The sequence below is a fragment of the Coregonus lavaretus genome (genome assembly GCF_964263955.1).
Source record: "Coregonus lavaretus genome assembly, chromosome: 12".
NCBI classification, from domain to species: domain Eukaryota; kingdom Metazoa; phylum Chordata; class Actinopteri; order Salmoniformes; family Salmonidae; genus Coregonus; species Coregonus lavaretus.
Genome location: NC_139999.1, coordinates 9,759,802 through 9,831,890, shown reverse-complemented (window position 1 = coordinate 9,831,890; position 72,089 = coordinate 9,759,802).

The window sequence follows — 72,089 nt, the reverse complement described above, 5'->3', positions numbered from 1 at the left end:
CAGCTAAGCCCAACACGTCTGCAATGCAGGTTGGCAAGCCCGCTGTTTGTAAGAACTGGATGGCAGTTTGTACTTCGCCGAAGAAAGCATCACCATACGTGGTTCTCGAACCCACGACCCTGAGATTAAATGTCTCATGCTCTACCCACTGAGATAGACAGGCTGCTCAATCACAATTTGGATTTGGACCGAATTTAGTACAACGCTCTTCATGCAAAATATGGTGATCAGAGAAATTACTTCCAATAGCTCCTGTGGCGCAATCGGTTAGCGCGAGATACTTATACAGCAGTATGCAGCAGAGCGATGCCGAGGTTGTGAGTTCAAGCCTCATCAGGAGCATTGAAATTTCTTGAACCCCCGGCCTCTCTATTTCTTGTTCAGAAAATGATTACATTTCACTCCATTTAGGAGGATATTGCCCGAATAATATGTATGTTTTGTGATAACAGTTATGAGTGCAAGCACTGCTACAATTCAAACCAAGGGTCTCCTGTTTCACCAGCTAAGCCCAACACGTCTGCAATGCAGGTAGGCAAGCCCGCTGTTTGGAAGAACTTGATGGCAGTTTGTACTTCGCCGAAGAAAGCATCACCATACGTAGTTCTCGAACCCACGACCCTGAGATTAAATGTCTCATGCTCTACCGACTTAGATAGCCAGGCTGTTCAATCACAATTTGGATTTGGACCGAATATTGTACAACGCTCTTCATGCAAAATATGGTGATCAGAGAAATTACTTCTAATAGCTCCTGTGGCGCAATCGGTTAGCGCGCGCTACTTATACAGCAGTATGCAGCAGAGCGATGCCGAGGTTGTGCGTTCAAGCCTCACCAGGAGCAGTGATTTTTCTTGAACCCTCTGCCTCTCTATTTCTTGTCCAGAAAATGATTACTTTTCACTCCATTTAGGAGGATATTGCCCGAATAATATGTATGTTTTGTGATAACAGTTATGAGTGCAAGCACTGCTAGAATTCAAACCAAAGGTCTCCTGTTTCACCAGCTAAGCCCAACACGTCTGCAATGCAGGTTGGCAAGCCCGCTGTTTGTAAGAACTGGATGGCAGTTTGTACTTCGCCGAAGAAAGCATCACCATACGTGGTTCTCGAACCCACGACCCTGAGATTAAATGTCTCATGCTCTACCCACTGAGATAGACAGGCTGCTCAATCACAATTTGGATTTGGACCGAATTTAGTACAACGCTCTTCATGCAAAATATGGTGATCAGAGAAATTACTTCCAATAGCTCCTGTGGCGCAATCGGTTAGCGCGAGATACTTATACAGCAGTATGCAGCAGAGCGATGCCGAGGTTGTGAGTTCAAGCCTCATCAGGAGCATTGAATTTTCTTGAACCCCCGGCCTCTCTATTTCTTGTTCAGAAAATGATTACATTTCACTCCATTTAGGAGGATATTGCCCGAATAATATGTATGTTTTGTGATAACAGTTATGAGTGCAAGCACTGCTACAATTCAAACCAAGGGTCTCCTGTTTCACCAGCTAAGCCCAACACGTCTGCAATGCAGGTAGGCAAGCCCGCTGTTTGGAAGAACTTGATGGCAGTTTGTACTTCGCCTAAGAAAGCATCACCATACGTAGTTCTCGAACCCACGACCCTGAGATTAAATGTCTCATGCTCTACCGACTTAGATAGCCAGGCTGTTCAATCACAATTTGGATTTGGACCGAATATTGTACAACGCTCTTCATGCAAAATATGGTGATCAGAGAAATTACTTCTAATAGCTCCTGTGGCGCAATCGGTTAGCGCGCGCTACTTATACAGCAGTATGCAGCAGAGCGATGCCGAGGTTGTGCGTTCAAGCCTCACCAGGAGCAGTGATTTTTCTTGAACCCTCTGCCTCTCTATTTCTTGTCCAGAAAATGATTACTTTTCACTCCATTTAGGAGGATATTGCCCGAATAATATGTATGTTTTGTGATAACAGTTATGAGTGCAAGCACTGCTAGAATTCAAACCAAAGTTCTCCTGTTTCACCAGCTAAGCCCAACACGTCTGCAATGCAGGTTGGCAAGCCCGCTGTTTGTAAGAACTGGATGGCAGTTTGTACTTCGCCGAAGAAAGCATCACCATACGTGGTTCTCGAACCCACGACCCTGAGATTAAATGTCTCATGCTCTACCCACTGAGATAGACAGGCTGCTCAATCACAATTTGGATTTGGACCGAATTTAGTACAACGCTCTTCATGCAAAATATGGTGATCAGAGAAATTACTTCCAATAGCTCCTGTGGCGCAATCGGTTAGCGCGAGATACTTATACAGCAGTATGCAGCAGAGCGATGCCGAGGTTGTGAGTTCAAGCCTCATCAGGAGCATTGAATTTTCTTGAACCCCCGGCCTCTCTATTTCTTGTTCAGAAAATGATTACATTTCACTCCATTTAGGAGGATATTGCCCGAATAATATGTATGTTTTGTGATAACAGTTATGAGTGCAAGCACTGCTACAATTCAAACCAAGGGTCTCCTGTTTCACCAGCTAAGCCCAACACGTCTGCAATGCAGGTAGGCAAGCCCGCTGTTTGGAAGAACTTGATGGCAGTTTGTACTTCGCCGAAGAAAGCATCACCATACGTAGTTCTCGAACCCACGACCCTGAGATTAAATGTCTCATGCTCTACCGACTTAGATAGCCAGGCTGTTCAATCACAATTTGGATTTGGACCGAATATTGTACAACGCTCTTCATGCAAAATATGGTGATCAGAGAAATTAATTCTAATAGCTCTTGTGGCGCAATTGGTTAGCGCGCGGTACTTATACAGCAGTATGCAGCAGAGCGATGCCGAGGTTGTGAGTTCAAGCCTCACCAGGAGCAGTGATTTTTCTTGAACCCTCTGCCTCTCTATTTCTTGTCCAGAAAATGATTACTTTTCACTCCATTTAGGAGGATATTGCCCGAATAATATGTATGTTTTGTGATAACAGTTATGAGTGCAAGCACTGCTACAATTCAAACCAATGCTCTCCTGTTTCACCAGCTAAGCCCAACACGTTTGCAATGCAGGTTGGCAAGCCCGCTGTTTGGAAGAACTGTTTGGCAGTTTGTACTTCGCCGAAGAAAGCATCACCATACGTAGTTCTCGAACCCACGACCCTGAGATTAAATGTCTCATGCTCTACCGACTTAGATAGCCAGGCTGTTCAATCACAATTTGGATTTGGACCGAATATTGTACAACGCTCTTCATGCAAAATATGGTGATCAGAGAAATTACTTCCAATAGCTCCTGTGGCGCAATCGGTTAGCGCGCGGTACTTATACAGCAGTATGCACCAGAGCGATGCCGAGGTTGTGAGTTCAAGCCTCACCAGGAGCAGTGATTTTTCTTGAACCCTCTGCCTCTCTATTTCTTGTCCAGAAAATGATTACTTTTCACTCCATTTAGGAGGATATTGCCCGAATAATATGTATGTTTTGTGATAACAGTTATGAGTGCAAGCACTGCTACAATTCAAACCAAGGGTCTCCTGTTTCACCAGCTAAGCCCAACACGTCTGCAATGCAGGTAGGCAAGCCCGCTGTTTGGAAGAACTTGATGGCAGTTTGTACTTTGCCGAAGAAAGCATCACCATACGTAGTTCTCGAACCCACGACCCTGAGATTAAATGTCTCATGCTCTACCGACTTAGATAGCCAGGCTGTTCAATCACAATTTGGATTTGGACCGAATATTGTACAAAGCTCTTCATGCAAAATATGGTGATCAGAGAAATTACTTCCAATAGCTCCTGTGGCGCAATCGGTTTGTGCGCGGTACTTATACAGCAGTATGCAGCAGAGCGATGCCGAGGTTGTGAGTTCAAGCCTCACCAGGAGCAGTGATTTTTCTTGAACCCTCTGCCTCTCTATTTCTTGTCCAGAAAATGATTACTTTTCACTCCATTTAGGAGGATATTGCCCGAATAATATGTATGTTTTGTGATAACAGTTATGAGTGCAAGCACTGCTAGAATTCAAACCAATGCTCTCCTGTTTCACCAGCTAAGCCCAACACGTTTGCAATGCAGGTTGGCAAGCCCGCTGTTTGGAAGAACTGTTTGGCAGTTTGTACTTCGCCGAAGAAAGCATCACCATACGTAGTTCTCGAACCCACGACCCTGAGATTAAATGTCTCATGCTCTACCGATTTAGATAGCCAGGCTGTTCAATCACAATTTGGATTTGGACCGAATATTGTACAACTCTCTTCATGCAAAATATGGTGATCAGAGAAATTACTTCCAATAGCTCCTGTGGCGCAATCGGTTAGCGCGTGCTACTTATACAGCAGTATGCAGCAGAGCGATGCCGAGGTTGTGCGTTCAAGCCTCACCAGGAGCAGTGATTTTTCTTGAACCCTCTGCCTCTCTATTTCTTGTCCAGAAAATGATTACTTTTCACTCCATTTAGGAGGATATTGCCCGAATAATATGTATGTTTTGTGATAACAGTTATGAGTGCAAGCACTGCTAGAATTCAAACCAATGCTCTCCTGTTTCACCAGCTAAGCCCAACACGTTTGCAATGCAGGTTGGCAAGCCCGCTGTTTGGAAGAACTGTTTGGCAGTTTGTACTTCGCCGAAGAAAGCATCACCATACGTAGTTCTCGAACCCACGACCCTGAGATTAAATGTGTCATGCTCTACCGATTTAGATAGCCAGGCTGTTCAATCACAATTTGGATTTGGACCGAATATTGTACAACGCTCTTCATGCAAAATATGGTGATCAGAGAAATTACTTCCAATAGCTCCTGTGGCGCAATCGGTTAGCGCGCGCTACTTATACAGCAGTATGCAGCAGAGCGATGCCGAGGTTGTGCGTTCAAGCCTCACCAGGAGCAGTGATTTTTCTTGAACCCTCTGCCTCTCTATTTCTTGTCCAGAAAATGATTACTTTTCACTCCATTTAGGAGGATATTGCCCGAATAATATGTATGTTTTGTGATAACAGTTATGAGTGCAAGCACTGCTACAATTCAAACCAAGGGTCTCCTGTTTCACCAGCTAAGCCCAACACGTCTGCAATGCAGGTAGGCAAGCCCGCTGTTTGGAAGAACTTGATGGCAGTTTGTACTTAGCCGAAGAAAGCATCACCATACGTAGTTCTCGAACCCACGACCCTGAGATTAAATGTCTCATGCTCTACCGACTTAGATAGCCAGGCTGTTCAATCACAATTTGGATTTGGACCGAATATTGTACAATGCTCTTCATGCAAAATATGGTGATCAGAGAAATTACGTCTAATAGCTCCTGTGGCGCAATCGGTTAGCGCGCGGTACTTATACAGCAGTATGCAGCAGAGCGATGCCGAGGTTGTGAGTTCAAGCCTCACCAGGAGCAGTGATTTTTCTTGAACCCTCTGCCTCTCTATTTCTTGTCCAGAAAATGATTACTTTTCACTCCATTTAGGAGGATATTGCCCGAATAATATGTATGTTTTGTGATAACAGTTATGAGTGCAAGCACTGCTAGAATTCAAACCAATGCTCTCCTGTTTCACCAGCTAAGCCCAACACGTTTGCAATGCAGGTTGGCAAGCCCGCTGTTTGGAAGAACTGTTTGGCAGTTTGTACTTCGCCGAAGAAAGCATCACCATACGTAGTTCTCGAACCCACGACCCTGAGATTAAATGTCTCATGCTCTACCGACTTAGATAGCCAGGCTGTTCAATCACAATTTGGATTTGGACCGAATATTGTACAACGCTCTTCATGCAAAATATGGTGATCAGAGAAATTACTTCCAATAGCTCCTGTGGCGCAATCGGTTAGCACGCGGTACTTATTCAGCAGTATGCAGCAGAGCGATGCCGAGGTTGTGAGTTCAAGCCTCACCAGGAGCAGTGATTTTTCTTGAACCCTCTGCCTCTCTATTTCTTGTCCAGAAAATGATTACTTTTCACTCCATTTAGGAGGATATTGCCCGAATAATATGTATGTTTTGTGATAACAGTTATGAGTGCAAGCACTGCTAGAATTCAAACCAATGCTCTCCTGTTTCACCAGCTAAGCCCAACACGTTTGCAATGCAGGTTGGCAAGCCCGCTGTTTGGAAGAACTGTTTGGCAGTTTGTACTTCGCCGAAGAAAGCATCACCATACGTAGTTCTCGAATCCACGACCCTGAGATTAAATGTCTCATGCTCTACCGATTTAGATAGCCAGGCTGTTCAATCACAATTTGGATTTGGACCGAATATTGTACAACGCTCTTCATGCAAAATATGGTGATCAGAGAAATTACTTCCAATAGCTCCTGTGGCGCAATCGGTTAGCGCGCGCTACTTATACAGCAGTATGCAGCAGAGCGATGCCGAGGTTGTGCGTTCAAGCCTCACCAGGAGCAGTGATTTTTCTTGAACCCTCTGCCTCTCTATTTCTTGTCCAGAAAATGATTACTTTTCACTCCATTTAGGAGGATATTGCCCGAATAATATGTATGTTTTGTGATAACAGTTATGAGTGCAAGCACTGCTAGAATTCAAACCAAAGGTCTCCTGTTTCACCAGCTAAGCCCAACACGTCTGGAATGCAGGTTGGCAAGCCCGCTGTTTGTAAGAACTGGATGGCAGTTTGTACTTCGCCGAAGAAAGCATCACCATACGTGGTTCTCGAACCCACGACCCTGAGATTAAATGTCTCATGCTCTACCCACTGAGATAGACAGGCTGCTCAATCACAATTTGGATTTGGACCGAATTTAGTACAACGCTCTTCATGCAAAATATGGTGATCAGAGAAATTACTTCCAATAGCTCCTGTGGCGCAATCGGTTAGCGCGAGATACTTATACAGCAGTATGCAGCAGAGCGATGCCGAGGTTGTGAGTTCAAGCCTCACCAGGAGCATTTATTTTCTTGAACCCTCGGCCTCTCTATTTCTTGTTCAGAAAATGATTACATTTCACTCCATTTAGGAGGATATTGCCCGAATAATATGTATGTTTTGTGATAACAGTTATGAGTGCAAGCACTGCTACAATTCAAACCAAGGGTCTCCTGTTTCACCAGCTAAGCCCAACACGTCTGCAATGCAGGTAGGCAAGTCCGCTGTTTGGAAGAACTTGATGGCAGTTTGTACTTCGCCGAAGAAAGCATCACCATACGTAGTTCTCGAACCCACGACCCTGAGATTAAATGTCTCATGCTCTACCGACTTAGATAGCCAGGCTGTTCAATCACAATTTGGATTTGGACCGAATATTGTACAACGCTCTTCATGCAAAATATGGTGATCAGAGAAATTACTTCCAATAGCTCCTGTGGCGCAATCGGTTAGCGCGCGGTACTTATACAGCAGTATGCAGCAGAGCGATGCTGAGGTTGTGAGTTCAAGCCTCCCCAGGAGCAGTGATTTTTCTTGAACCCTCTGCCTCTCTATTTCTTGTCCAGAAAATGATTACTTTTCACTCCATTTAGGAGGATATTGCCCGAATAATATGTATGTTTTGTGATAACAGTTATGAGTGCAAGCACTGCTACAATTCAAACCAAGGGTCTCCTGTTTCACCAGCTAAGCCCAACACGTCTGCAATGCAGGTAGGCAAGCCCGCTGTTTGGAAGAACTGTTTGGCAGTTTGTACTTCGCCGAAGAAAGCATCACCATACGTAGTTCTCGAACCCACGACCCTGAGATTAAATGTCTCATGCTCTACCGACTTAGATAGCCAGGCTGTTCAATCACAATTTGGATTTGGACCGAATATTGTACAACGCTCTTCATGCAAAATATGGTGATCAGAGAAATTACTTCCAATAGCTCCTGTGGCGCAATAGGTTAGCGCGCGGTACTTATACAGCAGTATGCAGCAGAGCGATGCCGAGGTTGTGAGTTCAAGCCTCACCAGGAGCAGTGATTTTTCTTGAACCCTCTGCCTCTCTATTTCTTGTCCAGAAAATGATTACTTTTCACTCCATTTAGGAGGATATTGCCCGAATAATATGTATGTTTTGTGATAACAGTTATGAGTGCAAGCACTGCTACAATTCAAACCAAGAGTCTCCTGTTTCACCAGCTAAGCCCAACACGTCTGCAATGCAGGTTGGCAAGCCCGCTGTTTGGAAGAACTTGATGGCAGTTTGTACTTCGCCGAAGAAAGCATCACCATACGTGGTTCTCGAACCCACGACCCTGAGATTAAATGTCTCATGCTCTACCGACTGAGATAGCCAGGCTGTTCAATTACAATTTGGATTTGGACCGAATATAGTACAACGCTCTTCATGCAAAATATGGTGATCAGAGAAATTACTTCCAATAGCTCCTGTGGCGTAATTGGTTAGCGCGCGGTACTTATACAGCAGTATGCAGCAGAGCGATGCCGAGGTTGTGAGTTCAAGCCTCACCAGGACCAGTGATTTTTCTTGAACCCTCTGCCTCTCTATTTCTTGTCCAGAAAATGATTACTTTTCACTCCATTTAGGAGGATATTGCCCGAATAATATGTATGTTTTGTGATAACAGTTATGAGTGCAAGCACTGCTACAATTCAAACCAAGAGTCTCCTGTTTCACCAGCTAAGCCCAACACGTCTGCAATGCAGGTTGGCAAGCCCGCTGTTTGGAAGAACTTGATGGCAGTTTGTACTTCGCCGAAGAAAGCATCACCATACGTAGTTCTCGAACCCACGACCCTGAGATTAAATGTCTCATGCTCTACCGACTGAGATAGCCAGGCTGTTCAATTACAATTTGGATTTGGACCGTATATAGTACAACGCTCTTCATGCAAAATATGGTGATCAGAGAAATTACTTCCAATATCTCCTGTGGCGCAATCGGTTAGCGCGTGGTACTTATATAGCACTATGCAGCAGAGCGATGCCGAGGTTGTGAGTTCAAGCCTCACCAGGAGCAGTGATTTCTCTTGAACCCTCTGCCTCTCTATTTCTTGTCCAGAAAATGATTACTTTTCACTCCATTTAGGAGGATATTGCCCGAATAATATGTATGTTTTGTGATAACAGTTATGAGTGCAAGCACTGCTACAATTCAAACCAAGGGTCTCCTGTTTCACCAGCTAAGCCCAACACGTCTGCAATGCAGGTAGGCAAGCCCGCTGTTTGGAAGAACTTGATGGCAGTTTGTACTTCGCCGAAGAAAGCATCACCATACGTAGTTCTCGAACCCACGACCCTGAGATTAAATGTCTCATGCTCTACCGACTTAGATAGCCAGGCTGTTCAATCACAATTTGGATTTGGACCGAATATCATACAACTCTGTACGTGCAAAATATGGTGATCAGAGAAATTACTTCCAATAGCTCCTTCTGCGCAATCGGTTAGCACGCGGTACTTATGCAGCAGAGCGATGCCGAGGTTGTGAGTTCAAGCCTCACCAGGAGCAGTGATTTTTCTTGAACCCTCTGCCTCTCTATTTCTTGTCCAGAAAATGATTACTTTTCACTCCATTTAGGAGGATATTGCCCGAATAATATGTATGTTTTGTGATAACAGTTATGAGTGCAAGCACTGCTACAATTCAAACCAAGGGTCTCCTGTTTCACCAGCTAAGCCCAACACGTTTGCAATGCAGGTTGGCAAGCCCGCTGTTTGGAAGAACTGTTTGGCAGTTTGTACTTCGCCGAAGAAAGCATCACCATACGTAGTTCTCGAACCCACGACCCTGAGATTAAATGTCTCATGCTCTACCGATTTAGATAGCCAGGCTGTTCAATCACAATTTGGATTTGGACCGAATATTGTACAACGCTCTTCATGCAAAATATGGTGATCAGAGAAATTACTTCCAATAGCTCCTGTGGCGCAATCGGTTAGCGCGCGCTACTTATACAGCAGTATGCAGCAGAGCGATGCCGAGGTTGTGCGTTCAAGCCTCACCAGGAGCAGTGATTTTTCTTGAACCCTCTGCCTCTCTATTTCTTGTCCAGAAAATGATTACTTTTCACTCCATTTAGGAGGATATTGCCCGAATAATATGTATGTTTTGTGATAACAGTTATGAGTGCAAGCACTGCTAGAATTCAAACCAAAGGTCTCCTGTTTCACCAGCTAAGCCCAACACGTCTGCAATGCAGGTTGGCAAGCCCGCTGTTTGTAAGAACTGGATGGCAGTTTGTACTTCGCCGAAGAAAGCATCACCATACGTGGTTCTCGAACCCACGACCCTGAGATTAAATGTCTCATGCTCTACCCACTGAGATAGACAGGCTGCTCAATCACAATTTGGATTTGGACCGAATTTAGTACAACGCTCTTCATGCAAAATATGGTGATCAGAGAAATTACTTCCAATAGCTCCTGTGGCGCAATCGGTTAGCGCGAGATACTTATACAGCAGTATGCAGCAGAGCGATGCCGAGGTTGTGAGTTCAAGCCTCATCAGGAGCATTGAAATTTCTTGAACCCCCGGCCTCTCTATTTCTTGTTCAGAAAATGATTACATTTCACTCCATTTAGGAGGATATTGCCCGAATAATATGTATGTTTTGTGATAACAGTTATGAGTGCAAGCACTGCTACAATTCAAACCAAGGGTCTCCTGTTTCACCAGCTAAGCCCAACACGTCTGCAATGCAGGTAGGCAAGCCCGCTGTTTGGAAGAACTTGATGGCAGTTTGTACTTCGCCGAAGAAAGCATCACCATACGTAGTTCTCGAACCCACGACCCTGAGATTAAATGTCTCATGCTCTACCGACTTAGATAGCCAGGCTGTTCAATCACAATTTGGATTTGGACCGAATATTGTACAACGCTCTTCATGCAAAATATGGTGATCAGAGAAATTACTTCTAATAGCTCCTGTGGCGCAATCGGTTAGCGCGCGCTACTTATACAGCAGTATGCAGCAGAGCGATGCCGAGGTTGTGCGTTCAAGCCTCACCAGGAGCAGTGATTTTTCTTGAACCCTCTGCCTCTCTATTTCTTGTCCAGAAAATGATTACTTTTCACTCCATTTAGGAGGATATTGCCCGAATAATATGTATGTTTTGTGATAACAGTTATGAGTGCAAGCACTGCTAGAATTCAAACCAAAGGTCTCCTGTTTCACCAGCTAAGCCCAACACGTCTGCAATGCAGGTTGGCAAGCCCGCTGTTTGTAAGAACTGGATGGCAGTTTGTACTTCGCCGAAGAAAGCATCACCATACGTGGTTCTCGAACCCACGACCCTGAGATTAAATGTCTCATGCTCTACCCACTGAGATAGACAGGCTGCTCAATCACAATTTGGATTTGGACCGAATTTAGTACAACGCTCTTCATGCAAAATATGGTGATCAGAGAAATTACTTCCAATAGCTCCTGTGGCGCAATCGGTTAGCGCGAGATACTTATACAGCAGTATGCAGCAGAGCGATGCCGAGGTTGTGAGTTCAAGCCTCATCAGGAGCATTGAATTTTCTTGAACCCCCGGCCTCTCTATTTCTTGTTCAGAAAATGATTACATTTCACTCCATTTAGGAGGATATTGCCCGAATAATATGTATGTTTTGTGATAACAGTTATGAGTGCAAGCACTGCTACAATTCAAACCAAGGGTCTCCTGTTTCACCAGCTAAGCCCAACACGTCTGCAATGCAGGTAGGCAAGCCCGCTGTTTGGAAGAACTTGATGGCAGTTTGTACTTCGCCTAAGAAAGCATCACCATACGTAGTTCTCGAACCCACGACCCTGAGATTAAATGTCTCATGCTCTACCGACTTAGATAGCCAGGCTGTTCAATCACAATTTGGATTTGGACCGAATATTGTACAACGCTCTTCATGCAAAATATGGTGATCAGAGAAATTACTTCTAATAGCTCCTGTGGCGCAATCGGTTAGCGCGCGCTACTTATACAGCAGTATGCAGCAGAGCGATGCCGAGGTTGTGCGTTCAAGCCTCACCAGGAGCAGTGATTTTTCTTGAACCCTCTGCCTCTCTATTTCTTGTCCAGAAAATGATTACTTTTCACTCCATTTAGGAGGATATTGCCCGAATAATATGTATGTTTTGTGATAACAGTTATGAGTGCAAGCACTGCTAGAATTCAAACCAAAGTTCTCCTGTTTCACCAGCTAAGCCCAACACGTCTGCAATGCAGGTTGGCAAGCCCGCTGTTTGTAAGAACTGGATGGCAGTTTGTACTTCGCCGAAGAAAGCATCACCATACGTGGTTCTCGAACCCACGACCCTGAGATTAAATGTCTCATGCTCTACCCACTGAGATAGACAGGCTGCTCAATCACAATTTGGATTTGGACCGAATTTAGTACAACGCTCTTCATGCAAAATATGGTGATCAGAGAAATTACTTCCAATAGCTCCTGTGGCGCAATCGGTTAGCGCGAGATACTTATACAGCAGTATGCAGCAGAGCGATGCCGAGGTTGTGAGTTCAAGCCTCATCAGGAGCATTGAATTTTCTTGAACCCCCGGCCTCTCTATTTCTTGTTCAGAAAATGATTACATTTCACTCCATTTAGGAGGATATTGCCCGAATAATATGTATGTTTTGTGATATCAGTTATGAGTGCAAGCACTGCTACAATTCAAACCAAGGGTCTCCTGTTTCACCAGCTAAGCCCAACACGTCTGCAATGCAGGTAGGCAAGCCCGCTGTTTGGAAGAACTTGATGGCAGTTTGTACTTCGCCGAAGAAAGCATCACCATACGTAGTTCTCGAACCCACGACCCTGAGATTAAATGTCTCATGCTCTACCGACTTAGATAGCCAGGCTGTTCAATCACAATTTGGATTTGGACCGAATATTGTACAACGCTCTTCATGCAAAATATGGTGATCAGAGAAATTAATTCTAATAGCTCTTGTGGCGCAATTGGTTAGCGCGCGGTACTTATACAGCAGTATGCAGCAGAGCGATGCCGAGGTTGTGAGTTCAAGCCTCACCAGGAGCAGTGATTTTTCTTGAACCCTCTGCCTCTCTATTTCTTGTCCAGAAAATGATTACTTTTCACTCCATTTAGGAGGATATTGCCCGAATAATATGTATGTTTTGTGATAACAGTTATGAGTGCAAGCACTGCTACAATTCAAACCAATGCTCTCCTGTTTCACCAGCTAAGCCCAACACGTTTGCAATGCAGGTTGGCAAGCCCGCTGTTTGGAAGAACTGTTTGGCAGTTTGTACTTCGCCGAAGAAAGCATCACCATACGTAGTTCTCGAACCCACGACCCTGAGATTAAATGTCTCATGCTCTACCGACTTAGATAGCCAGGCTGTTCAATCACAATTTGGATTTGGACCGAATATTGTACAACGCTCTTCATGCAAAATATGGTGATCAGAGAAATTACTTCCAATAGCTCCTGTGGCGCAATCGGTTAGCGCGCGGTACTTATACAGCAGTATGCACCAGAGCGATGCCGAGGTTGTGAGTTCAAGCCTCACCAGGAGCAGTGATTTTTCTTGAACCCTCTGCCTCTCTATTTCTTGTCCAGAAAATGATTACTTTTCACTCCATTTAGGAGGATATTGCCCGAATAATATGTATGTTTTGTGATAACAGTTATGAGTGCAAGCACTGCTACAATTCAAACCAAGGGTCTCCTGTTTCACCAGCTAAGCCCAACACGTCTGCAATGCAGGTAGGCAAGCCCGCTGTTTGGAAGAACTTGATGGCAGTTTGTACTTTGCCGAAGAAAGCATCACCATACGTAGTTCTCGAACCCACGACCCTGAGATTAAATGTCTCATGCTCTACCGACTTAGATAGCCAGGCTGTTCAATCACAATTTGGATTTGGACCGAATATTGTACAAAGCTCTTCATGCAAAATATGGTGATCAGAGAAATTACTTCCAATAGCTCCTGTGGCGCAATCGGTTTGTGCGCGGTACTTATACAGCAGTATGCAGCAGAGCGATGCCGAGGTTGTGAGTTCAAGCCTCACCAGGAGCAGTGATTTTTCTTGAACCCTCTGCCTCTCTATTTCTTGTCCAGAAAATGATTACTTTTCACTCCATTTAGGAGGATATTGCCCGAATAATATGTATGTTTTGTGATAACAGTTATGAGTGCAAGCACTGCTAGAATTCAAACCAATGCTCTCCTGTTTCACCAGCTAAGCCCAACACGTTTGCAATGCAGGTTGGCAAGCCCGCTGTTTGGAAGAACTGTTTGGCAGTTTGTACTTCGCCGAAGAAAGCATCACCATACGTAGTTCTCGAACCCACGACCCTGAGATTAAATGTCTCATGCTCTACCGATTTAGATAGCCAGGCTGTTCAATCACAATTTGGATTTGGACCGAATATTGTACAACGCTCTTCATGCAAAATATGGTGATCAGAGAAATTACTTCCAATAGCTCCTGTGGCGCAATCGGTTAGCGCGCGCTACTTATACAGCAGTATGCAGCAGAGCGATGCCGAGGTTGTGCGTTCAAGCCTCACCAGGAGCAGTGATTTTTCTTGAACCCTCTGCCTCTCTATTTCTTGTCCAGAAAATGATTACTTTTCACTCCATTTAGGAGGATATTGCCCGAATAATATGTATGTTTTGTGATAACAGTTATGAGTGCAAGCACTGCTAGAATTCAAACCAATGCTCTCCTGTTTCACCAGCTAAGCCCAACACGTTTGCAATGCAGGTTGGCAAGCCCGCTGTTTGGAAGAACTGTTTGGCAGTTTGTACTTCGCCGAAGAAAGCATCACCATACGTAGTTCTCGAACCCACGACCCTGAGATTAAATGTGTCATGCTCTACCGATTTAGATAGCCAGGCTGTTCAATCACAATTTGGATTTGGACCGAATATTGTACAACGCTCTTCATGCAAAATATGGTGATCAGAGAAATTACTTCCAATAGCTCCTGTGGCGCAATCGGTTAGCGCGCGCTACTTATACAGCAGTATGCAGCAGAGCGATGCCGAGGTTGTGCGTTCAAGCCTCACCAGGAGCAGTGATTTTTCTTGAACCCTCTGCCTCTCTATTTCTTGTCCAGAAAATGATTACTTTTCACTCCATTTAGGAGGATATTGCCCGAATAATATGTATGTTTTGTGATAACAGTTATGAGTGCAAGCACTGCTACAATTCAAACCAAGGGTCTCCTGTTTCACCAGCTAAGCCCAACACGTCTGCAATGCAGGTAGGCAAGCCCGCTGTTTGGAAGAACTTGATGGCAGTTTGTACTTAGCCGAAGAAAGCATCACCATACGTAGTTCTCGAACCCACGACCCTGAGATTAAATGTCTCATGCTCTACCGACTTAGATAGCCAGGCTGTTCAATCACAATTTGGATTTGGACCGAATATTGTACAATGCTCTTCATGCAAAATATGGTGATCAGAGAAATTACGTCTAATAGCTCCTGTGGCGCAATCGGTTAGCGCGCGGTACTTATACAGCAGTATGCAGCAGAGCGATGCCGAGGTTGTGAGTTCAAGCCTCACCAGGAGCAGTGATTTTTCTTGAACCCTCTGCCTCTCTATTTCTTGTCCAGAAAATGATTACTTTTCACTCCATTTAGGAGGATATTGCCCGAATAATATGTATGTTTTGTGATAACAGTTATGAGTGCAAGCACTGCTAGAATTCAAACCAATGCTCTCCTGTTTCACCAGCTAAGCCCAACACGTTTGCAATGCAGGTTGGCAAGCCCGCTGTTTGGAAGAACTGTTTGGCAGTTTGTACTTCGCCGAAGAAAGCATCACCATACGTAGTTCTCGAACCCACGACCCTGAGATTAAATGTCTCATGCTCTACCGACTTAGATAGCCAGGCTGTTCAATCACAATTTGGATTTGGACCGAATATTGTACAACGCTCTTCATGCAAAATATGGTGATCAGAGAAATTACTTCCAATAGCTCCTGTGGCGCAATCGGTTAGCACGCGGTACTTATTCAGCAGTATGCAGCAGAGCGATGCCGAGGTTGTGAGTTCAAGCCTCACCAGGAGCAGTGATTTTTCTTGAACCCTCTGCCTCTCTATTTCTTGTCCAGAAAATGATTACTTTTCACTCCATTTAGGAGGATATTGCCCGAATAATATGTATGTTTTGTGATAACAGTTATGAGTGCAAGCACTGCTAGAATTCAAACCAATGCTCTCCTGTTTCACCAGCTAAGCCCAACACGTTTGCAATGCAGGTTGGCAAGCCCGCTGTTTGGAAGAACTGTTTGGCAGTTTGTACTTCGCCGAAGAAAGCATCACCATACGTAGTTCTCGAATCCACGACCCTGAGATTAAATGTCTCATGCTCTACCGATTTAGATAGCCAGGCTGTTCAATCACAATTTGGATTTGGACCGAATATTGTACAACGCTCTTCATGCAAAATATGGTGATCAGAGAAATTACTTCCAATAGCTCCTGTGGCGCAATAGGTTAGCGCGCGCTACTTATACAGCAGTATGCAGCAGAGCGATGCCGAGGTTGTGCGTTCAAGCCTCACCAGGAGCAGTGATTTTTCTTGAACCCTCTGCCTCTCTATTTCTTGTCCAGAAAATGATTACTTTTCACTCCATTTAGGAGGATATTGCCCGAATAATATGTATGTTTTGTGATAACAGTTATGAGTGCAAGCACTGCTAGAATTCAAACCAAAGGTCTCCTGTTTCACCAGCTAAGCCCAACACGTCTGGAATGCAGGTTGGCAAGCCCGCTGTTTGTAAGAACTGGATGGCAGTTTGTACTTCGCCGAAGAAAGCATCACCATACGTGGTTCTCGAACCCACGACCCTGAGATTAAATGTCTCATGCTCTACCCACTGAGATAGACAGGCTGCTCAATCACAATTTGGATTTGGACCGAATTTAGTACAACGCTCTTCATGCAAAATATGGTGATCAGAGAAATTACTTCCAATAGCTCCTGTGGCGCAATCAGTTAGCGCGAGATACTTATACAGCAGTATGCAGCAGAGCGATGCCGAGGTTGTGAGTTCAAGCCTCACCAGGAGCATTTATTTTCTTGAACCCTCGGCCTCTCTATTTCTTGTTCAGAAAATGATTACATTTCACTCCATTTAGGAGGATATTGCCCGAATAATATGTATGTTTTGTGATAACAGTTATGAGTGCAAGCACTGCTACAATTCAAACCAAGGGTCTCCTGTTTCACCAGCTAAGCCCAACACGTCTGCAATGCAGGTAGGCAAGTCCGCTGTTTGGAAGAACTTGATGGCAGTTTGTACTTCGCCGAAGAAAGCATCACCATACGTAGTTCTCGAACCCACGACCCTGAGATTAAATGTCTCATGCTCTACCGACTTAGATAGCCAGGCTGTTCAATCACAATTTGGATTTGGACCGAATATTGTACAACGCTCTTCATGCAAAATATGGTGATCAGAGAAATTACTTCCAATAGCTCCTGTGGCGCAATAGGTTAGCGCGCGCTACTTATACAGCAGTATGCAGCAGAGCGATGCCGAGGTTGTGCGTTCAAGCCTCACCAGGAGCAGTGATTTTTCTTGAACCCTCTGCCTCTCTATTTCTTGTCCAGAAAATGATTACTTTTCACTCCATTTAGGAGGATATTGCCCGAATAATATGTATGTTTTGTGATAACAGTTATGAGTGCAAGCACTGCTAGAATTCAAACCAAAGGTCTCCTGTTTCACCAGCTAAGCCCAACACGTCTGGAATGCAGGTTGGCAAGCCCGCTGTTTGTAAGAACTGGATGGCAGTTTGTACTTCGCCGAAGAAAGCATCACCATACGTGGTTCTCGAACCCACGACCCTGAGATTAAATGTCTCATGCTCTACCCACTGAGATAGACAGGCTGCTCAATCACAATTTGGATTTGGACCGAATTTAGTACAACGCTCTTCATGCAAAATATGGTGATCAGAGAAATTACTTCCAATAGCTCCTGTGGCGCAATCAGTTAGCGCGAGATACTTATACAGCAGTATGCAGCAGAGCGATGCCGAGGTTGTGAGTTCAAGCCTCACCAGGAGCATTTATTTTCTTGAACCCTCGGCCTCTCTATTTCTTGTTCAGAAAATGATTACATTTCACTCCATTTAGGAGGATATTGCCCGAATAATATGTATGTTTTGTGATAACAGTTATGAGTGCAAGCACTGCTACAATTCAAACCAAGGGTCTCCTGTTTCACCAGCTAAGCCCAACACGTCTGCAATGCAGGTAGGCAAGTCCGCTGTTTGGAAGAACTTGATGGCAGTTTGTACTTCGCCGAAGAAAGCATCACCATACGTAGTTCTCGAACCCACGACCCTGAGATTAAATGTCTCATGCTCTACCGACTTAGATAGCCAGGCTGTTCAATCACAATTTGGATTTGGACCGAATATTGTACAACGCTCTTCATGCAAAATATGGTGATCAGAGAAATTACTTCCAATAGCTCCTGTGGCGCAATCGGTTAGCGCGCGGTACTTATACAGCAGTATGCAGCAGAGCGATGCTGAGGTTGTGAGTTCAAGCCTCCCCAGGAGCAGTGATTTTTCTTGAACCCTCTGCCTCTCTATTTCTTGTCCAGAAAATGATTACTTTTCACTCCATTTAGGAGGATATTGCCCGAATAATATGTATGTTTTGTGATAACAGTTATGAGTGCAAGCACTGCTAGAATTCAAACCAATGCTCTCCTGTTTCACCAGCTAAGCCCAACACGTTTGCAATGCAGGTTGGCAAGCCCGCTGTTTGGAAGAACTGTTTGGCAGTTTGTACTTCGCCGAAGAAAGCATCACCATACGTAGTTCTCGAACCCACGACCCTGAGATTAAATGTCTCATGCTCTACCGACTTAGATAGCCAGGCTGTTCAATCACAATTTGGATTTGGACCGAATATTGTACAACGCTCTTCATGCAAAATATGGTGATCAGAGAAATTACTTCCAATAGCTCCTGTGGCGCAATCGGTTAGCGCGCGGTACTTATACAGCAGTATGCAGCAGAGCGATGCTGAGGTTGTGAGTTCAAGCCTCACCAGGAGCAGTGATTTTTCTTGAACCCTCTGCCTCTCTATTTCTTGTCCAGAAAATGATTACTTTTCACTCCATTTAGGAGGATATTGCCCGAATAATATGTATGTTTTGTGATAACAGTTATGAGTGCAAGCACTGCTAGAATTCAAACCAATGCTCTCCTGTTTCACCAGCTAAGCCCAACACGTTTGCAATGCAGGTTGGCAAGCCCGCTGTTTGGAAGAACTGTTTGGCAGTTTGTACTTCGCCGAAGAAAGCATCACCATACGTAGTTCTCGATCCCACGACCCTGAGATTAAATGTCTCATGCTCTACCGATTTAGATAGCCAGGCTGTTCAATCACAATTTGGATTTGGACCGAATATTGTACAACGCTCTTCATGCAAAATATGGTGATCAGAGAAATTACTTCCAATAGCTCCTGTGGCGCAATCGGTTAGCGCGCGCTACTTATACAGCAGTATGCAGCAGAGCGATGCCGAGGTTGTGCGTTCAAGCCTCACCAGGAGCAGTGATTTTTCTTGAACCCTCTGCCTCTCTATTTCTTGTCCAGAAAATGATTACTTTTCACTCCATTTAGGAGGATATTGCCCGAATAATATGTATGTTTTGTGATAACAGTTATGAGTGCAAGCACTGCTAGAATTCAAACCAAAGGTCTCCTGTTTCACCAGCTAAGCCCAACACGTCTGCAATGCAGGTTGGCAAGCCCGCTATTTGTAAGAACTGGATGGCAGTTTGTACTTCGCCGAAGAAAGCATCACCATACGTGGTTCTCGAACCCACGACCCTGAGATTAAATGTCTCATGCTCTACCGACTTAGATAGCCAGGCTGTTCAATCACAATTTGGATTTGGACCGAATATTGTACAACGCTCTTCATGCAAAATATGGTGATCAGAGAAATTACTTCCAATAGCTCCTGTGGCGCAATCGGTTAGCGCGCGGTACTTATACAGCAGTATGCAGCAGAGCGATGCCGAGGTTGTGAGTTCAAGCCTCACCAGGAGCAGTGAATTTTCTTGAACCCTCTGCCTCTCTATTTCTTGTCCAGAAAATGATTACTTTTCACTCCATTTAGGAGGATATTGCCCGAATAATATGTATGTTTTGTGATAACAGTTATGAGTGCAAGCACTGCTAGAATTCAAACCAATGCTCTCCTGTTTCACCAGCTAAGCCCAACACGTTTGCAATGCAGGTTGGCAAGCCCGCTGTTTGGAAGAACTGTTTGGCAGTTTGTACTTCGCCGAAGAAAGCATCATCATACGTAGTTCTCGATCCCACGACCCTGAGATTAAATGTCTCATGCTCTACCGATTTAGATAGCCAGGCTGTTCAATCACAATTTGGATTTGGACCGAATATTGTACAACGCTCTTCATGCAAAATATGGTGATCAGAGAAATTACTTCCAATAGCTCCTGTGGCGCAATCGGTTAGCGCGCGCTACTTATACAGCAGTATGCAGCAGAGCGATGCCGAGGTTGTGCGTTCAAGCCTCACCAGGAGCAGTGATTTTTCTTGAACCCTCTGCCTCTCTATTTCTTGTCCAGAAAATGATTACTTTTCACTCCATTTAGGAGGATATTGCCCGAATAATATGTATGTTTTGTGATAACAGTTATGAGTGCAAGCACTGCTAGAATTCAAACCAAAGGTCTCCTGTTTCACCAGCTAAGCCCAACACGTCTGCAATGCAGGTTGGCAAGCCCGCTGTTTGTAAGAACTGGATGGCAGTTTGTACTTCGCCGAAGAAAGCATCACCATACGTGGTTCTCGAACCCACGACCCTGAGATTAAATGTCTCATGCTCTACCCACTGAGATAGACAGGCTGCTCAATCACAATTTGGATTTGGACCGAATTTAGTACAACGCTCTTCATGCAAAATATGGTGATCAGAGAAATTACTTCCAATAGCTCCTGTGGCGCAATCGGTTAGCGCGAGATACTTATACAGCAGTATGCAGCAGAGCGATGCCGAGGTTGTGAGTTCAAGCCTCATCAGGAGCATTGAATTTTCTTGAACCCCCGGCCTCTCTATTTCTTGTTCAGAAAATGATTACATTTCACTCCATTTAGGAGGATATTGCCCGAATAATATGTATGTTTTGTGATAACAGTTATGAGTGCAAGCACTGCTACAATTCAAACCAAGGGTCTCCTGTTTCACCAGCTAAGCCCAACACGTCTGCAATGCAGGTAGGCAAGCCCGCTGTTTGGAAGAACTTGATGGCAGTTTGTACTTCGCCGAAGAAAGCATCACCATACGTAGTTCTCGAACCCACGACCCTGAGATTAAATGTCTCATGCTCTACCGATTTAGATAGCCAGGCTGTTCAATCACAATTTGGATTTGGACCGAATATTGTACAACGCTCTTCATGCAAAATATGGTGATCAGAGAAATTAATTCTAATAGCTCCTGTGGCGCAATCGGTTAGCGCGCGGTACTTATACAGCAGTATGCAGCAGAGCGATGCCGAGGTTGTGAGTTCAGGCCTCACCAGGAGCAGTGATTTTTCTTGAACCCTCTGCCTCTCTATTTGTTGTCCAGAAAATGATTACTTTTCACTCCATTTAGGAGGATTTTGCCCGAATAATATGTATGTTTTGTGATAACAGTTATGAGTGCAAGCACTGCTAGAATTCAAACCAATGCTCTCCTGTTTCACCAGCTAAGCCCAACACGTTTGCAATGCAGGTTGGCAAGCCCGCTGTTTGGAAGAACTGTTTGGCAGTTTGTACTTCGCCGAAGAAAGCATCACCATACGTAGTTCTCGAACCCACGACCCTGAGATTAAATGTCTCATGCTCTACCGACTTAGATAGCCAGGCTGTTCAATCACAATTTGGATTTGGACCGAATATTGTACAACGCTCTTCATGCAAAATATGGTGATCAGAGAAATTACTTCCAATAGCTCCTGTGGCGCAATCGGTTAGCGCGCGGTAATTATACAGCAGTATGCAGCAGAGCGATGCAGAGGTTGTGAGTTCAAGCCTCACCAGGAGCAGTGATTTTTCTTGAACCCTCTGCCTCTCTATTTCTTGTCCAGAAAATGATTACTTTTCACTCCATTTAGGAGGATATTGCCCGAATAATATGTATGTTTTGTGATAACAGTTATGAGTGCAAGCACTGCTACAATTCAAACCAAGGGTCTCCTGTTTCACCAGCTAAGCCCAACACGTCTGCAATGCAGGTAGGCAAGCCCGCTGTTTGGAAGAACTTGATGGCAGTTTGTACTTCGCCGAAGAAAGCATCACCATACGTAGTTCTCGAACCCACGACCCTGAGATTAAATGTCTCATGCTCTACCGACTTAGATAGCCAGGCTGTTCAATCACAATTTGGATTTGGACCGAATATTGTACAATGCTCTTCATGCAAAATATGGTGATTAGAGAAATTACTTCCAATAGCTCCTGTGGCGCAATTGGTTAGCGCACGGTACTTATACAGCAGTATGCAGCAGAGCGATGCCGAGGTTGTGAGTTCAAGCCTCACCAGGAGCAGTGATTTTTCTTGAACCCTCTGCCTCTCTATTTCTTGTCCAGAAAATGATTACTTTTCACTCCATTTAGGAGGATATTGCCCGAATAATATGTATGTTTTGTGATAACAGTTATGAGTGCAAGCACTGCTAGAATTCAAACCAATGCTCTCCTGTTTCACCAGCTAAGCCCAACACGTTTGCAATGCAGGTTGGCAAGCCCGCTGTTTGGAAGAACTGTTTGGCAGTTTGTACTTCGCCGAAGAAAGCATCACCATACGTAGTTCTCGAACCCACGACCCTGAGATTAAATGTCTCATGCTCTACCGATTTAGATAGCCAGGCTGTTCAATCACAATTTGGATTTGGACCGAATATTGTACAACGCTCTTCATGCAAAATATGGTGATCAGAGAAATTACTTCCAATAGCTCCTGTGGCGCAATCGGTTAGCGCGAGATACTTATACAGCAGTATGCAGCAGAGCGATGCCGAGGTTGTGAGTTCAAGCCTCATCAGGAGCATTGAATTTTCTTGAACCCCCGGCCTCTCTATTTCTTGTTCAGAAAATGATTACATTTCACTCCATTTAGGAGGATATTGCCCGAATAATATGTATGTTTTGTGATAACAGTTATGAGTGCAAGCACTGCTACAATTCAAACCAAGGGTCTCCTGTTTCACCAGCTAAGCCCAACACGTCTGCAATGCAGGTAGGCAAGCCCGCTGTTTGGAAGAACTTGATGGCAGTTTGTACTTCGCCGAAGAAAGCATCACCATACGTAGTTCTCGAACCCACGACCCTGAGATTAAATGTCTCATGCTCTACCGACTTAGATAGCCAGGCTGTTCAATCACAATTTGGATTTGGACCGAATATTGTACAACGCTCTTCATGCAAAATATGGTGATCAGAGAAAATAATTCTAATAGCTCCTGTGGCGCAATCGGTTAGCGCGCGGTACTTATACAGCAGTATGCAGCAGAGCGATGCCGAGGTTGTGAGTTCAGGCCTCACCAGGAGCAGTGATTTTTCTTGAACCCTCTGCCTCTCTATTTCTTGTCCAGAAAATGATTACTTTTCACTCCATTTAGGAGGATTTTGCCCGAATAATATGTATGTTTTGTGATAACAGTTATGAGTGCAAGCACTGCTAGAATTCAAACCAATGCTCTCCTGTTTCACCAGCTAAGCCCAACACGTTTGCAATGCAGGTTGGCAAGCCCGCTGTTTGGAAGAACTGTTTGGCAGTTTGTACTTCGCCGAAGAAAGCATCACCATACGTAGTTCTCGAACCCACGACCCTGAGATTAAATGTCTCATGCTCTACCGACTTAGATAGCCAGGCTGTTCAATCACAATTTGGATTTGGACCGAATATTGTACAACGCTCTTCATGCAAAATATGGTGATCAGAGAAATTACTTCCAATAGCTCCTGTGGCGCAATCGGTTAGCGCGCGGTACTTATACAGCAGTATGCAGCAGAGTGATGCAGAGGTTGTGAGTTCAAGCCTCACCAGGAGCAGTGATTTTTCTTGAACCCTCTGCCTCTCTATTTCTTGTCCAGAAAATGATTACTTTTCACTCCATTTAGGAGGATATTGCCCGAATAATATGTATGTTTTGTGATAACAGTTATGAGTGCAAGCACTGCTACAATTCAAACCAAGGGTCTCCTGTTTCACCAGCTAAGCCCAACACGTCTGCAATGCAGGTAGGCAAGCCCGCTGTTTGGAAGAACTTGATGGCAGTTTGTACTTCGCCGAAGAAAGCATCACCATACGTAGTTCTCGAACCCACGACCCTGAGATTAAATGTCTCATGCTCTACCGACTTAGATGCCAGGCTGTTCAATCACAATTTGGATTTGGACCGAATATTGTACAATGCTCTTCATGCAAAATATGGTGATCAGAGAAATTACTTCCAATAGCTCCTGTGGCGCAATTGGTTAGCGCACGGTACTTATACAGCAGTATGCAGCAGAGCGATGCCGAGGTTGTGAGTTCAAGCCTCACCAGGAGCAGTGATTTTTCTTGAACCCTCTGCCTCTCTATTTCTTGTCCAGAAAATGATTACTTTTCACTCCATTTAGGAGGATATTGCCCGAATAATATGTATGTTTTGTGATAACAGTTATGAGTGCAAGCACTGCTAGAATTCAAACCAATGCTCTCCTGTTTCACCAGCTAAGCCCAACACGTTTGCAATGCAGGTTGGCAAGCCCGCTGTTTGGAAGAACTGTTTGGCAGTTTGTACTTCGCCGAAGAAAGCATCACCATACGTAGTTCTCGAACCCACGACCCTGAGATTAAATGTCTCATGCTCTACCGACTTAGATAGCCAGGCTGTTCAATCACAATTTGGATTTGGACCGAATATTGTACAACGCTCTTCATGCAAAATATGGTGATCAGAGAAATTAATTCTAATAGCTCCTGTGGCGCAATCGGTTAGCGCGCGGTACTTATGCAGCAGAGCGATGCCGAGGTTGTGAGTTCAAGCCTCACCAGGAGCAGTGAGTTTTCTTGAACCCTCTGCCTCTCTATTTCTTGTCCAGAAAATGATTACTTTTCACTCCATTTAGGAGGATATTGCCCGAATAATATGTATGTTTTGTGATAACAGTTATGAGTGCAAGCACTGCTACAATTCAAACCAAGGGTCTCCTGTTTCACCAGCTAAGCCCAACACGTCTGCAATGCAGGTAGGCAAGCCCGCTGTTTGGAAGAACTTGATGGCAGTTTGTACTTCGCCGAAGAAAGCATCACCATACGTAGTTCTCGAACCCACGACCCTGAGATTAAATGTCTCATGCTCTACCGACTTAGATAGCCAGGCTGTTCAATCACAATTTGGATTTGGACCGAATATTGTACAATGCTCTTCATGCAAAATATGGTGATCAGAGAAATTACTTCCAATAGCTCCTGTGGCGCAATCGGTTAGCGCGCGGTACTTATACAGCAGTATGCAGCAGAGCGATGCCGAGGTTGTGAGTTCAAGCCTCACCAGGAGCAGTGATTTTTCTTGAACCCTCTGCCTCTCTATTTCTTGTCCAGAAAATGATTACTTTTCACTCCATTTAGGAGGATATTGCCCGAATAATATGTATGTTTTGTGATAACAGTTATGAGTGCAAGCACTGATAGAATTCAAACCAAAGGTCTCCTGTTTCACCAGCTAAGCCCAACACGTCTGCAATGCAGGTTGGCAAGCCCGCTGTTTGTAAGAACTGGATGGCAGTTTGTACTTCGCCGAAGAAAGCATCACCATACGTGGTTCTCGAACCCACGACCCTGAGATTTAATGTCTCATGCTCTACCCACTGAGATAGACAGGCTGCTCAATCACAATTTGGATTTGGACCGAATTTAGTACAACGCTCTTCATGCAAAATATGGTGATCAGAGAAATTATTTTCAATAGCTCCTGTGGCGTAATCGGTTAGCGCGCGATACTTATACAGCAGTATGCAGCAGAGCGATGCCGAGGTTGTGAGTTCAAGCCTCACCAGGAGCATTCCATTTTCTTGAACCCTCGGCCTCTCTATTTCTTGTTCAGAAAATGATTACATTTCACTCCATTTAGGAGGATATTGCCCGAATAATATGTATGTTTTGTGATAACAGTTATGAGTGCAAGCACTGCTACAATTCAAACCAAGGGTCTCCTGTTTCACCAGCTAAGCCCAACACGTCTGCAATGCAGGTAGGCAAGCCCGCTGTTTGGAAGAACTTGATGGCAGTTTGTACTTCGCCGAAGAAAGCATCACCATACGTAGTTCTCGAACCCACGACCCTGAGATTAAATGTCTCATGCTCTACCGATTTAGATAGCCAGGCTGTTCAATCACAATTTGGATTTGGACCGAATATTGTACAACGCTCTTCATGCAAAATATGGTGATCAGAGAAATTACTTCCAATAGCTCCTGTGGCGCAATCGGTTAGCGCGCGCTACTTATACAGCAGTATGCAGCAGAGCGATGCCGAGGTTGTGCGTTCAAGGCTCACCAGGAGCAGTGATTTTTCTTGAACCCTCTGCCTCTCTATTTCTTGTCCAGAAAATGATTACTTTTCACTCCATTTAGGAGGATATTGCCCGAATAATATGTATGTTTTGTGATAACAGTTATGAGTGCAAGCACTGCTAGAATTCAAACCAAAGGTCTCCTGTTTCACCAGCTAAGCCCAACACGTCTGCAATGCAGGTTGGCAAGCCCGCTATTTGTAAGAACTGGATGGCAGTTTGTACTTCGCCGAAGAAAGCATCACCATACGAGGTTCTCGAACCCACGACCCTGAGATTAAATGTCTCATGCTCTACCCACTGAGATAGACAGGCTGCTCAATCACAATTTGGATTTGGACCGAATTTAGTACAACGCTCTTCATGCAAAATATGGTGATCAGAGAAATTACTTCCAATAGCTCCTGTGGCGCAATCGGTTAGCGCGAGATACTTATACAGCAGTATGCAGCAGAGCGATGCCGAGGTTGTGAGTTCAAGCCTCACCAGGAGCATTGAATTTTCTTGAACCCCCGGCCTCTCTATTTCTTGTTCAGAAAATGATTACATTTCACTCCATTTAGGAGGATATTGCCCGAATAATATGTATGTTTTGTGATAACAGTTATGAGTGCAAGCACTGCTACAATTCAAACCAAGGGTCTCCTGTTTCACCAGCTAAGCCCAACACGTCTGCAATGCAGGTAGGCAAGCCCGCTGTTTGGAAGAACTTGATGGCAGTTTGTACTTCGCCGAAGAAAGCATCACCATACGTAGTTCTCGAACCCACGACCCTGAGATTAAATGTCTCATGCTCTACCGACTTAGATAGCCAGGCTGTTCAATCACAATTTGGATTTGGACCGAATATTGTACAACGCTCTTCATGCAAAATATGGTGATCAGAGAAATTAATTCTAATAGCTCCTGTGGCGCAATTGGTTAGCGCGCGGTACTTATACAGCAGTATGCAGCAGAGCGAGGTTGTGAGTTCAAGCCTCACCAGGAGCAGTGATTTTTCTTGAACCCTCTGCCTCTCTATTTCTTGTCCAGAAAATGATTACTTTTCACTCCATTTAGGAGGATATTGCCCGAATAATATGTATGTTTTGTGATAACAGTTATGAGTGCAAGCACTGCTAGAATTCAAACCAATGTTCTCCTGTTTCACCAGCTAAGCCCAACACGTTTGCAATGCAGGTTGGCAAGCCCGCTGTTTGGAAGAACTGTTTGGCAGTTTGTACTTCGCCGAAGAAAGCATCACCATACGTAGTTCTCGAACCCACGACCCTGAGATTAAATGTCTCATGCTCTACCGACTTAGATAGCCAGGCTGTTCAATCACAATTTGGATTTGGACCGAATATTGTACAACGCTCTTCATGCAAAATATGGTGATCAGAGAAATTACTTCCAATAGCTCCTGTGGCGCAATCGGTTAGCGCGCGGTACTTATACAGCAGTATGCAGCAGAGCGATGCCGAGGTTGTGAGTTCAAGCCTCACCAGGAGCAGTGATTTTTCTTGAACCCTCTGCCTCTCTATTTCTTGTCCAGAAAATGATTACTTTTCACTCCATTTAGGAGGATATTGCCCGAATAATATGTATGTTTTGTGATAACAGTTATGAGTGCAAGCACTGCTACAATTCAAACCAATGCTCTCCTGTTTCACCAGCTAAGCCCAACACGTTTGCAATGCAGGTTGGCAAGCCCGCTGTTTGGAAGAACTGTTTGGCAGTTTGTACTTCGCCGAAGAAAGCATCACCATACGTAGTTCTCGAACCCACGACCCTGAGATTAAATGTCTCATGCTCTACCGACTTAGATAGCCAGGCTGTTCAATCACAATTTGGATTTGGACCGAATATTGTACAACGCTCTTCATGCAAAATATGGTGATCAGAGAAATTAATTCTAATAGCTCCTGTGGCGCAATCGGTTAGCGCGCGGTACTTATGCAGCAGAGCGATGCCGAGGTTGTGAGTTCAAGCCTCACCAGGAGCAGTGAGTTTTCTTGAACCCTCTGCCTCTCTATTTCTTGTCCAGAAAATGATTACTTTTCACTCCATTTAGGAGGATATTGCCCGAATAATATGTATGTTTTGTGATAACAGTTATGAGTGCAAGCACTGCTAGAATTCAAACCAATGCTCTCCTGTTTCACCAGCTAAGCCCAACACGTTTGCAATGCAGGTTGGCAAGCCCGCTGTTTGGAAGAACTGTTTGGCAGTTTGTACTTCGCCGAAGAAAGCATCACCATACGTAGTTCTCGAACCCACGACCCTGAGATTAAATGTCTCATGCTCTACCGACTTAGATAGCCAGGCTGTTCAATCACAATTTGGATTTGGACTGAATATTGTACAACGCTCTTCATGCAAAATATGGTGATCAGAGAAATTACTTCCAATAGCTCCTGTGGCGCAATCGGTTAGCGCGCGGTACTTATACAGCAGTATGCAGCAGAGCGATGCCGAGGTTGTGAGTTCAAGCCTCACCAGGAGCAGTGATTTTTCTTGAACCCTCTGCCTCTCTATTTCTTGTCCAGAAAATGATTACTTTTCACTCCATTTAGGAGGATATTGCCCGAATAATATGTATGTTTTGTGATAACAGTTATGAGTGCAAGCACTGCTACAATTCAAACCAAGGGTCTCCTGTTTCACCAGCTAAGCCCAACACGTCTGCAATGCAGGTAGGCAAGCCCGCTGTTTGGAAGAACTTGATGGCAGTTTGTACTTCGCCGAAGAAAGCATCACCATACGTGGTTCTCGAACCCACGACCCTGAGATTAAATGTCTCATGCTCTACCCACTGAGATAGACAGGCTGCTCAATCACAATTTGGATTTGGACCGAATTTAGTACAACGCTCTTCATGCAAAATATGGTGATCAGAGAAATTATTTTCAATAGCTCCTGTGGCGTAATCGGTTAGCGCGCGATACTTATACAGCAGTATGCAGCAGAGCGATGCCGAGGTTGTGAGTTCAAGCCTCACCAGGAGCATTCAATTTTCTTGAACCCTCGGCCTCTCTATTTCTTGTTCAGAAAATGATTACATTTCACTCCATTTAGGAGGATATTGCCCGAATAATATGTATGTTTTGTGATAACAGTTATGAGTGCAAGCACTGCTACAATTCAAACCAAGGGTCTCCTGTTTCACCAGCTAAGCCCAACACGTCTGCAATGCAGGTAGGCAAGCCCGCTGTTTGGAAGAACTTGATGGCAGTTTGTACTTCGCCGAAGAAAGCATCACCATACGTAGTTCTCGAACCCACGACCCTGAGATTAAATGTCTCATGCTCTACCGACTTAGATAGCCAGGCTGTTCAATCACAATTTGGATTTGGACCGAATATTGTACAACGCTCTTCATGCAAAATATGGTGATCAGAGAAATTAATTCTAATAGCTCCTGTGGCGCAATCGGTTAGCGCGCGGTACTTATACAGCAGTATGCAGCAGAGCGATGCCGAGGTTGTGAGTTCAAGCCTCACCAGGAGCAGTGATTTTTCTTGAACCCTCTGCCTCTCTATTTCTTGTCCAGAAAATGATTACTTTTCACTCCATTTAGGAGGATATTGCCCGAATAATATGTATGTTTTGTGATAACAGTTATGAGTGCAAGCACTGCTAGAATTCAAACCAATGTTCTCCTGTTTCACCAGCTAAGCCCAACACGTTTGCAATGCAGGTTGGCAAGCCCGCTGTTTGGAAGAACTGTTTGGCAGTTTGTACTTCGCCGAAGAAAGCATCACCATACGTAGTTCTCGAACCCACGACCCTGAGATTAAATGTCTCATGCTCTACCGACTTAGATAGCCAGGCTGTTCAATCACAATTTGGATTTGGACCGAATATTGTACAACGCTCTTCATGCAAAATATGGTGATCAGAGAAATTACTTCCAATAGCTCCTGTGGCGCAATCGGTTAGCGCGCGGTACTTATACAGCAGTATGCAGCAGAGCGATGCCGAGGTTGTGAGTTCAAGCCTCACCAGGAGCAGTGATTTTTCTTGAACCCTCTGCCTCTCTATTTCTTGTCCAGAAAATGATTACTTTTCACTCCATTTAGGAGGATATTGCCCGAATAATATGTATGTTTTGTGATAACAGTTATGAGTGCAAGCACTGCTACAATTCAAACCAAGGGTCTCCTGTTTCACCAGCTAAGCCCAACACGTCTGCAATGCAGGTAGGCAAGCCCGCTGTTTGGAAGAACTTGATGGCAGTTTGTACTTCGCCGAAGAAAGCATCACCATACGTAGTTCTCGAACCCACGACCCTGAGATTAAATGTCTCATGCTCTACCCACTGAGATAGACAGGCTGCTCAATCACAATTTGGATTTGGACCGAATTTAGTACAACGCTCTTCATGCAAAATATGGTGATCAGAGAAATTACTTCCAATAGCTCCTGTGGCGCAATCGGTTAGTGCGAGATACTTATACAGCAGTATGCAGCAGAGCGATGCCGAGGTTGTGAGTTCAAGCCTCACCAGGAGCATTGAATTTTCTTGAACCCCCGGCCTCTCTATTTCTTGTTCAGAAAATGATTACATTTCACTCCATTTAGGAGGATATTGCCCGAATAATATGTATGTTTTGTGATAACAGTTATGAGTGCAAGCACTGCTACAATTCAAACCAAGGGTCTCCTGTTTCACCAGCTAAGCCCAACACGTCTGCAATGCAGGTAGGCAAGCCCGCTGTTTGGAAGAACTTGATGGCAGTTTGTACTTCGCCGAAGAAAGCATCACCATACGTAGTTCTCGAACCCACGACCCTGAGATTAAATGTCTCATGCTCTACCGACTTAGATAGCCAGGCTGTTCAATCACAATTTGGATTTGGACCGAATATTGTACAACGCTCTTCATGCAAAATATGGTGATCAGAGAAATTAATTCTAATAGCTCCTGTGGCGCAATCGGTTAGCGCGCGGTACTTATACAGCAGTATGCAGCAGAGCGATGCCGAGGTTGTGAGTTCAAGCCTCACCAGGAGCAGTGATTTTTCTTGAACCCTCTGCCTCTCTATTTCTTGTCCAGAAAATGATTACTTTTCACTCCATTTAGGAGGATATTGCCCGAATAATATGTATGTTTTGTGATAACAGTTATGAGTGCAAGCACTGCTAGAATTCAAACCAATGTTCTCCTGTTTCACCAGCTAAGCCCAACACGTTTGCAATGCAGGTTGGCAAGCCCGCTGTTTGGAAGAACTGTTTGGCAGTTTGTACTTCGCCGAAGAAAGCATCACCATACGTAGTTCTCGAACCCACGACCCTGAGATTAAATGTCTCATGCTCTACCGACTTAGATAGCCAGGCTGTTCAATCACAATTTGGATTTGGACCGAATATTGTACAACGCTCTTCATGCAAAATATGGTGATCAGAGAAATTACTTCCAATAGCTCCTGTGGCGCAATCGGTTAGCGCGCGGTACTTATACAGCAGTATGCAGCAGAGCGATGCCGAGGTTGTGAGTTCAAGCCTCACCAGGAGCATTGATTTTTCTTGAACCCTCTGCCTCTCTATTTCTTGTCCAGAAAATGATTACTTTTCACTCCATTTAGGAGGATATTGCCCGAATAATATGTATGTTTTGTGATAACAGTTATGAGTGCAAGCACTGCTACAATTCAAACCAAGGGTCTCCTGTTTCACCAGCTAAGCCCAACACGTCTGCAATGCAGGTAGGCAAGCCCGCTGTTTGGAAGAACTTGATGGCAGTTTGTACTTCGCCGAAGAAAGCATCACCATACGTAGTTCTCGAACCCACGACCCTGAGATTAAATGTCTCATGCTCTACCGACTTAGATAGCCAGGCTGTTCAATCACAATTTGGATTTGGACCGAATATTGTACAACGCTCTTCATGCAAAATATGGTGATCAGAGAAATTACTTCCAATAGCTCCTGTGGCGCAATCGGTTAGCGCGCGGTACTTATACAGCAGTATGCAGCAGAGCGATGCCGAGGTTGTGAGTTCAAGCCTCACCAGGAGCAGTGATTTTTCTTGAACCCTCTGCCTCTCTATTTCTTGTCCAGAAAATGATTACTTTTCACTCCATTTAGGAGGATATTGCCCGAATAATATGTATGTTTTGTGATAACAGTTATGAGTGCAAGCACTGCTACAATTCAAACCAAGGGTCTCCTGTTTCACCAGCTAAGCCCAACACGTCTGCAATGCAGGTAGGCAAGCCCGCTGTTTGGAAGAACTTGATGGCAGTTTGTACTTCGCCGAAGAAAGCATCACCATACGTAGTTCTCGAACCCACGACCTTGAGATTAAATGTCTCATGCTCTACCGACTTAGATAGCCAGGCTGTTCAATCACAATTTGGATTTGGACCGAATATTGTACAATGCTCTTCATGCAAAATATGGTGATCAGAGAAATTTCTTCCAATAGCTCCTGTGGCGCAATCGGTTAGCGCGTGGTACTTATACAGCAGTATGCAGCAGAGCGATGCCGAGGTTGTGAGTTCAAGCCTCACCAGGAGCAGTGATTTTTCTTGAACCCTCTGCCTCTCTATTTCTTGTCCAGAAAATGATTACTTTTCACTCCATTTAGGAGGATATTGCCCGAATAATATGTATGTTTTGTGATAACAGTTATGAGTGCAAGCACTGATAGAATTCAAACCAAAGGTCTCCTGTTTCACCAGCTAAGCCCAACACGTCTGCAATGCAGGTTGGCAAGCCCGCTGTTTGTAAGAACTGGATGGCAGTTTGTACTTCGCCGAAGAAAGCATCACCATACGTGGTTCTCGAACCCACGACCCTGAGATTAAATGTCTCATGCTCTACCCACTGAGATAGACAGGCTGCTCAATCACAATTTGGATTTGGACCGAATTTAGTACAACGCTCTTCATGCAAAATATGGTGATCAGAGAAATTACTTTCAATAGCTCCTGTGGCGTAATCGGTTAGCGCGCGATACTTATACAGCAGTATGCAGCAGAGCGATGCCGAGGTTGTGAGTTCAAGCCTCACCAGGAGCATTCAATTTTCTTGAACCCTCGGCCTCTCTATTTCTTGTTCAGAAAATGATTACATTTCACTCCATTTAGGAGGATATTGCCCGAATAATATGTATGTTTTGTGATAACAGTTATGAGTGCAAGCACTGCTACAATTCAAACCAAGGGTCTCCTGTTTCACCAGCTAAGCCCAACACGTCTGCAATGCAGGTAGGCAAGCCCGCTGTTTGGAAGAACTTGATGGCAGTTTGTACTTCGCCGAAGAAAGCATCACCATACGTAGTTCTCGAACCCACGATCCTGAGATTAAATGTCTCATGCTCTACCGACTTAGATATCCAGGCTGTTCAATCACAATTTGGATTTGGACCGAATATTGTACAACGCTCTTCATGCAAAATATGGTGATCAGAGAAATTACTTCCAATAGCTCCTGTGGCGCAATCGGTTAGCACGCGGTACTTATACAGCAGTATGCAGCAGAGCGATGCCGAGGTTGTGAGTTCAAGCCTCACCAGGAGCAGTGATTTTTCTTGAACCCTCTGCCTCTCTATTTCTTGTCCAGAAAATGATTACTTTTCACTCCATTTAGGAGGATATTGCCCGAATAATATGTATGTTTTGTGATAACAGTTATGAGTGCAAGCACTGCTAGAATTCAAACCAATGCTCTCCTGTTTCACCAGCTAAGCCCAACACGTTTGCAATGCAGGTTGGCAAGCCCGCTGTTTGGAAGAACTGTTTGGCAGTTTGTACTTCGCCGAAGAAAGCATCACCATACGTAGTTCTCGAACCCACGACCCTGAGATTAAATGTCTCATGCTCTACCGATTTAGATAGCCAGGCTGTTCAATCACAATTTGGATTTGGACCGAATATTGTACAACGCTCTTCATGCAAAATATGGTGATCAGAGAAATTACTTCCAATAGCTCCTGTGGCGCAATCGGTTAGCGCGCGCTACTTATACAGCAGTATGCAGCAGAGCGATGCCGAGGTTGTGCGTTCAAGCCTCACCAGGAGCAGTGATTTTTCTTGAACCCTCTGCCTCTCTATTTCTTGTCCAGAAAATGATTACTTTTCACTCCATTTAGGAGGATATTGTCCGAATAATATGTATGTTTTGTGATAACAGTTATGAGTGCAAGCACTGCTAGAATTCAAACCAAAGGTCTCCTGTTTCACCAGCTAAGCCCAACACGTCTGCAATGCAGGTTGGCAAGCCCGCTATTTGTAAGAACTGGATGGCAGTTTGTACTTCGCCGAAGAAAGCATCACCATACGTGGTTCTCGAACCCACGACCCTGAGATTAAATGTCTCATGCTCTACCCACTGAGATAGACAGGCTGCTCAATCACAATTTGGATTTGGACCGAATTTAGTACAACGCTCTTCATGCAAAATATGGTGATCAGAGAAATTACTTCCAATAGCTCCTGTGGCGCAATCGGTTAGCGCGAGATACTTATACAGCAGTATGCAGCAGAGCGATGCCGAGGTTGTGAGTTCAAGCCTCACCAGGAGCATTTAATTTTCTTGAACCCTCGGCCTCTCTATTTCTTGTTCAGAAAATGATTACATTTCACTCCATTTAGGAGGATATTGCCCGAATAATATGTATGTTTTGTGATAACAGTTATGAGTGCAAGCACTGCTACAATTCAAACCAAGGGTCTCCTGTTTCACCAGCTAAGCCCAACACGTCTGCAATGCAGGTAGGCAAGCCCGCTGTTTGGAAGAACTTGATGGCAGTTTGTACTTCGCCGAAGAAAGCATCACCATACGTAGTTCTCGAACCCACGACCCTGAGATTGAATGTCTCATGCTCTACCGACTTAGATAGCCAGGCTGTTCAATCACAATTTGGATTTGGACCGAATATTGTACAATGCTCTTCATGCAAAATATGGTGATCAGAGAAATTACTTCCAATAGCTCCTGTGGCGCAATCGGTTAGCGCACGGTACTTATACAGCAGTATGCAGCAGAGCGATGCCGAGGTTGTGAGTTCAAGCCTCACCAGGAGCAGTGATTTTTCTTGAACCCTCTGCCTCTCTATTTCTTGTCCAGAAAATGATTACTTTTCACTCCATTTAGGAGGATATTGCCCGAATAATATGTATGTTTTGTGATAACAGTTATGAGTGCAAGCACTGCTAGAATTCAAACCAATGCTCTCCTGTTTCACCAGCTAAGCCCAACACGTTTGCAATGCAGGTTGGCAAGCCCGCTGTTTGGAAGAACTGTTTGGCAGTTTGTACTTCGCCGAAGAAAGCATCACCATACGTAGTTCTCGAACCCACGACCCTGAGATTAAATGTCTCATGCTCTACCGACTTAGATAGCCAGGCTGTTCAATCACAATTTGGATTTGGACCGAATATTGTACAACGCTCTTCATGCAAAATATGGTGATCAGAGAAATTACTTCCAATAGCTCCTGTGGCACAATCGGTTAGCGCGCGGTACTTATACAGCAGTATGCAGCAGAGCGATGCCGAGGTTGTGAGTTCAAGCCTCACCAGGAGCAGTGATTTTTCTTGAACCCTCTGCCTCTCTATTTCTTGTCCAGAAAATGATTACTTTTCACTCCATTTAGGAGGATATTGCCCGAATAATATGTATGTTTTGTGATAACAGTTATGAGTGCAAGCACTGCTACAATTCAAACCAAGGGTCTCCTGTTTCACCAGCTAAGCCCAACACGTCTGCAATGCAGGTAGGCAAGCCCGCTGTTTGGAAGAACTTGATGGCAGTTTGTACTTCGCCGAAGAAAGCATCACCATACGTAGTTCTCGAACCCACGACCCTGAGATTAAATGTCTCATGCTCTACCGACTTAGATAGCCAGGCTGTTCAATCACAATTTGGATTTGGACCGAATATTGTACAATGCTCTTCATCAAAATATGGTGATCAGAGAAATTACTTCCAATAGCTCCTGTGGCACAATCGGTTAGCGCACGGTACTTATACAGCAGTATGCAGCAGAGCGATGCCGAGGTTGTGAGTTCAAGCCTCACCAGGAGCAGTGATTTTTCTTGAACCCTCTGCCTCTCTATTTCTTGTCCAGAAAATGATTACTTTTCACTCCATTTAGGAGGATATTGCCCGAATAATATGTATGTTTTGTGATAACAGTTATGAGTGCAAGCACTGCTACAATTCAAACCAAGGGTCTCCTGTTTCACCAGCTAAGCCCAACACGTCTGCAATGCAGGTAGGCAAGCCCGCTGTTTGGAAGAACTTGATGGCAGTTTGTACTTCGCCGAAGAAAGCATCACCATACGTAGTTCTCGAACCCACGACCCTGAGATTAAATGTCTCATGCTCTACCGACTTAGATAGCCAGGCTGTTCAATCACAATTTGGATTTGGACCGAATATTGTACAATGCTCTTCATCAAAATATGGTGATCAGAGAAATTACTTCCAATAGCTCCTGTGGCACAATCGGTTAGCGCACGGTACTTATACAGCAGTATGCAGCAGAGCGATGCCGAGGTTGTGAGTTCAAGCCTCACCAGGAGCAGTGATTTTTCTTGAACCCTCTGCCTCTCTATTTCTTGTCCAGAAAATGATTACTTTTCACTCCATTTAGGAGGATATTGCCCGAATAATATGTATGTTTTGTGATAACAGTTATGAGTGCAAGCACTGCTACAATTCAAACCAAGGGTCTCCTGTTTCACCAGCTAAGCCCAACACGTCTGCAATGCAGGTAGGCAAGCCCGCTGTTTGGAAGAACTTGATGGCAGTTTGTACTTCGCCGAAGAAAGCATCACCATACGTAGTTCTCGAACCCACGACCTTGAGATTAAATGTCTCATGCTCTACCGACTTAGATAGCCAGGCTGTTCAATCACAATTTGGATTTGGACCGAATATTGTACAATGCTCTTCATGCAAAATATGGTGATCAGAGAAATTTCTCCCAATAGCTCCTGTGGCGCAATCGGTTAGCGCGTGGTACTTATACAGCAGTATGCAGCAGAGCGATGCCGAGGTTGTGAGTTCAAGCCTCACCAGGAGCAGTGATTTTTCTTGAACCCTCTGCCTCTCTATTTCTTGTCCAGAAAATGATTACTTTTCACTCCATTTAGGAGGATATTGCCCGAATAATATGTATGTTTTGTGATAACAGTTATGAGTGCAAGCACTGATAGAATTCAAACCAAAGGTCTCCTGTTTCACCAGCTAAGCCCAACACGTCTGCAATGCAGGTTGGCAAGCCCGCTGTTTGTAAGAACTGGATGGCAGTTTGTACTTCGCCGAAGAAAGCATCACCATACGTGGTTCTCGAACCCACGACCCTGAGATTAAATGTCTCATGCTCTACCCACTGAGATAGACAGGCTGCTCAATCACAATTTGGATTTGGACCGAATTTAGTACAACGCTCTTCATGCAAAATATGGTGATCAGAGAAATTACTTTCAATAGCTCCTGTGGCGTAATCGGTTAGCGCGCGATACTTATGCAGCAGAGCGATGCCGAGGTTGTGAGTTCAAGCCTCACCAGGAGCATTCAATTTTCTTGAACCCTCGGCCTCTCTATTTCTTGTTCAGAAAATGATTACATTTCACTCCATTTAGGAGGATATTGCCCGAATAATATGTATGTTTTGTGATAACAGTTATGAGTGCAAGCACTGCTACAATTCAAACCAAGGGTCTCCTGTTTCACCAGCTAAGCCCAACACGTCTGCAATGCAGGTAGGCAAGCCCGCTGTTTGGAAGAACTTGATGGCAGTTTGTACTTCGCCGAAGAAAGCATCACCATACGTAGTTCTCGAACCCACGATCCTGAGATTAAATGTCTCATGCTCTACCGACTTAGATAGCCAGGCTGTTCAATCACAATTTGGATTTGGACCGAATATTGTACAACGCTCTTCATGCAAAATATGGTGATCAGAGAAATTACTTCCAATAGCTCCTGTGGCGCAATCGGTTAGCACGCGGTACTTATACAGCAGTATGCAGCAGAGCGATGCCGAGGTTGTGAGTTCAAGCCTCACCAGGAGCAGTGATTTTTCTTGAACCCTCTGCCTCTCTATTTCTTGTCCAGAAAATGATTACTTTTCACTCCATTTAGGAGGATATTGCCCGAATAATATGTATGTTTTGTGATAACAGTTATGAGTGCAAGCACTGCTAGAATTCAAACCAATGCTCTCCTGTTTCACCAGCTAAGCCCAACACGTTTGCAATGCAGGTTGGCAAGCCCGCTGTTTGGAAGAACTGTTTGGCAGTTTGTACTTCGCCGAAGAAAGCATCACCATACGTAGTTCTCGAACCCACGACCCTGAGATTAAATGTCTCATGCTCTACCGATTTAGATAGCCAGGCTGTTCAATCACAATTTGGATTTGGACCGAATATTGTACAACGCTCTTCATGCAAAATATGGTGATCAGAGAAATTACTTCCAATAGCTCCTGTGGCGCAATCGGTTAGCGCGCGCTACTTATACAGCAGTATGCAGCAGAGCGATGCCGAGGTTGTGCGTTCAAGCCTCACCAGGAGCAGTGATTTTTCTTGAACCCTCTGCCTCTCTATTTCTTGTCCAGAAAATGATTACTTTTCACTCCATTTAGGAGGATATTGTCCGAATAATATGTATGTTTTGTGATAACAGTTATGAGTGCAAGCACTGCTAGAATTCAAACCAAAGGTCTCCTGTTTCACCAGCTAAGCCCAACACGTCTGCAATGCAGGTTGGCAAGCCCGCTATTTGTAAGAACTGGATGGCAGTTTGTACTTCGCCGAAGAAAGCATCACCATACGTGGTTCTCGAACCCACGACCCTGAGATTAAATGTCTCATGCTCTACCCACTGAGATAGACAGGCTGCTCAATCACAATTTGGATTTGGACCGAATTTAGTACAACGCTCTTCATGCAAAATATGGTGATCAGAGAAATTACTTCCAATAGCTCCTGTGGCGCAATCGGTTAGCGCGAGATACTTATACAGCAGTATGCAGCAGAGCGATGCCGAGGTTGTGAGTTCAAGCCTCACCAGGAGCATTTAATTTTCTTGAACCCTCGGCCTCTCTATTTCTTGTTCAGAAAATGATTACATTTCACTCCATTTAGGAGGATATTGCCCGAATAATATGTATGTTTTGTGATAACAGTTATGAGTGCAAGCACTGCTACAATTCAAACCAAGGGTCTCCTGTTTCACCAGCTAAGCCCAACACGTCTGCAATGCAGGTAGGCAAGCCCGCTGTTTGGAAGAACTTGATGGCAGTTTGTACTTCGCCGAAGAAAGCATCACCATACGTAGTTCTCGAACCCACGACCCTGAGATTGAATGTCTCATGCTCTACCGACTTAGATAGCCAGGCTGTTCAATCACAATTTGGATTTGGACCGAATATTGTACAATGCTCTTCATGCAAAATATGGTGATCAGAGAAATTACTTCCAATAGCTCCTGTGGCGCAATCGGTTAGCGCACGGTACTTATACAGCAGTATGCAGCAGAGCGATGCCGAGGTTGTGAGTTCAAGCCTCACCAGGAGCAGTGATTTTTCTTGAACCCTCTGCCTCTCTATTTCTTGTCCAGAAAATGATTACTTTTCACTCCATTTAGGAGGATATTGCCCGAATAATATGTATGTTTTGTGATAACAGTTATGAGTGCAAGCACTGCTAGAATTCAAACCAATGCTCTCCTGTTTCACCAGCTAAGCCCAACACGTTTGCAATGCAGGTTGGCAAGCCCGCTGTTTGGAAGAACTGTTTGGCAGTTTGTACTTCGCCGAAGAAAGCATCACCATACGTAGTTCTCGAACCCACGACCCTGAGATTAAATGTCTCATGCTCTACCGACTTAGATAGCCAGGCTGTTCAATCACAATTTGGATTTGGACCGAATATTGTACAACGCTCTTCATGCAAAATATGGTGATCAGAGAAATTACTTCCAATAGCTCCTGTGGCACAATCGGTTAGCGCGCGGTACTTATACAGCAGTATGCAGCAGAGCGATGCCGAGGTTGTGAGTTCAAGCCTCACCAGGAGCAGTGATTTTTCTTGAACCCTCTGCCTCTCTATTTCTTGTCCAGAAAATGATTACTTTTCACTCCATTTAGGAGGATATTGCCCGAATAATATGTATGTTTTGTGATAACAGTTATGAGTGCAAGCACTGCTACAATTCAAACCAAGGGTCTCCTGTTTCACCAGCTAAGCCCAACACGTCTGCAATGCAGGTAGGCAAGCCCGCTGTTTGGAAGAACTTGATGGCAGTTTGTACTTCGCCGAAGAAAGCATCACCATACGTAGTTCTCGAACCCACGACCCTGAGATTAAATGTCTCATGCTCTACCGACTTAGATAGCCAGGCTGTTCAATCACAATTTGGATTTGGACCGAATATTGTACAATGCTCTTCATCAAAATATGGTGATCAGAGAAATTACTTCCAATAGCTCCTGTGGCACAATCGGTTAGCGCACGGTACTTATACAGCAGTATGCAGCAGAGCGATGCCGAGGTTGTGAGTTCAAGCCTCACCAGGAGCAGTGATTTTTCTTGAACCCTCTGCCTCTCTATTTCTTGTCCAGAAAATGATTACTTTTCACTCCATTTAGGAGGATATTGCCCGAATAATATGTATGTTTTGTGATAACAGTTATGAGTGCAAGCACTGCTAGAATTCAAACCAATGCTCTCCTGTTTCACCAGCTAAGCCCAACACGTTTGCAATGCAGGTTGGAAAGCCCGCTGTTTGGAAGAACTGTATGGCAGTTTGTACTTCGCAGAAGAAAGCATCACCATACGTAGTTCTCGAACCCACGACCCTGAGATTAAATTTCTCATGCTCTACCGACTTAGATAGCCAGGCTGTTCAATCACAATTTGGATTTGGACCGAATATAGTACAACGCTCTTCATGCAAAATATGGTGATCAGAGTAGTTACTTCCAATAGCTCCTGTGGCGCAATCGGTTAGCGTGCGATACTTATACAGCAGTATGTAGCAGAGCGATGCTGAGGTTGTGAGTTCAAGCCTCACCAGGAGCAGTGATTTTTCTTGAACCCTCTGCCTCTCTATTTCTTGTCCAGAAAATGATTACTTTTCACTCCATTTAGGAGGATATTGCCCGAATAATATGTATGTTTTGTGATAACAGTTATGAGTGCAAGCACTGCTAGAATTCAAACCAATGCTCTCCTGTTTCACCAGCTAAGCCCAACACGTTTGCAATGCAGGTTGGAAAGCCCGCTGTTTGGAAGAACTGTTTGGCAGTTTGTACTTCGCAGAAGAAAGCATCACCATACGTAGTTCTCAAACCCACGACCCTGAGATTAAATGTCTCATGCTCTACCGACTTAGATAGCCAGGCTGTTCAATCACAATTTGGATTTGGACCGAATATAGTACAACGCTCTTCATGCAAAATATGGTGATCAGAGAAATTACTTCCAATAGCTCCTGTGGCACAATCGGTTAGCGCGCGGTACTTATACAGCAGTATGCAGCAGAGCGATGCCGAGGTTGTGAGTTCAAGCCTCACCAGGAGCATTGATTTTTCTTGAACCCTCTGCCTCTCTATTTCTTGTCCAGAAAATGATTACTTTTCACTCCATTTAGGAGGATATTGCCCGAATAATATGTATGTTTTGTGATAACAGTTATGAGTGCAAGCACTGCTACAATTCAAACCAAGGGTCTCCTGTTTCACCAGCTAAGCCCAACACGTCTGCAATGCAGGTAGGCAAGCCCGCTGTTTGGAAGAACTTGATGGCAGTTTGTACTTCGCCGAAGAAAGCATCACCATACGTAGTTCTCGAACCCACGACCCTGAGATTGAATGTCTCATGCTCTACCGACTTAGATAGCCAGGCTGTTCAATCACAATTTGGATTTGGACCGAATATTGTACAATGCTCTTCATGCAAAATATGGTGATCAGAGAAATTACTTCCAATAGCTCCTGTGGCGCAATCGGTTAGCGCACGGTACTTATACAGCAGTATGCAGCAGAGCGATGCCGAGGTTGTGAGTTCAAGCCTCACCAGGAGCAGTGATTTTTCTTGAACCCTCTGCCTCTCTATTTCTTGTCCAGAAAATGATTACTTTTCACTCCATTTAGGAGGATATTGCCCGAATAATATGTATGTTTTGTGATAACAGTTATGAGTGCAAGCACTGCTAGAATTCAAACCAATGCTCTCCTGTTTCACCAGCTAAGCCCAACACGTTTGCAATGCAGGTTGGCAAGCCCGCTGTTTGGAAGAACTGTTTGGCAGTTTGTACTTCGCCGAAGAAAGCATCACCATACGTAGTTCTCGAACCCACGACCCTGAGATTAAATGTCTCATGCTCTACCGACTTAGATAGCCAGGCTGTTCAATCACAATTTGGATTTGGACCGAATATTGTACAACGCTCTTCATGCAAAATATGGTGATCAGAGAAATTACTTCCAATAGCTCCTGTGGCACAATCGGTTAGCGCGCGGTACTTATACAGCAGTATGCAGCAGAGCGATGCCGAGGTTGTGAGTTCAAGCCTCACCAGGAGCAGTGATTTTTCTTGAACCCTCTGCCTCTCTATTTCTTGTCCAGAAAATGATTACTTTTCACTCCATTTAGGAGGATATTGCCCGAATAATATGTATGTTTTGTGATAACAGTTATGAGTGCAAGCACTGCTACAATTCAAACCAAGGGTCTCCTGTTTCACCAGCTAAGCCCAACACGTCTGCAATGCAGGTAGGCAAGCCCGCTGTTTGGAAGAACTTGATGGCAGTTTGTACTTCGCCGAAGAAAGCATCACCATACGTAGTTCTCGAACCCACGACCCTGAGATTAAATGTCTCATGCTCTACCGACTTAGATAGCCAGGCTGTTCAATCACAATTTGGATTTGGACCGAATATTGTACAATGCTCTTCATCAAAATATGGTGATCAGAGAAATTACTTCCAATAGCTCCTGTGGCACAATCGGTTAGCGCACGGTACTTATACAGCAGTATGCAGCAGAGCGATGCCGAGGTTGTGAGTTCAAGCCTCACCAGGAGCAGTGATTTTTCTTGAACCCTCTGCCTCTCTATTTCTTGTCCAGAAAATGATTACTTTTCACTCCATTTAGGAGGATATTGCCCGAATAATATGTATGTTTTGTGATAACAGTTATGAGTGCAAGCACTGCTAGAATTCAAACCAATGCTCTCCTGTTTCACCAGCTAAGCCCAACACGTTTGCAATGCAGGTTGGAAAGCCCGCTGTTTGGAAGAACTGTATGGCAGTTTGTACTTCGCAGAAGAAAGCATCACCATACGTAGTTCTCGAACCCACGACCCTGAGATTAAATTTCTCATGCTCTACCGACTTAGATAGCCAGGCTGTTCAATCACAATTTGGATTTGGACCGAATATAGTACAACGCTCTTCATGCAAAATATGGTGATCAGAGTAGTTACTTCCAATAGCTCCTGTGGCGCAATCGGTTAGCGTGCGATACTTATACAGCAGTATGTAGCAGAGCGATGCTGAGGTTGTGAGTTCAAGCCTCACCAGGAGCAGTGATTTTTCTTGAACCCTCTGCCTCTCTATTTCTTGTCCAGAAAATGATTACTTTTCACTCCATTTAGGAGGATATTGCCCGAATAATATGTATGTTTTGTGATAACAGTTATGAGTGCAAGCACTGCTACAATTCAAACCAAGGGTCTCCTGTTTCACCAGCTAAGCCCAACACGTCTGCAATGCAGGTAGGCAAGCCCGCTGTTTGGAAGAACTTGATGGCAGTTTGTACTTCGCCGAAGAAAGCATCACCATACGTAGTTCTCGAACCCACGACCCTGAGATTGAATGTCTCATGCTCTACCGACTTAGATAGCCAGGCTGTTCAATCACAATTTGGATTTGGACCGAATATTGTACAATGCTCTTCATGCAAAATATGGTGATCAGAGAAATTACTTCCAATAGCTCCTGTGGCGCAATCGGTTAGCGCACGGTACTTATACAGCAGTATGCAGCAGAGCGATGCCGAGGTTGTGAGTTCAAGCCTCACCAGGAGCAGTGATTTTTCTTGAACCCTCTGCCTCTCTATTTCTTGTCCAGAAAATGATTACTTTTCACTCCATTTAGGAGGATATTGCCCGAATAATATGTATGTTTTGTGATAACAGTTATGAGTGCAAGCACTGCTAGAATTCAAACCAATGCTCTCCTGTTTCACCAGCTAAGCCCAACACGTTTGCAATGCAGGTTGGCAAGCCCGCTGTTTGGAAGAACTGTTTGGCAGTTTGTACTTCGCCGAAGAAAGCATCACCATACGTAGTTCTCGAACCCACGACCCTGAGATTAAATGTCTCATGCTCTACCGACTTAGATAGCCAGGCTGTTCAATCACAATTTGGATTTGGACCGAATATTGTACAACGCTCTTCATGCAAAATATGGTGATCAGAGAAATTACTTCCAATAGCTCCTGTGGCACAATCGGTTAGCGCGCGGTACTTATACAGCAGTATGCAGCAGAGCGATGCCGAGGTTGTGAGTTCAAGCCTCACCAGGAGCAGTGATTTTTCTTGAACCCTCTGCCTCTCTATTTCTTGTCCAGAAAATGATTACTTTTCACTCCATTTAGGAGGATATTGCCCGAATAATATGTATGTTTTGTGATAACAGTTATGAGTGCAAGCACTGCTACAATTCAAACCAAGGGTCTCCTGTTTCACCAGCTAAGCCCAACACGTCTGCAATGCAGGTAGGCAAGCCCGCTGTTTGGAAGAACTTGATGGCAGTTTGTACTTCGCCGAAGAAAGCATCACCATACGTAGTTCTCGAACCCACGACCCTGAGATTAAATGTCTCATGCTCTACCGACTTAGATAGCCAGGCTGTTCAATCACAATTTGGATTTGGACCGAATATTGTACAATGCTCTTCATCAAAATATGGTGATCAGAGAAATTACTTCCAATAGCTCCTGTGGCACAATCGGTTAGCGCACGGTACTTATACAGCAGTATGCAGCAGAGCGATGCCGAGGTTGTGAGTTCAAGCCTCACCAGGAGCAGTGATTTTTCTTGAACCCTCTGCCTCTCTATTTCTTGTCCAGAAAATGATTACTTTTCACTCCATTTAGGAGGATATTGCCCGAATAATATGTATGTTTTGTGATAACAGTTATGAGTGCAAGCACTGCTAGAATTCAAACCAATGCTCTCCTGTTTCACCAGCTAAGCCCAACACGTTTGCAATGCAGGTTGGAAAGCCCGCTGTTTGGAAGAACTGTATGGCAGTTTGTACTTCGCAGAAGAAAGCATCACCATACGTAGTTCTCGAACCCACGACCCTGAGATTAAATTTCTCATGCTCTACCGACTTAGATAGCCAGGCTGTTCAATCACAATTTGGATTTGGACCGAATATAGTACAACGCTCTTCATGCAAAATATGGTGATCAGAGTAGTTACTTCCAATAGCTCCTGTGGCGCAATCGGTTAGCGTGCGATACTTATACAGCAGTATGTAGCAGAGCGATGCTGAGGTTGTGAGTTCAAGCCTCACCAGGAGCAGTGATTTTTCTTGAACCCTCTGCCTCTCTATTTCTTGTCCAGAAAATGATTACTTTTCACTCCATTTAGGAGGATATTGCCCGAATAATATGTATGTTTTGTGATAACAGTTATGAGTGCAAGCACTGCTAGAATTCAAACCAATGCTCTCCTGTTTCACCAGCTAAGCCCAACACGTTTGCAATGCAGGTTGGAAAGCCCGCTGTTTGGAAGAACTGTTTGGCAGTTTGTACTTCGCAGAAGAAAGCATCACCATACGTAGTTCTCAAACCCACGACCCTGAGATTAAATGTCTCATGCTCTACCGACTTAGATAGCCAGGCTGTTCAATCACAATTTGGATTTGGACCGAATATAGTACAACGCTCTTCATGCAAAATATGGTGATCAGAGAAATTACTTCCAATAGCTCCTGTGGCACAATCGGTTAGCGCGCGGTACTTATACAGCAGTATGCAGCAGAGCGATGCCGAGGTTGTGAGTTCAAGCCTCACCAGGAGCATTGATTTTTCTTGAACCCTCTGCCTCTCTATTTCTTGTCCAGAAAATGATTACTTTTCACTCCATTTAGGAGGATATTGCCCGAATAATATGTATGTTTTGTGATAACAGTTATGAGTGCAAGCACTGCTACAATTCAAACCAAGGGTCTCCTGTTTCACCAGCTAAGCCCAACACGTCTGCAATGCAGGTAGGCAAGCCCGCTGTTTGGAAGAACTTGATGGCAGTTTGTACTTCGCCGAAGAAAGCATCACCATACGTAGTTCTCGAACCCACGACCCTGAGATTAAATGTCTCATGCTCTACCGACTTAGATAGCCAGGCTGTTCAATCACAATTTGGATTTGGACCGAATATTGTACAATGCTCTTCATGCAAAATATGGTGATCAGAGAAATTACTTCCAATAGCTCCTGTGGCGCAATCGGTTAGTGCATGGTACTTATACAGCAGTATGCAGCAGAGCGATGCCGAGGTTGTGAGTTCAAGCCTCACCAGGAGCAGTGATTTTTCTTGAACCCTCTGCCTCTCTATTTCTTGTCCAGAAAATGATTACTTTTCACTCCATTTAGGAGGATATTGCCCGAATAATATGTATGTTTTGTGATAACAGTTATGAGTGCAAGCACTGCTAGAATTCAAACCAAAGGTCTCCTGTTTCACCAGCTAAGCCCAACACGTCTGCAATGCAGGTTGGCAAGCCCGCTATTTGTAAGAACTGGATGGCAGTTTGTACTTCGCCGAAGAAAGCATCACCATACGTGGTTCTCGAACCCACGACCCTGAGATTAAATGTCTCATGCTCTACCCACTGAGATAGACAGGCTGCTCAATCACAATTTGGATTTGGACCGAATTTAGTACAACGCTCTTCATGCAAAATATGGTGATCAGAGAAATTACTTCCAATAGCTCCTGTGGCACAATCGGTTAGCGCGTGGTACTTATACAGCAGTATGCAGCAGAGCGATGCCGAGGTTGTGAGTTCAAGCCTCACCAGGAGCAGTGATTTTTCTTGAACCCTCTGCCTCTCTATTTCTTGTCCAGAAAATGATTACTTTTCACTCCATTTAGGAGGATATTGCCCGAATAATATGTATGTTTTGTGATAACAGTTATGAGTGCAAGCACTGCTACAATTCAAACCAAGGGTCTCCTGTTTCACCAGCTAAGCCCAACACGTCTGCAATGCAGGTAGGCAAGCCCGCTGTTTGGAAGAACTTGATGGCAGTTTGTACTTCGCCGAAGAAAGCATCACCATACGTAGTTCTCGAACCCACGACCCTGAGATTAAATGTCTCATGCTCTACCGACTTAGATAGCCAGGCTGTTCAATCACAATTTGGATTTGGACCGAATATTGTACAATGCTCTTCATCAAAATATGGTGATCAGAGAAATTACTTCCAATAGCTCCTGTGGCACAATCGGTTAGCGCACGGTACTTATACAGCAGTATGCAGCAGAGCGATGCCGAGGTTGTGAGTTCAAGCCTCACCAGGAGCAGTGATTTTTCTTGAACCCTCTGCCTCTCTATTTCTTGTCCAGAAAATGATTACTTTTCACTCCATTTAGGAGGATATTGCCCGAATAATATGTATGTTTTGTGATAACAGTTATGAGTGCAAGCACTGCTAGAATTCAAACCAATGCTCTCCTGTTTCACCAGCTAAGCCCAACACGTTTGCAATGCAGGTTGGAAAGCCCGCTGTTTGGAAGAACTGTATGGCAGTTTGTACTTCGCAGAAGAAAGCATCACCATACGTAGTTCTCGAACCCACGACCCTGAGATTAAATTTCTCATGCTCTACCGACTTAGATAGCCAGGCTGTTCAATCACAATTTGGATTTGGACCGAATATAGTACAACGCTCTTCATGCAAAATATGGTGATCAGAGTAGTTACTTCCAATAGCTCCTGTGGCGCAATCGGTTAGCGTGCGATACTTATACAGCAGTATGTAGCAGAGCGATGCTGAGGTTGTGAGTTCAAGCCTCACCAGGAGCAGTGATTTTTCTTGAACCCTCTGCCTCTCTATTTCTTGTCCAGAAAATGATTACTTTTCACTCCATTTAGGAGGATATTGCCCGAATAATATGTATGTTTTGTGATAACAGTTATGAGTGCAAGCACTGCTAGAATTCAAACCAATGCTCTCCTGTTTCACCAGCTAAGCCCAACACGTTTGCAATGCAGGTTGGAAAGCCCGCTGTTTGGAAGAACTGTTTGGCAGTTTGTACTTCGCAGAAGAAAGCATCACCATACGTAGTTCTCAAACCCACGACCCTGAGATTAAATGTCTCATGCTCTACCGACTTAGATAGCCAGGCTGTTCAATCACAATTTGGATTTGGACCGAATATAGTACAACGCTCTTCATGCAAAATATGGTGATCAGAGAAATTACTTCCAATAGCTCCTGTGGCACAATCGGTTAGCGCGCGGTACTTATACAGCAGTATGCAGCAGAGCGATGCCGAGGTTGTGAGTTCAAGCCTCACCAGGAGCATTGATTTTTCTTGAACCCTCTGCCTCTCTATTTCTTGTCCAGAAAATGATTACTTTTCACTCCATTTAGGAGGATATTGCCCGAATAATATGTATGTTTTGTGATAACAGTTATGAGTGCAAGCACTGCTACAATTCAAACCAAGGGTCTCCTGTTTCACCAGCTAAGCCCAACACGTCTGCAATGCAGGTAGGCAAGCCCGCTGTTTGGAAGAACTTGATGGCAGTTTGTACTTCGCCGAAGAAAGCATCACCATACGTAGTTCTCGAACCCACGACCCTGAGATTAAATGTCTCATGCTCTACCGACTTAGATAGCCAGGCTGTTCAATCACAATTTGGATTTGGACCGAATATTGTACAATGCTCTTCATGCAAAATATGGTGATCAGAGAAATTACTTCCAATAGCTCCTGTGGCGCAATCGGTTAGTGCATGGTACTTATACAGCAGTATGCAGCAGAGCGATGCCGAGGTTGTGAGTTCAAGCCTCACCAGGAGCAGTGATTTTTCTTGAACCCTCTGCCTCTCTATTTCTTGTCCAGAAAATGATTACTTTTCACTCCATTTAGGAGGATATTGCCCGAATAATATGTATGTTTTGTGATAACAGTTATGAGTGCAAGCACTGCTAGAATTCAAACCAAAGGTCTCCTGTTTCACCAGCTAAGCCCAACACGTCTGCAATGCAGGTTGGCAAGCCCGCTATTTGTAAGAACTGGATGGCAGTTTGTACTTCGCCGAAGAAAGCATCACCATACGTGGTTCTCGAACCCACGACCCTGAGATTAAATGTCTCATGCTCTACCCACTGAGATAGACAGGCTGCTCAATCACAATTTGGATTTGGACCGAATTTAGTACAACGCTCTTCATGCAAAATATGGTGATCAGAGAAATTACTTCCAATAGCTCCTGTGGCGCAATCGGTTAGCGCGAGATACTTATACAGCAGTATGCAGCAGAGCGATGCCGAGGTTGTGAGTTCAAGCCTCACCAGGAGCAATGAATTTTCTTGAACCCCCGGCCTCTCTATTTCTTGTTCAGAAAATGATTACATTTCACTCCATTTAGGAGGATATTGCCCGAATAATATGTATGTTTTGTGATAACAGTTATGAGTGCAAGCACTGCTACAATTCAAACCAAGGGTCTCCTGTTTCACCAGCTAAGCCCAACACGTCTGCAATGCAGGTAGGCAAGCCCGCTGTTTGGAAGAACTTGATGGCAGTTTGTACTTCGCCGAAGAAAGCATCACCATACGTAGTTCTCGAACCCACGACCCTGAGATTAAATGTCTCATGCTCTACCGACTTAGATAGCCAGGCTGTTCAATCACAATTTGGATTTGGACCGAATATTGTACAACGCTCTTCATGCAAAATATGGTGATAAGAGAAATAAATTCTAATAGCTCCTGTGGCGCAATCGGTTAGCGCGCGGTACTTATACAGCAGTATGCAGCAGAGCGATGCCGAGGTTGTGAGTTCAAGCCTCACCAGGAGCAGTGATTTTTCTTGAACCCTCTGCCTCTCTATTTCTTGTCCAGAAAATGATTACTTTTCACTCCATTTAGGAGGATATTGCCCGAATAATATGTATGTTTTGTGATAACAGTTATGAGTGCAAGCACTGCTAGAATTCAAACCAATGCTCTCCTGTTTCACCAGCTAAGCCCAACACGTCTGCAATGCAGGTAGGCAAGCCCGCTGTTTGGAAGAACTTGATGGCAGTTTGTACTTCGCCGAAGAAAGCATCACCATACGTAGTTCTCGAACCCACGACCCTGAGATTAAATGTCTCATGCTCTACCGACTTAGATAGCCAGGCTGTTCAATCACAATTTGGATTTGGACCGAATATTGTACAATGCTCTTCATGCAAAATATGGTGATCAGAGAAATTACTTCCAATAGCTCCTGTGGCGCAATCGGTTAGTGCATGGTACTTATACAGCAGTATGCAGCAGAGCGATGCCGAGGTTGTGAGTTCAAGCCTCACCAGGAGCAGTGATTTTTCTTGAACCCTCTGCCTCTCTATTTCTTGTCCAGAAAATGATTACTTTTCACTCCATTTAGGAGGATATTGCCCGAATAATATGTATGTTTTGTGATAACAGTTATGAGTGCAAGCACTGCTAGAATTCAAACCAAAGGTCTCCTGTTTCACCAGCTAAGCCCAACACGTCTGCAATGCAGGTTGGCAAGCCCGCTATTTGTAAGAACTGGATGGCAGTTTGTACTTCGCCGAAGAAAGCATCACCATACGTGGTTCTCGAACCCACGACCCTGAGATTAAATGTCTCATGCTCTACCCACTGAGATAGACAGGCTGCTCAATCACAATTTGGATTTGGACCGAATTTAGTACAACGCTCTTCATGCAAAATATGGTGATCAGAGAAATTACTTCCAATAGCTCCTGTGGCGCAATCGGTTAGCGCGAGATACTTATACAGCAGTATGCAGCAGAGCGATGCCGAGGTTGTGAGTTCAAGCCTCACCAGGAGCAATGAATTTTCTTGAACCCCCGGCCTCTCTATTTCTTGTTCAGAAAATGATTACATTTCACTCCATTTAGGAGGATATTGCCCGAATAATATGTATGTTTTGTGATAACAGTTATGAGTGCAAGCACTGCTACAATTCAAACCAAGGGTCTCCTGTTTCACCAGCTAAGCCCAACACGTCTGCAATGCAGGTAGGCAAGCCCGCTGTTTGGAAGAACTTGATGGCAGTTTGTACTTCGCCGAAGAAAGCATCACCATACGTAGTTCTCGAACCCACGACCCTGAGATTAAATGTCTCATGCTCTACCGACTTAGATAGCCAGGCTGTTCAATCACAATTTGGATTTGGACCGAATATTGTACAACGCTCTTCATGCAAAATATGGTGATAAGAGAAATAAATTCTAATAGCTCCTGTGGCGCAATCGGTTAGCGCGCGGTACTTATACAGCAGTATGCAGCAGAGCGATGCCGAGGTTGTGAGTTCAAGCCTCACCAGGAGCAGTGATTTTTCTTGAACCCTCTGCCTCTCTATTTCTTGTCCAGAAAATGATTACTTTTCACTCCATTTAGGAGGATATTGCCCGAATAATATGTATGTTTTGTGATAACAGTTATGAGTGCAAGCACTGCTACAATTCAAACCAAGGGTCTCCTGTTTCACCAGCTAAGCCCAACACGTCTGCAATGCAGGTAGGCAAGCCCGCTGTTTGGAAGAACTTGATGGCAGTTTGTACTTCGCCGAAGAAAGCATCACCATACGTAGTTCTCGAACCCACGACCCTGAGATTAAATGTCTCATGCTCTACCGACTTAGATAGCCAGGCTGTTCAATCACAATTTGGATTTGGACCGAATATTGTACAACGCTCTTCATGCAAAATATGGTGATCAGAGAAATTACTTCCAATAGCTCCTGTGGCGCAATCGGTTAGCGCGCGCTACTTATACAGCAGTATGCAGCAGAGCGATGCCGAGGTTGTGCGTTCAAGCCTCACCAGGAGCAGTGATTTTTCTTGAACCCTCTGCCTCTCTATTTCTTGTCCAGAAAATGATTACATTTCACTCCATTTAGGAGGATATTGCCCGAATAATATGTATGTTTTGTGATAACAGTTATGAGTGCAAGCACTGCTACAATTCAAACCAAGGGTCTCCTGTTTCACCAGCTAAGCCCAACACGTCTGCAATGCAGGTAGGCAAGCCCGCTGTTTGGAAGAACTTGATGGGAGTTTGTACTTCGCCGAAGAAAGCATCACCATACGTAGTTCTCGAACCCACGACCCTGAGATTAAATGTCTCATGCTCTACCGACTTAGATAGCCAGGCTGTTCAATCACAATTTGGATTTGGACCGAATATGGTACAACGCTCTTCATGCAAAATATGGTGATAAGAGAAATTAATTCTAATAGCTCCTGTGGCGCAATCGGTTAGCGCGCGGTACTTATACAGCAGTATGCAGCAGAGCGATGCCGAGGTTGTGAGTTCAAGCCTCACCAGGAGCAGTGATTTTTCTTGAACCCTCTGCCTCTCTATTTCTTGTCCAGAAAATGATTACTTTTCACTCCATTTAGGAGGATATTGCCCGAATAATATGTATGTTTTGTGATAACAGTTATGAGTGCAAGCACTGCTAGAATTCAAACCAATGCTCTCCTGTTTCACCAGCTAAGCCCAACACGTTTGCAATGCAGGTTGGCAAGCCCGCTGTTTGGAAGAACTGTTTGGCAGTTTGTACTTCGCCGAAGAAAGCATCACCATACGTAGTTCTCGAACCCACGACCCTGAGATTAAATGTCTCATGCTCTACCGACTTAGATAGCCAGGCTGTTCAATCACAATTTGGATTTGGACCGAATATTGTACAACGCTCTTCATGCAAAATATGGTGATCAGAGAAATTACTTCCAATAGCTCCTGTGGCGCAATCGGTTAGCGCGCGGTACTTATACAGCAGTATGCAGCAGAGCGATGCCGAGGTTGTGAGTTCAAGCCTCACCAGGAGCAGTGATTTTTCTTGAACCCTCTGCCTCTCTATTTCTTGTCCAGAAAATGATTACTTTTCACTCCATTTAGGAGGATATTGCCCGAATAATATGTATGTTTTGTGATAACAGTTATGAGTGCAAGCACTGCTACAATTCAAACCAAGGGTCTCCTGTTTCACCAGCTAAGCCCAACACGTCTGCAATGCAGGTAGGCAAGCCCGCTGTTTGGAAGAACTTGATGGCAGTTTGTACTTCGCCGAAGAAAGCATCACCATACGTAGTTCTCGAACCCACGACCCTGAGATTAAATGTCTCATGCTCTACCGACTTAGATAGCCAGGCTGTTCAATCACAATTTGGATTTGGACCGAATATTGTACAATGCTCTTCATGCAAAATATGGTGATCAGAGAAATTACTTCCAATAGCTCCTGTGGCGCAATCGGTTAGCGCGCGGTACTTATACAGCAGTATGCAGCAGAGCGATGCCGAGGTTGTGAGTTCAAGCCTCACCAGGAGCAGTGATTTTTCTTGAACCCTCTGCCTCTCTATTTCTTGTCCAGAAAATGATTACTTTTCACTCCATTTAGGAGGATATTGCCCGAATAATATGTATGTTTTGTGATAACAGTTATGAGTGCAAGCACTGATAGAATTCAAACCAAAGGTCTCCTGTTTCACCAGCTAAGCCCAACACGTCTGCAATGCAGGTTGGCAAGCCCGCTGTTTGTAAGAACTGGATGGCAGTTTGTACTTCGCCGAAGAAAGCATCACCATACGTGGTTCTCGAACCCACGACCCTGAGATTAAATGTCTCATGCTCTACCCACTGAGATAGACAGGCTGCTCAATCACAATTTGGATTTGGACCGAATTTAGTACAACGCTCTTCATGCAAAATATGGTGATCAGAGAAATTACTTTCAATAGCTCCTGTGGCGTAATCGGTTAGCGCGCGATACTTATACAGCAGTATGCAGCAGAGCGATGCCGAGGTTGTGAGTTCAAGCCTCACCAGGAGCATTCAATTTTCTTGAACCCTCGGCCTCTCTATTTCTTGTTCAGAAAATGATTACATTTCACTCCATTTAGGAGGATATTGCCCGAATAATATGTATGTTTTGTGATAACAGTTATGAGTGCAAGCACTGCTACAATTCAAACCAAGGGTCTCCTGTTTCACCAGCTAAGCCCAACACGTCTGCAATGCAGGTAGGCAAGCCCGCTGTTTGGAAGAACTTGATGGCAGTTTGTACTTCGCCGAAGAAAGCATCACCATACGTAGTTCTCGAACCCACGACCCTGAGATTAAATGTCTCATGCTCTACCGATTTAGATAGCCAGGATGTTCAATCACAATTTGGATTTGGACCGAATATTGTACAACGCTCTTCATGCAAAATATGGTGATCAGAGAAATTACTTCCAATAGCTCCTGTGGCGCAATCGGTTAGCGCGAGCTACTTATACAGCAGTATGCAGCAGAGCGATGCCGAGGTTGTGCGTTCAAGCCTCACCAGGAGCAGTGATTTTTCTTGAACCCTCTGCCTCTCTATTTCTTGTCCAGAAAATGATTACTTTCACTCCATTTAGGAGGATATTGCCCGAATAATATGTATGTTTTGTGATAACAGTTATGAGTGCAAGCACTGCTAGAATTCAAACCAAAGGTCTCCTGTTTCACCAGCTAAGCCCAACACGTCTGCAATGCAGGTTGGCAAGCCCGCTATTTGTAAGAACTGGATGGCAGTTTGTACTTCGCCGAAGAAAGCATCACCATACGTGGTTCTCGAACCCACGACCCTGAGATTAAATGTCTCATGCTCTACCCACTGAGATAGACAGGCTGCTCAATCACAATTTGGATTTGGACCGAATTTAGTACAACGCTCTTCATGCAAAATATGGTGATCAGAGAAATTACTTCCAATAGCTCCTGTGGCGCAATCGGTTAGCGCGAGATACTTATACAGCAGTATGCAGCAGAGTGATGCCGAGGTTGTGAGTTCAAGCCTCACCAGGAGCATTTAATTTTCTTGAACCCTCGGCCTCTCTATTTCTTGTTCAGAAAATGATTACATTTCACTCCATTTAGGAGGATATTGCCCGAATAATATGTATGTTTTGTGATAACAGTTATGAGTGCAAGCACTGCTACAATTCAAACCAAGGGTCTCCTGTTTCACCAGCTAAGCCCAACACGTCTGCAATGCAGGTAGGCAAGCCCGCTGTTTGGAAGAACTTGATGGCAGTTTGTACTTCGCCGAAGAAAGCATCACCATACGTAGTTCTCGAACCCACGACCCTGAGATTAAATGTCTCATGCTCTACCGACTTAGATAGCCAGGCTGTTCAATCACAATTTGGATTTGGACCGAATATTGTACAATGCTCTTCATGCAAAATATGGTGATCAGAGAAATTTCTTCCAATAGCTCCTGTGGCGCAATCGGTTAGCGCACGGTACTTATACAGCAGTATGCAGCAGAGCGATGCCGAGGTTGTGAGTTCAAGCCTCACCAGGAGCAGTGATTTTTCTTGAACCCTCTGCCTCTCTATTTCTTGTCCAGAAAATGATTACTTTTCACTCCATTTAGGAGGATATTGCCCGAATAATATGTATTTTTTGTGATAACAGTTATGAGTGCAAGCACTGCTAGAATTCAAACCAATGCTCTCCTGTTTCACCAGCTAAGCCCAACACGTTTGCAATGCAGGTTGGCAAGCCCGCTGTTTGGAAGAACTGTTTGGCAGTTTGTACTTCGCCGAAGAAAGCATCACCATACGTAGTTCTCGAACCCACGACCCTGAGATTAAATGTCTCATGCTCTACCGACTTAGATAGCCAGGCTGTTCAATCACAATTTGGATTTGGACCGAATATTGTACAACGCTCTTCATGCAAAATATGGTGATCAGAGAAATTACTTCCAATAGCTCCTGTGGCACAATCGGTTAGCGCGCGGTACTTATACAGCAGTATGCAGCAGAGCGATGCCGAGGTTGTGAGTTCAAGCCTCACCAGGAGCAGTGATTTTTCTTGAACCCTCTGCCTCTCTATTTCTTGTCCAGAAAATGATTACTTTTCACTCCATTTAGGAGGATATTGCCCGAATAATATGTATGTTTTGTGATAACAGTTTTGAGTGCAAGCACTGCTACAATTCAAACCAAGGGTCTCCTGTTTCACCAGCTAAGCCCAACACGTCTGCAATGCAGGTAGGCAAGCCCGCTGTTTGGAAGAACTTGATGGCAGTTTGTACTTCGCCGAAGAAAGCATCACCATACGTAGTTCTCGAGCCCACGACCCTGAGATTAAATGTCTCATGCTCTACCGACTTAGATAGCCAGGCTGTTCAATCACAATTTGGATTTGGACCGAATATTGTACAATGCTCTTCATGCAAAATATGGTGATCAGAGAAATTACTTCCAATAGCTCCTGTGGCGCAATCGGTTAGCGCACGGTGCTTATACAGCAGTATGCAGCAGAGAGATGCCAAGGTTGTGAGTTCAAGCCTCAACAGGAGCAGTGCTTTTTCTTGAACCCTCTGCCTCTCTATTTCTTGTCCAGAAAATGATTACTTTTCACTCCATTTAGGAGGATATTGCCCGAATAATATGTATGTTTTGTGATAACAGTTATGAGTGCAAGCACTGCTAGAATTCAAACCAATGCTCTCCTGTTTCACCAGCTAAGCCCAACACGTTTGCAATGCAAGTTGGAAAGCCCGCTGTTTGGAAGAACTGTATGGCAGTTTGTACTTCGCAGAAGAAAGCATCACCATACGTAGTTCTCGAACCCACGACCCTGAGATTAAATGTCTCATGCTCTACCGACTTAGATAGCCAGGCTGTTCAATCACAATTTGGATTTGGACCGAATATAGTACAACGCTCTTCATGCAAAATATGGTGATCAGAGAAGTTACTTCCAATAGCTCCTGTGGCGCAAACGGTTAGCGCGCGATACTTATACAGCAGTATGCAGCAGAGCGATGCTGAGGTTGTGAGTTCAAGCCTCACCAGGAGCAGTGATTTTTCTTGAACCCTCTGCCTCTCTATTTCTTGTCCAGAAAATGATTACTTTTCACTCCATTTAGGAGGATATTGCCCGAATAATATGTATGTTTTGTGATAACAGTTATGAGTGCAAGCACTGCTAGAATTCAAACCAATGCTCTCCTGTTTCACCAGCTAAGCCCAACACGTTTGCAATGCAGGTTGGAAAGCCCGCTGTTTGGAAGAACTGTATGGCAGTTTGTACTTCGCAGAAGAAAGCATCACCATACGTAGTTCTCGAACCCACGACCCTGAGATTAAATGTCTCATGCTCTACCGACTTAGATAGCCAGGCTGTTCAATCACAATTTGGATTTGGACCGAATATAGTACAACGCTCTTCATGCAAAATATGGTGATCAGAGAAATTACTTCCAATAGCTCCTGTGGCACAATCGGTTAGCGCGCGGTACTTATACAGCAGTATGCAGCAGAGCGATGCCGAGGTTGTGAGTTCAAGCCTCACCAGGAGCAGTGATTTTTCTTGAACCCTCTGCCTCTCTATTTCTTGTCCAGAAAATGATTACTTTTCACTCCATTTAGGAGGATATTGCCCGAATAATATGTATGTTTTGTGATAACAGTTATGAGTGCAAGCACTGCTAGAATTCAAACCAATGCTCTCCTGTTTCACCAGCTAAGCCCAACACGTTTGCAATGCAGGTTGGAAAGCCCGCTGTTTGGAAGAACTGTATGGCAGTTTGTACTTCGCAGAAGAAAGCATCACCATACGTAGTTCTCGAACCCACGACCCTGAGATTAAATGTCTCATGCTCTACCGACTTAGATAGCCAGGCTGTTCAATCACAATTTGGATTTGGACCGAATATAGTACAACGCTCTTCATGCAAAATATGGTGATCAGAGAAGTTACTTCCAATAGCTCCTGTGGCGCAATCGGTTAGCGCGCGATACTTATACAGCAGTATGCAGCAGAGCGATGCTGAGGTTGTGAGTTCAAGCCTCACCAGGAGCAGTGATTTTTCTTGAACCCTCTGCCTCTCTATTTCTTGTCCAGAAAATGATTACTTTTCACTCCATTTAGGAGGATATTGCCCGAATAATATGTATGTTTTGTGATAACAGTTATGAGTGCAAGCACTGCTAGAATTCAAACCAATGCTCTCCTGTTTCACCAGCTAAGCCCAACACGTTTGCAATGCAGGTTGGAAAGCCCGCTGTTTGGAAGAACTGTATGGCAGTTTGTACTTCGCAGAAGAAAGCATCACCATACGTAGTTCTCGAACCCACGACCCTGAGATTAAATGTCTCATGCTCTACCGACTTAGATAGCCAGGCTGTTCAATCACAATTTGGATTTGGACCGAATATAGTACAACGCTCTTCATGCAAAATATGGTGATCAGAGAAGTTACTTCCAATAGCTCCTGTGGCGCAATCGGTTAGCGCGCGATACTTATACAGCAGTATGCAGCAGAGCGATGCTGAGGTTGTGAGTTCAAGCCTCACCAGGAGCATTGAATTTTCTTGAACCCTCGGCCTCTCTATTTCTTGTTCAGAAAATGATTACATTTCACTCCATTTAGGAGGATATTGCCCGAATAATATGTATGTTTTGTGATAACAGTTATGAGTGCAAGCACTGCTACAATTCAAACCAAGGGTCTCCTGTTTCACCAGCTAAGCCCAACACGTCTGCAATGCAGGTAGGCAAGCCCGCTGTTTGGAAGAACTTGATGGCAGTTTGTACTTCGCCGAAGAAAGCATCACCATACGTAGTTCTCGAACCCACGACCCTGAGATTAAATGTATCATGCTCTACCGACTGAGATAGCCAGGCTGTTCAATTACAATTTGGATTTGGACCGAATATAGTACAACGCTCTTCATGCAAAATATGGTGATCAGAGAAATTACTTCCAATAGCTCCTGTGGCGCAATCGTTTAGCGTGCGGTACTTATACAGCAGTATGCAGCAGAGCGATGCCAAGGTTGTGAGTTCAAGCCTCACCAGGAGCAGTGATTTCACTTGAACCCTCTGCCTCTCTATTTCTTGTCCAGAAAATGATTACTTTTCACTCCATTTAGGAGGATATTGCCCGAATAATATGTATGTTTTGTGATAACAGTTATGAGTGCAAGCACTGCTACAATTCAAACCAAGGGTCTCCTGTTTCACCAGCTAAGCCCAACACGTCTGCAATGCAGGTAGGCAAGCCCGCTGTTTGGAAGAACTTGATGGCAGTTTGTACTTCGCCGAAGAAAGCATCACCATACGTAGTTCTCGAACCCACGACCCTGAGATTAAATGTATCATGCTCTACCGACTGAGATAGCCAGGCTGTTCAATTACAATTTGGATTTGGACCGAATATAGTACAACGCTCTTCATGCAAAATATGGTGATCAGAGAAATTACTTCCAATAGCTCCTGTGGCGCAATCGTTTAGCGCGCGGTACTTATACAGCAGTATGCAGCAGAGCGATGCCGAGGTTGTGAGTTCAAGCCTCACCAGGAGCAGTGATTTCACTTGAACCCTCTGCCTCTCTATTTCTTGTCCAGAAAATGATTACTTTTCACTCCATTTAGGAGGATATTGCCCGAATAATATGTATGTTTTGTGATAACTGTTATGAGTGCAAGCACTGCTACATTTCAAACCAAGGGTCTCCTTTTTCACCAGCTAAGCCCAACACGTCTGCAATGCAGGTTGGCAAGCCCGCTGTTAGGAAGAACTTGATGGCAGTTTGTACTTAGCCGAAGAAAGCATCACCATACGTAGTTCTCGAACCCACGACCCTGAGATTAAATGTCTCATGCTCTACCGACTTAGATAGCCAGGCTGTTCAATCACAATTTGGATTTGGACCGAATATCGTACAACTCTGTACGTGCAAAATATGGTGATCAGAGAAATTACTTCCAATAGCTCCTGTAGCGCAATCGGTTAGCGCGCGGTACTTATACAGCAGTATGCAGCAGAGCGATGCCGAGGTTGTGAGTTCAAGCCTCACCAGGAGCAGTGATTTTTCTTGAACCCTCTGCCTCTCTATTTCTTGTCCAGAAAATGATTACTTTTCACTCCATTTAGGAGGATATTGCCCGAATAATAAGTATGTTTTGTGATAACAGTTATGAGTGCAAACACTGCTACAATTCAAACCAAGGGTCTCCTGTTTCACCAGCTAAGCCCAACACGTCTGCAATGCAGGTAGGCAAGCCCGCTGTTTGGAAGAACTTGATGGCAGTTTGTACTTCGCCGAAGAAAGCATCACCATACGTAGTTCTCGAACCCACGACCCTGAGATAAAATGTCTCATGCTCTACCGACTGAGATAGCCAGGCTGTTCAATTACAATTTGGATTTGGACCGAATATCGTACAACTCTGTACGTGCAAAATATGGTGATCAGAGAAATTACTTCCAATAGCTCCTGTGGCGCAATCGGTTAGCGCACGGTACTTATACAGCAGTATGCAGCAGAGCGATGCCGAGGTTGTGAGTTCAAGCCTCACCAGGAGCAGTGATTTTTCTTGAACCCTCTGCCTCTCTATTTCTTGTCCAGAAAATGATTACTTTTCACTCCATTTAGGAGGATATTGCCCGAATAATATGTATGTTTTGTGATAACAGTTATGAGTGCAAGCACTGCTAGAATTCAAACCAATGCTCTCCTGTTTCACCAGCTAAGCCCAACACGTTTGCAATGCAGGTTGGAAAGCCCGCTGTTTGGAAGAACTGTATGGCAGTTTGTACTTTGCAGAAGAAAGCATCACCATACGTAGTTCTCGAACCCACGACCCTGAGATTAAATGTCTCATGCTCTACCGACTTAGATAGCCAGGCTGTTCAATCACAATTTGGATTTGGACCGAATATAGTACAACGCTCTTCATGCAAAATATGGTGATCAGAGAAGTTACTTCCAATAGCTCCTGTGGCGCAATCGGTTAGCGCGCGATACTTATACAGCAGTATGCAGCAGAGCGATGCTGAGGTTGTGAGTTCAAGCCTCACCAGGAGCAGTGATTTTTCTTGAACCCTCTGCCTCTCTATTTCTTGTCCAGAAAATGATTACTTTTCACTCCATTTAGGAGGATATTGCCCGAATAATATGTATGTTTTGTGATAACAGTTATGAGTGCAAGCACTGCTAGAATTCAAACCAATGCTCTCCTGTTTCACCAGCTAAGCCCAACACGTTTGCAATGCAGGTTGGAAAGCCCGCTGTTTGGAAGAACTGTATGGCAGTTTGTACTTCGCAGAAGAAAGCATCACCATACGTAGTTCTCGAACCCACGACCCTGAGATTAAATGTCTCATGCTCTACCGACTTAGATAGCCAGGCTGTTCAATCACAATTTGGATTTGGACCGAATATAGTACAACGCTCTTCATGCAAAATATGGTGATCAGAGAAGTTACTTCCAATAGCTCCTGTGGCGCAATCGGTTAGCGCGCGATACTTATACAGCAGTATGCAGCAGAGCGATGCTGAGGTTGTGAGTTCAAGCCTCACCAGGAGCATTGAATTTTCTTGAACCCTCGGCCTCTCTATTTCTTGTTCAGAAAATGATTACATTTCACTCCATTTAGGAGGATATTGCCCGAATAATATGTATGTTTTGTGATAACAGTTATGAGTGCAAGCACTGCTACAATTCAAACCAAGGGTCTCCTGTTTCACCAGCTAAGCCCAACACGTCTGCAATGCAGGTAGGCAAGCCCGCTGTTTGGAAGAACTTGATGGCAGTTTGTACTTCGCCGAAGAAAGCATCACCATACGTAGTTCTCGAACCCACGACCCTGAGATTAAATGTATCATGCTCTACCGACTGAGATAGCCAGGCTGTTCAATTACAATTTGGATTTGGACCGAATATAGTACAACGCTCTTCATGCAAAATATGGTGATCAGAGAAATTACTTCCAATAGCTCCTGTGGCGCAATCGTTTAGCGCGCGGTACTTATACAGCAGTATGCAGCAGAGCGATGCCGAGGTTGTGAGTTCAAGCCTCACCAGGAGCAGTGATTTCACTTGAACCCTCTGCCTCTCTATTTCTTGTCCAGAAAATGATTACTTTTCACTCCATTTAGGAGGATATTGCCCGAATAATATGTATGTTTTGTGATAACAGTTATGAGTGCAAGCACTGCTACAATTCAAACCAAGGGTCTCCTGTTTCACCAGCTAAGCCCAACACGTCTGCAATGCAGGTAGGCAAGCCCGCTGTTTGGAAGAACTTGATGGCAGTTTGTACTTCGCCGAAGAAAGCATCACCATACGTAGTTCTCGAACCCACGACCCTGAGATTAAATGTATCATGCTCTACCGACTGAGATAGCCAGGCTGTTCAATTACAATTTGGATTTGGACCGAATATAGTACAACGCTCTTCATGCAAAATATGGTGATCAGAGAAATTACTTCCAATAGCTCCTGTGGCGCAATCGTTTAGCGCGCGGTACTTATACAGCAGTATGCAGCAGAGCGATGCCGAGGTTGTGAGTTCAAGCCTCACCAGGAGCAGTGATTTCACTTGAACCCTCTGCCTCTCTATTTCTTGTCCAGAAAATGATTACTTTTCACTCCATTTAGGAGGATATTGCCCGAATAATATGTATGTTTTGTGATAACAGTTATGAGAGCAAGCACTGCTACAATTCAAACCAAGGGTCTCCTTTTTCACCAGCTAAGCCCAACACGTCTGCAATGCAGGTTGGCAAGCCCGCTGTTAGGAAGAACTTGATGGCAGTTTGTACTTAGCCGAAGAAAGCATCACCATACGTAGTTCTCGAACCCACGACCCTGAGATTAAATGTCTCATGCTCTACCGACTTAGATAGCCAGGCTGTTCAATCACAATTTGGATTTGGACCGAATATCGTACAACTCTGTACGTGCAAAATATGGTGATCAGAGAAATTACTTCCAATAGCTCCTGTGGCGCAATCGGTTAGCGCGCTGTACTTATACAGCAGTATGCAGCAGAGCGATGCCGAGGTTGTGAGTTCAAGCCTCACCAGGAGCAGTGATTTTTCTTGAACCCTCTGCCTCTCTATTTCTTGTCCAGAAAATGATTACTTTTCACTCCATTTAGGAGGATATTGCCCGAATAATAAGTATGTTTTGTGATAACAGTTATGAGTGCAAACACTGCTACAATTCAAACCAAGGGTCTCCTGTTTCACCAGCTAAGCCCAACACGTCTGCAATGCAGGTAGGCAAGCCCGCTGTTTGGAAGAACTTGATGGCAGTTTGTACTTCGCCGAAGAAAGCATCACCATACGTAGTTCTCGAACCCACGACCCTGAGATAAAATGTCTCATGCTCTACCGACTGAGATAGCCAGGCTGTTCAATTACAATTTGGATTTGGACCGAATATCGTACAACTCTGTACGTGCAAAATATGGTGATCAGAGAAATTACTTCCAATAGCTCCTGTGGCGCAATCGGTTAGCGCACGGTACTTATACAGCAGTATGCAGCAGAGCGATGCCGAGGTTGTGAGTTCAAGCCTCACCAGGAGCAGTGATTTTTCTTGAACCCTCTGCCTCTCTATTTCTTGTCCAGAAAATGATTACTTTTCACTCCATTTAGGAGGATATTGCCCGAATAATATGTATGTTTTGTGATAACAGTTATGAGTGCAAGCACTGCTAGAATTCAAACCAATGCTCTCCTGTTTCACCAGCTAAGCCCAACACGTTTGCAATGCAGGTTGGAAAGCCCGCTGTTTGGAAGAACTGTATGGCAGTTTGTACTTCGCAGAAGAAAGCATCACCATACGTAGTTCTCGAACCCACGACCCTGAGATTAAATGTCTCATGCTCTACCGACTTAGATAGCCAGGCTGTTCAATCACAATTTGGATTTGGACCGAATATAGTACAACGCTCTTCATGCAAAATATGGTGATCAGAGAAGTTACTTCCAATAGCTCCTGTGGCGCAATCGGTTAGCGCGCGATACTTATACAGCAGTATGCAGCAGAGCGATGCTGAGGTTGTGAGTTCAAGCCTCACCAGGAGCATTGAATTTTCTTGAACCCTCGGCCTCTCTATTTCTTGTTCAGAAAATGATTACATTTCACTCCATTTAGGAGGATATTGCCCGAATAATATGTATGTTTTGTGATAACAGTTATGAGTGCAAGCACTGCTACAATTCAAACCAAGGGTCTCCTGTTTCACCAGCTAAGCCCAACACGTCTGCAATGCAGGTAGGCAAGCCCGCTGTTTGGAAGAACTTGATGGGAGTTTGTACTTCGCCGAAGAAAGCATCACCATACGTAGTTCTCGAACCCACGACCCTGAGATTAAATGTATCATGCTCTACCGACTGAGATAGCCAGGCTGTTCAATTACAATTTGGATTTGGACCGAATATAGTACAACGCTCTTCATGCAAAATATGGTGATCAGAGAAATTACTTCCAATAGCTCCTGTGGCGCAATCGTTTAGCGCGCGGTACTTATACAGCAGTATGCAGCAGAGCGATGCCGAGGTTGTGAGTTCAAGCCTCACCAGGAGCAGTGATTTCACTTGAACCCTCTGCCTCTCTATTTCTTGTCCAGAAAATGATTACTTTTCACTCCATTTAGGAGGATATTGCCCGAATAATATGTATGTTTTGTGATAACAGTTATGAGTGCAAGCACTGCTACAATTCAAACCAAGGGTCTCCTGTTTCACCAGCTAAGCCCAACACGTCTGCAATGCAGGTAGGCAAGCCCGCTGTTTGGAAGAACTTGATGGCAGTTTGTACTTCGCCGAAGAAAGCATCACCATACGTAGTTCTCGAACCCACGACCCTGAGATTAAATGTATCATGCTCTACCGACTGAGATAGCCAGGCTGTTCAATTACAATTTGGATTTGGACCGAATATAGTACAACGCTCTTCATGCAAAATATGGTGATCAGAGAAATTACTTCCAATAGCTCCTGTGGCGCAATCGTTTAGCGCGCGGTACTTATACAGCAGTATGCAGCAGAGCGATGCCGAGGTTGTGAGTTCAAGCCTCACCAGGAGCAGTGATTTCACTTGAACCCTCTGCCTCTCTATTTCTTGTCCAGAAAATGATTACTTTTCACTCCATTTAGGAGGATATTGCCCGAATAATATGTATGTTTTGTGATAACAGTTATGAGTGCAAGCACTGCTACAATTCAAACCAAGGGTCTCCTTTTTCACCAGCTAAGCCCAACACGTCTGCAATGCAGGTTGGCAAGCCCGCTGTTAGGAAGAACTTGATGGCAGTTTGTACTTAGCCGAAGAAAGCATCACCATACGTAGTTCTCGAACCCACGACCCTGAGATTAAATGTCTCATGATCTACCGACTTAGATAGCCAGGCTGTTCAATCACAATTTGGATTTGGACCGAATATCGTACAACTCTGTACGTGCAAAATATGGTGATCAGAGAAATTACTTCCAATAGCTCCTGTGGCGCAATTGGTTAGCGCTCGGTACTTATACAGCAGTATGCAGCAGAGCGATGCCGAGGTTGTGAGTTCAAGCCTCACCAGGAGCAGTGATTTTTCTTGAACCCTCTGCCTCTCTATTTCTTGTCCAGAAAATGATTACTTTTCACTCCATTTAGGAGGATATTGCCCGAATAATAAGTATGTTTTGTGATAACAGTTATGAGTGCAAACACTGCTACAATTCAAACCAAGGGTCTCCTGTTTCACCAGCTAAGCCCAACACGTCTGCAATGCAGGTAGGCAAGCCCGCTGTTTGGAAGAACTTGATGGCAGTTTGTACTTCGCCGAAGAAAGCATCACCATACGTAGTTCTCGAACCCACGACCCTGAGATAAAATGTCTCATGCTCTACCGACTGAGATAGCCAGGCTGTTCAATTACAATTTGGATTTGGACCGAATATCGTACAACTCTGTACGTGCAAAATATGGTGATCAGAGAAATTACTTCCAATAGCTCCTGTGGCGCAATCGGTTAGCGCACGGTACTTATACAGCAGTATGCAGCAGAGTGATGCCGAGGTTGTGAGTTCAAGCCTCACCAGGAGCAGTGATTTTTCTTGAACCCTCTGCCTCTCTATTTCTTGTCCAGAAAATGATTACTTTTCACTCCATTTAGGAGGATATTGCCCGAATAATATGTATGTTTTGTGATAACAGTTATGAGTGCAAGCACTGCTAGAATTCAAACCAATGCTCTCCTGTTTCACCAGCTAAGCCCAACACGTTTGCAATGCAGGTTGGCAAGCCCGCTGTTTGGAAGAACTGGATGGCAGTTTGTACTTCGCCGAAGAAAGCATCACCATACGTAGTTCTCGAACCCACGACCCTGAGATTAAATGTCTCATGCTCTACCGACTTAGATAGCCAGGTTGTTCAATCACAATTTGGATTTGGACCGAATATTGTACAACGCTCTTCATGCAAAATATGGTGATCAGAGAAATTCATTCCAATAGCTTCTGTGGCGCAATCGGTTAGCGTGCGTTACTTATACAGCAGTATGCAGCAGAGCGATGCCGAGGTTGTGAGTTCAAGCCTCACCAGGAGCAGTGATTTCACTTGAACCCTCTGCCTCTCTATTTCTTGTCCAGAAAATGATTACTTTTCACTCCATTTAGGAGGATATTGCCCGAATAATATGTATGTTTTGTGATAACAGTTATGAGTGCAAGCACTGCTACAATTCAAACCAAGGGTCTCCTGTTTCACCAGCTAAGCCCAACACGTCTGCAATGCAGGTAGGCAAGCCCGCTGTTTGGAAGAACTTGATGGCAGTTTGTACTTCGCCGAAGAAAGCATCACCATACGTAGTTCTCGAACCCACGACCCTGAGATAAAATGTCTCATGCTCTACCGACTGAGATAGCCAGGCTGTTCAATTACAATTTGGATTTGGACCGAATATCGTACAACTCTGTACGTGCAAAATATGGTGATCAGAGAAATTACTTCCAATAGCTCCTGTGGCGCAATCGGTTAGCGCACGGTACTTATACAGCAGTATGCAGCAGAGCGATGCCGAGGTTGTGAGTTCAAGCCTCACCAGGAGCAGTGATTTTTCTTGAACCCTCTGCCTCTCTATTTCTTGTCCAGAAAATGATTACTTTTCACTCCATTTAGGAGGATATTGCCCGAATAATATGTATGTTTTGTGATAACAGTTATGAGTGCAAGCACTGCTAGAATTCAAACCAATGCTCTCCTGTTTCACCAGCTAAGCCCAACACGTTTGCAATGCAGGTTGGAAAGCCCGCTGTTTGGAAGAACTGTATGGCAGTTTGTACTTTGCAGAAGAAAGCATCACCATACGTAGTTCTCGAACCCACGACCCTGAGATTAAATGTCTCATGCTCTACCGACTTAGATAGCCAGGCTGTTCAATCACAATTTGGATTTGGACCGAATATAGTACAACGCTCTTCATGCAAAATATGGTGATCAGAGAAGTTACTTCCAATAGCTCCTGTGGCGCAATCGGTTAGCGCGCGATACTTATACAGCAGTATGCAGCAGAGCGATGCTGAGGTTGTGAGTTCAAGCCTCACCAGGAGCAGTGATTTTTCTTGAACCCTCTGCCTCTCTATTTCTTGTCCAGAAAATGATTACTTTTCACTCCATTTAGGAGGATATTGCCCGAATAATATGTATGTTTTGTGATAACAGTTATGAGTGCAAGCACTGCTAGAATTCAAACCAATGCTCTCCTGTTTCACCAGCTAAGCCCAACACGTTTGCAATGCAGGTTGGAAAGCCCGCTGTTTGGAAGAACTGTATGGCAGTTTGTACTTCGCAGAAGAAAGCATCACCATACGTAGTTCTCGAACCCACGACCCTGAGATTAAATGTCTCATGCTCTACCGACTTAGATAGCCAGGCTGTTCAATCACAATTTGGATTTGGACCGAATATAGTACAACGCTCTTCATGCAAAATATGGTGATCAGAGAAGTTACTTCCAATAGCTCCTGTGGCGCAATCGGTTAGCGCGCGATACTTATACAGCAGTATGCAGCAGAGCGATGCTGAGGTTGTGAGTTCAAGCCTCACCAGGAGCATTGAATTTTCTTGAACCCTCGGCCTCTCTATTTCTTGTTCAGAAAATGATTACATTTCACTCCATTTAGGAGGATATTGCCCGAATAATATGTATGTTTTGTGATAACAGTTATGAGTGCAAGCACTGCTACAATTCAAACCAAGGGTCTCCTGTTTCACCAGCTAAGCCCAACACGTCTGCAATGCAGGTAGGCAAGCCCGCTGTTTGGAAGAACTTGATGGCAGTTTGTACTTCGCCGAAGAAAGCATCACCATACGTAGTTCTCGAACCCACGACCCTGAGATTAAATGTATCATGCTCTACCGACTGAGATAGCCAGGCTGTTCAATTACAATTTGGATTTGGACCGAATATAGTACAACGCTCTTCATGCAAAATATGGTGATCAGAGAAATTACTTCCAATAGCTCCTGTGGCGCAATCGTTTAGCGCGCGGTACTTATACAGCAGTATGCAGCAGAGCGATGCCGAGGTTGTGAGTTCAAGCCTCACCAGGAGCAGTGATTTCACTTGAACCCTCTGCCTCTCTATTTCTTGTCCAGAAAATGATTACTTTTCACTCCATTTAGGAGGATATTGCCCGAATAATATGTATGTTTTGTGATAACAGTTATGAGTGCAAGCACTGCTACAATTCAAACCAAGGGTCTCCTGTTTCACCAGCTAAGCCCAACACGTCTGCAATGCAGGTAGGCAAGCCCGCTGTTTGGAAGAACTTGATGGCAGTTTGTACTTCGCCGAAGAAAGCATCACCATACGTAGTTCTCGAACCCACGACCCTGAGATTAAATGTATCATGCTCTACCGACTGAGATAGCCAGGCTGTTCAATTACAATTTGGATTTGGACCGAATATAGTACAACGCTCTTCATGCAAAATATGGTGATCAGAGAAATTACTTCCAATAGCTCCTGTGGCGCAATCGTTTAGCGCGCGGTACTTATACAGCAGTATGCAGCAGAGCGATGCCGAGGTTGTGAGTTCAAGCCTCACCAGGAGCAGTGATTTCACTTGAACCCTCTGCCTCTCTATTTCTTGTCCAGAAAATGATTACTTTTCACTCCATTTAGGAGGATATTGCCCGAATAATATGTATGTTTTGTGATAACAGTTATGAGAGCAAGCACTGCTACAATTCAAACCAAGGGTCTCCTTTTTCACCAGCTAAGCCCAACACGTCTGCAATGCAGGTTGGCAAGCCCGCTGTTAGGAAGAACTTGATGGCAGTTTGTACTTAGCCGAAGAAAGCATCACCATACGTAGTTCTCGAACCCACGACCCTGAGATTAAATGTCTCATGCTCTACCGACTTAGATAGCCAGGCTGTTCAATCACAATTTGGATTTGGACCGAATATCGTACAACTCTGTACGTGCAAAATATGGTGATCAGAGAAATTACTTCCAATAGCTCCTGTGGCGCAATCGGTTAGCGCGCTGTACTTATACAGCAGTATGCAGCAGAGCGATGCCGAGGTTGTGAGTTCAAGCCTCACCAGGAGCAGTGATTTTTCTTGAACCCTCTGCCTCTCTATTTCTTGTCCAGAAAATGATTACTTTTCACTCCATTTAGGAGGATATTGCCCGAATAATAAGTATGTTTTGTGATAACAGTTATGAGTGCAAACACTGCTACAATTCAAACCAAGGGTCTCCTGTTTCACCAGCTAAGCCCAACACGTCTGCAATGCAGGTAGGCAAGCCCGCTGTTTGGAAGAACTTGATGGCAGTTTGTACTTCGCCGAAGAAAGCATCACCATACGTAGTTCTCGAACCCACGACCCTGAGATAAAATGTCTCATGCTCTACCGACTGAGATAGCCAGGCTGTTCAATTACAATTTGGATTTGGACCGAATATCGTACAACTCTGTACGTGCAAAATATGGTGATCAGAGAAATTACTTCCAATAGCTCCTGTGGCGCAATCGGTTAGCGCACGGTACTTATACAGCAGTATGCAGCAGAGCGATGCCGAGGTTGTGAGTTCAAGCCTCACCAGGAGCAGTGATTTTTCTTGAACCCTCTGCCTCTCTATTTCTTGTCCAGAAAATGATTACTTTTCACTCCATTTAGGAGGATATTGCCCGAATAATATGTATGTTTTGTGATAACAGTTATGAGTGCAAGCACTGCTAGAATTCAAACCAATGCTCTCCTGTTTCACCAGCTAAGCCCAACACGTTTGCAATGCAGGTTGGAAAGCCCGCTGTTTGGAAGAACTGTATGGCAGTTTGTACTTCGCAGAAGAAAGCATCACCATACGTAGTTCTCGAACCCACGACCCTGAGATTAAATGTCTCATGCTCTACCGACTTAGATAGCCAGGCTGTTCAATCACAATTTGGATTTGGACCGAATATAGTACAACGCTCTTCATGCAAAATATGGTGATCAGAGAAGTTACTTCCAATAGCTCCTGTGGCGCAATCGGTTAGCGCGCGATACTTATACAGCAGTATGCAGCAGAGCGATGCTGAGGTTGTGAGTTCAAGCCTCACCAGGAGCATTGAATTTTCTTGAACCCTCGGCCTCTCTATTTCTTGTTCAGAAAATGATTACATTTCACTCCATTTAGGAGGATATTGCCCGAATAATATGTATGTTTTGTGATAACAGTTATGAGTGCAAGCACTGCTACAATTCAAACCAAGGGTCTCCTGTTTCACCAGCTAAGCCCAACACGTCTGCAATGCAGGTAGGCAAGCCCGCTGTTTGGAAGAACTTGATGGGAGTTTGTACTTCGCCGAAGAAAGCATCACCATACGTAGTTCTCGAACCCACGACCCTGAGATTAAATGTATCATGCTCTACCGACTGAGATAGCCAGGCTGTTCAATTACAATTTGGATTTGGACCGAATATAGTACAACGCTCTTCATGCAAAATATGGTGATCAGAGAAATTACTTCCAATAGCTCCTGTGGCGCAATCGTTTAGCGCGCGGTACTTATACAGCAGTATGCAGCAGAGCGATGCCGAGGTTGTGAGTTCAAGCCTCACCAGGAGCAGTGATTTCACTTGAACCCTCTGCCTCTCTATTTCTTGTCCAGAAAATGATTACTTTTCACTCCATTTAGGAGGATATTGCCCGAATAATATGTATGTTTTGTGATAACAGTTATGAGTGCAAGCACTGCTACAATTCAAACCAAGGGTCTCCTGTTTCACCAGCTAAGCCCAACACGTCTGCAATGCAGGTAGGCAAGCCCGCTGTTTGGAAGAACTTGATGGCAGTTTGTACTTCGCCGAAGAAAGCATCACCATACGTAGTTCTCGAACCCACGACCCTGAGATTAAATGTATCATGCTCTACCGACTGAGATAGCCAGGCTGTTCAATTACAATTTGGATTTGGACCGAATATAGTACAACGCTCTTCATGCAAAATATGGTGATCAGAGAAATTACTTCCAATAGCTCCTGTGGCGCAATCGTTTAGCGCGCGGTACTTATACAGCAGTATGCAGCAGAGCGATGCCGAGGTTGTGAGTTCAAGCCTCACCAGGAGCAGTGATTTCACTTGAACCC